The following is a 72089-nucleotide window of genomic DNA, read 5'->3' as shown; positions in this document are numbered from 1 at the left end:
TTACAGATTACAGCATTGTCTCTTGTGGTTTTTACCAAGGAGTAAAAAGATAGTGTAAAGTAAAAAAGTTAAAACACATTATGGCTTTAATATAAAGGAATATAAAAGACCCAAATGCACTCACAGTCACACGTCCAGGTGTCACAACAGCCTTCTTTATCTTTTATTAGCTTGTGAGTGTTCCTGGGGCACACTGGTACAACCGGAGTTGGACATTTCACAGGTGTACTATGAATAACACCCTCTTCACAAATGAAACTGAAGCAGTCCTTTCTCCATTGAGCACCATTTGGCCTTGATACGTTTTTCAGTAGATCTTTGCAATCTGAAGTATATGGAGTTGTTGTTGATGGTGTAATTGATGTAGTTGTAGATTCTTGAAGGGAATATTAAGTAGGAAACAAATGTGATTTTGTGAAAAATTAAAGTCGAAAATGTTTATAAAACCCCTTATACAATATTTTATAAATAACAAGTACATACCTTCAGTAGTAGTTATTGTTATTGTAGATGTCCCTAATGTAGTATTTTGACCTTGAGGTGAAGAAACGTGGGACGATGTTGACCCAGTTATTATGGATAGCGTTGTGGATGCAGATGTCGTTGTGAATTCTGAAGTAGTGCTTATGGTTGTAGTTATGGTTTCTGGAGTTGTGGTTTCTGAAGTTGTGGTTGCAGTTGTAGTTTTGTCTTCTGGAGTTGTGGTGTTCATTGTTGTAGTTGTGGTTTCTAAAGTTGTGGTTTCTGTCGTTGAAGATTTGGTTTCTGGAGTTGTGGTTATGGTTGTAGTTGTGGTCCCTTCTGTAGTTGTAATTGTGGTTTCTGGAGTTGTGGTTTCTGAAGTTGTGGTTGCAGTTGTAGTTTTGTCTTCTGGAGTTGTGGTGTTTATTGTTGTAGATGTGGTTTCTGAAGTTGTGGATGAGGTTGTTGATCCTGTAGTTGTGGTTTCTGAAGTTGTAGTTTTTGTAGTTGTGGCTTCTGTCGTTGAAGATTCGGTTTCTGGAGTTGTGGTTCCCATGGTTGTAGTTGTGATTTCTGAAGTTGTGGTTATGGTTGTAGTTGTGGTTTCTGGAGTTGTGGTTTTTGTAGTTGTGGTTTCTGAAGTTGTGGTTTCCACAGTTGTGGTTTCTGAAGTTGTGGTCCCTTCTGTAGTTGTAATTAAGGTTTCTGGAGTTGTGGTTATGGTTGTAGTTGTGGTTTCTGGAGTTGTGGTCCCTTCTGTAGTTGTAATTGTGGTTTCTGGAGTTGTGGTTTCTGAAGTTGTGGTTGCAGTTGTAGTTTTGTCTTCTGCAGTTGTGGTGTTCATTGTTGTAGTTGTGGTTTCTGAAGTTGTGGTTATGGTTGTAGTTGTGGTTTCTGGAGTTGTGGCTTCTGTAGTTGGAATTGTGGTTTCTGGAGTTGTGGTTTCTGAAGTTGTGGTTGCAGTTGTAGTTTTGTCTTCTGAAGTTGTGGTGTTTATTGTTGTAGATGTGGTTTCTGAAGTTGTGGATGAGGTTGTTGATCCTGTAGTTGTGGTTTCTGAAGTTGTAGTTTCTGTAGTTGTGGCTTCTGTTGTTGAAGATTTGGTTTCTGGAGTTGTGGTTCCCATGGTTGTAGTTGTGATTTCTGAAGTTGTGGTTATGGTTGTAGTTGTGGTTTCTGGAGTTGTGGTTTTTGTAGTTGTGGTTTCTGAAGTTGTGGTCCCTTCTGTAGTTGTGATTAAGGTTTCTGGAGTTGTGGTTATGGTTGTAGTTGTGGTTTCTGGAGTTGTGGTCCCTTCTGTAGTTGTAATTGTGGTTTCTGGAGTTGTGGTTTCTGAAGTTGTGGTTGCAGTTGTAGTTTTGTCTTCTGAAGTTGTGGTGTTTATTGTTGTAGATGTGGTTTCTGAAGTTGTGGATGAGGTTGTTGATCCTGTAGTTGTGGTTTCTGAAGTTGTAGTTTCTGTAGTTGTGGCTTCTGTTGTTGAAGATTTGGTTTCTGGAGTTGTGGTTCCCATGGTTGTAGTTGTGATTTCTGAAGTTGTGGTTATGGTTGTAGTTGTGGTTTCTGGAGTTGTGGTTTTTGTAGTTGTGGTTTCTGAAGTTGTGGTCCCTTCTGTAGTTGTGATTAAGGTTTCTGGAGTTGTGGTTATGGTTGTAGTTGTGGTTTCTGGAGTTGTGGTCCCTTCTGTAGTTGTAATTGTGGTTTCTGGAGTTGTGGTTTCTGAAGTTGTGGTTGCAGTTGTAGTTTTGTCTTCTGAAGTTGTGGTGTTTATTGTTGTAGATGTGGTTTCTGAAGTTGTGGATGAGGTTGTTGATCCTGTAGTTGTGGTTTCTGAATTTGTGGTTTCCGAAGTTGTGGTTTCTGAAGTTGTGGTCCCTTCTGTAGTTGTAATTAAGGTTTCTGGAGTTGTGGTTATGGTTGTAGTTGTGGTTTCTGGAGTTGTGGTCCCTTCTGTAGTTGTAATTGTGGTTTCTGGAGTTGTGGTTTCTGAAGTTGTGGTTGCAGTTGTAGTTTTGTCTTCTGAAGTTGTGGTGTTTATTGTTGTAGATGTGGTTTCTGAAGTTGTGGATGAGGTTGTTGATCCTGTAGTTGTGGTTTCTGAAGTTGTGGTTTCCGAAGTTGTGGTTTCTGAAGTTGTGGTCCCTTCTGTAGTTGTAATTAAGGTTTCTGGAGTTGTGGTTATGGTTGTAGTTGTGGTTTCTGGAGTTGTGGTCCCTTCTGTAGTTGTAATTGTGGTTTCTGGAGTTGTGGTTTCTAAAGTTGTGGTTGCAGTTGTAGTTTTGTCTTCTGAAGTTGTGGTGTTTATTGTTGTAGATGTGGTTTCTGAAGTTGTGGATGAGGTTGTTGATCCTGTAGTTGTGATTTCTGAAGTTGTGGTTATGGTTGTAGTTGTGGTTTCTGGAGTTGTGGTTTTTGTAGTTGTGGTTTCTGAAGTTGTGGTTTCCAAAGTTGTGGTTTCTGAAGTTGTGGTCCCTTCTGTAGTTGTAATTAAGGTTTCTGGAGTTGTGGTTATGGTTGTAGTTGTGGTTTCTGGAGTTGTGGTCCCTTCTGTAGTTGTAATTGTGGTTTCTGGAGTTGTGGTTTCTGAAGTTGTGGTTGCAGTTGTAGTTTTGTCTTCTGCAGTTGTGGTGTTCATTGTTGTAGTTGTGGTTTCTAAAGTTGTGGTTTCTGTAGTTGTTGTTTCTGTCGTTGAAGATTTGGTTTCTGGAGTTGTGGTTATGGTTGTAGTAGTGGTCCTTTCTGTAGTTGTAATTGTGGTTTCTGGAGTTGTGGTTTCTGAAGTTGTGGTTGCAGTTGTAGTTTTGTCTTCTGGAGTTGTGGTGTTCATTGTTGTAGTTGTGGTTTCTGAAGTTGTGGTTATGGTTGTAGTTGTGGTTTCTGGAGTTGTGGTCTCTTTTGTAGTTGAAATTCTGGTTTCTGGAGTTGTGGTTTCTGAAGTTGTGGTTTCTGAAGTTGTAGCTTCTGTAGTTGTGGTTTCTGTCGTTGAAGATTTGGTTTCTAGAGTTGTGGTTATGGTTGTAGTTGTGGTGTTTGGAGTTGTGGTCTCTTCTGGAGTTGTAATTGTGGTTTCTGGAGTTGTGGTTTCTGAAGTTGTGGTTGCAGTTGTAGATGTGGTTTCTGAAGTTGTGGATGAGGTTGTTGTTCCTGTAGTTGTGGTTCCTGAAGTTGTAGTTTCTGTAGTTGTGGCTTCTGTCGTTGAAGATTTGGTTTCTGGAGTTGTGGTTCCCATGGTTGTAGTTGGGATTTCTGAAGTTGTGGTTATGGTTGTAGTTGTGGTTTCTGGAGTTGTGGTTTTTGTTGTTGTGGTTTCTGAAGTTGTGGTTTCTGAAGTTGTGGTTTCCAAAGTTGTGGTTTCTGAAGTTGTGGTCCCTTCTGTAGTTGTAATTAAGGTTTCTGGAGTTGTGGTTTCTGTAGTTGTGATTTTTGTTGTTGAATATTTGGTGTTTGGAGTTGTGGTTTCCATGGTTGTAGTTGTGATTTCTGAAGTTGTGGTTATGGTTGTAGTTGTGGTCTCTGGAGTTGTGGTCTCTTTTGTAGTTGAAATTGTGGTTTCTGGAGTTGTGGTTTTTGAAGTTGTGGTTTCTGAAGTTGTAGCTTCTGTAGTTGTGGTTTCTGTCGTTGAAGATTTGGTATTAGGAGTTGTGGTTGCAGTTGTGATTCCTGTAGTTGTAGTTATGGTTGTAGTTGAGATTTTTGTAATTTCTGGAGTTGTGGTTGTAGTTGTCGATTCTGTGGTCATAGTTTATATAATATATAATATTATATACTTTATTATATATTGGTACATTAAAGTGCATATGGGCAATAATGTCATAAATATGTTGAAATTATTATAACTCACCTATTTTGCATATAATTTGCCCCCTTTCACACTTACTGTAGCAAAAAAAAAAAAGATAAATAACAAGGTATTTGGGCATGTAACATAACATTATGCTTATGTTTGCATATTACTTAGAAACTAACCATTTTAAATTGGGTGTGATCAGAATAAAATCAGGTGGAACGACAGTGTTGTTGAAGTAACAGGTGCAGTTGTCCAAACTCGAACATGCTTTTAGGTTCTCATCATAAAATGGCTTCTCAGCAGGGCATCGCGGATAACAACCTTTATCAAAAATGTACTGTAACTGTGTGTTTACTTGTTACTATATAAATATCAATCACTAATAAACACAATAAATATTTATCATTTTCCCACCAACCAGTATCCAAAAGTAGTTAATAAATTTATCCATTACAGGCCTAAAACTAATTGTTAAAAACCACGCAAATTGTAACTTTTTAATTCAGAAGATAAAAAAGGGAAAAATTAAAACCTTCAAGCCTTCCAGAGAATATGTTGTTTTTCCCACAAGTCTTAAATTGATGAGGACATGCTTCATAATGCCAGCTGCACTCGCCTTCTTCATTGTAAAAGTCACAATAGATCGCTGTGGAAGAAAAAGCAAATCCAAAACATTTTGATCACATCAATTAGCATAAACTTTAGCAAACTCATTTAATCCAAGTCTGTCTTGAAACAAGGGCTTATCTAGCCTTAAGCCCTAGGGACTAGAAAAATTAGGGCCTAAGCGAGTAAAAATGTCCATCACTTACTTTAATGTTTATGGCTGCTTATAGATTGTACTTGCAAGTAACTCACATGGGCGCCATGACACAACCGTCTATCAGAATGTAGCAGAATTGCTTTTGCATGTAGCATATTCAAATTTACAAGATGCTTTAAGGCTGTAATTGAGCTTTAATTAAACGAGAGTTTATTAAACCACATTAGGAGGAGATGAAAAACAGAATGTTTGGAGAAAGCAGTATAAGTTGGCAAAGGGAGGAAGAGTGGGCACAGCTGGCAGAACTTTGGCTCATGCTATGCAAGAGGCTGCAGTCCCTAAATAGAGCAGAACAGCACAGAAGACGCCGCAGACGGCCTAGGAAACAGACAGCCTTTATTAAAGATCCTTTTTTTGTTTACTAGACAGCTCCTTGGGCAGAAATGTAGTATTCATCTAACCAAAGATGAACGCTTGTGCAATGTAGGAGATTGATCAGTACCTCCATGAGACTTTGAGCGATCCCAAAAGAGATCAAAGTTTGGGTCAATGTAATGAGATCATAAGGCCCCAACAACCAGTACAGCCAGTTGACCGCTATAAAGGGGAAATCCAGGAAATTGTGAAAAGAGCAAGAGCAAAATCAGCTCCTGGTCCAAGTGGAACATTTAAAATAGTATACAAACACTGTACAAAGTTGCTGTACCAGCTTTGGAGGATCTTCAATGTTATTTGGAGGATGGGAAGAATACCACAGCAGTGGCAATTTGCAGATGGAGTGTGTATCCCAAAAGTGGAGGATTCAAAGACCATCAGCCAATTCAGGTTTATCTCTCTGCTTATTATTGATAAGGGAATATTTTCTCCAATGTGGTAGCAGAGACTTTTTCCTCAAGAACGTGTTTATTGACACTTTGGTGCAAAAGGTGTCAGGTGGATTCCAGGTTGCATTGAGCATACAGACGTGGTCTCACAGCTCCTCAGAGAAGCAAAGGAGAACAAAGGCAGTCTGGTGGTTCTGTGGTTTGACCTTGCCAATGCATATGGCTCAATGCCCCATAAGCTGGTACAAAAGCTGGTACAAAAGACACCATGTTTCAGTAATAATACAAGATCTTATCCAGGATTACAACAACTTTCACTTAAGAGTGACTGTAGGTGCAATGACTTTAGAATGGAACGGACTTGAGGTTGGAATCACAATCTCCACAATCTTGTTTGCCCTAGCAATAAACTTGCTGGCACAGTCTGCTGAGGTAGAATGTGGGGGCTCAAAGACCAACTCCAGGATATGACAACTACCAATTCGTGCCATCATGGATGACTTAACAGTCACCACAAAGTCAGTGCCAGGAGGAAGATAGATTCTGAAAGGACTGGAGAGGAGATCAGGTGGGCCAGGATGTCTTTTAATGCAGGAAACTCAAGATCTTTGGTGTGGAAGAAGAGCAGAGTTTATGACAAGGTTAGGTTCTCTATGTCAGGGATCCCGACCATCTTGGAAAAACCAGTAAAGAGCTTGGGGAAAACCTTTAACAGTAACCTAAGGGACATTGTCAGGAGCTGGACACTGGCTTGAGAGAAGTTGACAAGAACAGGACTTTCTGGAAAATTGAAGGTATGGATTTATTAGCATGAGATTCTGCCTAAAACACTGTGGCCTTTGCTCCTGCATGAGATCCCAAATAACAACCATCATAGACCTGGAGAGGAGAGTGAGCCAGTATCTGAGGATTTGGCTGGGTCTTCCAAGGAGCCTAAGCAGTATTGCCCTTTATGGAAACAGCTAAATATAAAGGCTCCCCTAGGAATTCACTCTGGAGCGGATCATGGTTTTGTGGCCAAGAGAGGTACTGCAGTACCAGGAGTCCAATGATCAAAAAGTTGCTGGAGCTCGCATAGTGGTCAGAATCGGCAGGAAGTGGAGAGCGGAGGTAGCAGTATAGCAGGCTGAGTCAGGAATGCACTATAGGGCTCTGGTGGGAGCAGTAGCTAGAGGAAAGGCAGGCATTGGAACCCTCACAACTCCTCGTTATGACAAGGTGCAGCGGAAAGAGAAAAGGCAACTTTTACAGGACAAGGTAAGAGCATTTGTGGAAAAGGAGAGGTTCGCCAGAGCAGTTGGAATGATACAACAAGGCGCCTGGACCAAATGGGAGCAAGCCATGGCGAGAAAAATCACATGGTCAGACCTCTGGAGGTCAGATCCACATCGTATCTGGTTTCTGATCCAGGCAAGCTATGACGTCCTTCCAAGTACAGCTACAGTAACCTGCACCACTGGGGCTTAGTTGAAACACAGAGTGAATTCACGATACAACATTGATGATGCACTCTAGCTAGGCATCAGTAGACGTTTCATTATATATATGTACATTTTATTAATTTATGCACAACCTTATCCCAGCTACTTTACCCATATAAGCTTATCAACAAGCATAGCCTGGAGAGGGACAGACAGGAAAATTGTAACCTGAGTTGTGTGTGTGTGTGTGAAACATTCACGCATCTTAGTTTCATAATCGCTATACTGCATGTAAGGTTAATATTAAAGGTGATTAGACTGACTTTTCTGTTTATTACTTAAGTAACTTAATTAAAATTTAGTCATCTGTCAACAAATATTGTTGTGCTTATTGCTGAAATAAGTTGGGGTTGCTTACAAAACCTCTCTTCCACAAAACTGTAATTAACAAAAATGCTTAAAAAAAGCTACATTTAGCATTTATGACACTTATGGCATTCTTTTAACAGTTTCACAAGGTAGTCACCTGAAATGGTTTTCAATTCACAATCGTTCCTTGGCAAGTGTTAATTTGTAACCATTCTTGCCTTCCTAATGTTCTTTAGGTTATCAATTGTCTTGTGTAGAGGAAGGAATAGGGGCAGAGTCAATAAGTCTTAGTGCAACTACAACTACTGTAAAAATCCACATTATAGCAAGAAACACTCAGTTAAGTAAAGGACCAGGCAGTCTATCATTAATTTATGAAATAAAGTTGTCAATCTGAAAACATCTTAAGAACTTTATCTTTAAGGTCTACTCCACAAAGTTCCAGTAATGGTTATCTTATTTATTTTTAAAGTGCAGTCACCAGAACCCTTAAATGCTATAATGAAACTGACTGTCCCAAGAATGAAGACCAAGCGCTACATCTGCTTCAGAGGATAGGTTTATTAGAATGACCAGCCTCAGAAGCAGCTGATTTACAGCACCTTATGTTAGAGCCTACAGAAATACTTTTCGGACTTTAAGCATCAAATATATTTAAAAACCCTTGTTTGGAGAAATACAGTATGTGAGTCAGGCCTTTATGGTGGAATTGCTGCAAAGAAACCATTACTTCAGACAAACAATAAGCAGAAGAGACTTGCTCGGGTCAAAAACCCAAAAAATGGACATTATATTACAATAAATGTGTTCTTGTGTCTGAGGGCAAATGTGAGATTTTTGTTTCTAACTACCATGTCTTTGTTAGGCATAGTGAGGGTGAATGGACTGTTCCTGAATGTGTGGTTTCCACTGTGAAGAGGTGTGATGGTGTGGGGGTTTCTTTAGTCAAATAATGGTAATTTTTTAGTAAAAAATGAGATTACACTTAACCAGCAGGGCTACCACAGCATGGTACATGCCATAGTAGGACCATCATTTGACCGAGAGTGCCAAGAGTGTCAGCAAAGCGGAAGGTGGCAGTAAATTCAAAATATAAAATGTCTTTACTGTTAATAATAAAATTTAGAAAACAATTAAGTTGTGTCAAAACACACTTTGGCCAGTATATATGTCAAAACACATTTTGGCTGGCACACTGCCAAAATTATTAATATCTGGTTTAAGGACCTTGGTATTCCTGTGCTCAAATGGCCAACAAACTCCCTGACCTGACCTCCATAGAAAATCTATGGAGTACTGTGAAGAGGAAGATGTGAGACACCAGACCTAACAACACAAGAGCTGAAGGCCGTTAACAGAGCAAGATGGGCTTCCATAACACCTCAGCAGTACCACTGACTGACTGCCTCTATGCCACATCGCAGTGCTACAGTAATTCATGCAATGTGCCCAACCAAGTATTGAGTGCTGTACATGTTCATACTTTTTATTAGTCCAACATGTAATGATATTCTAATTCACTGACATGCATATATATATATATATATATATATATATATATATATATATACTCAGCAAGAAAAAAAAAAACTCCCTTTTTCAGGACTGTGTATTTCAACAATAATGTTGTAAAAATCCAAATAACTTTACAGATCTTTATTGTAAAGGGTTTAAACAATGTTTTCCATGCATGTTTAATTAACCATAATCAATTAATTAACATGCAAGAAAGATGCCCAGGGTCCCTGCTCATCTGCGTGAATGTGCATTAGGCATGCTGCAGGGAGGCATGAGGACTGCCGATGTGGCTAGGGCAATAAATTGCCATGTCCGCACTGTGAGACGCCTAAGACAGCGCTACAGGGAGACAGGAAGGACAGCTGATCATCCCCGCAGTGGAAGACCACATGTAACAACACCTGCACAGGATCGGTACATCCGAATATCACACCTGCGTGACAGGTACAGGATGGCCACAACAACTGCCCGAGTTACACCAGGAACACACAATCCCTCCATCAGTGCTCAGACTGTCCGCAATAGGCAGTCCTTGAGGAGGAGATGCACTGCAGTACTTCAAGCAGCTGGTGGCCACACCAGATACTGACTGGTACTTTTGATTTTGAGCCTCCCTCCATTCAGGGACACATTGTGAAACATTTTTAGTTTATAGTGTTGACTCTTTTAGTGTTCATACAAATATTTACACATTAAGTTTACTGAAAGTAAAAACAGTTGAAAGTCAGAGGACGTTTCTTTTTTTGCTGAGTATATATATATATATATATAAATTATTAATGTTGCAAGACACATACGGCAAAGGTCTGGAGTTCTCCATTTGATACAGATATTTTGAGTTGTGCAGGCTTCAGCATATGCTGCCACTGCTGTGCAGAATCCCAGGAACTTGCCCTCAAAATCACAGGAGCATGACTCCAGAATGCAGGCTTGGTAGTAAGGTTCTGGATCAACCTGCAAGTCATCAGAAAGCCAAACTTTATACAAGAAAAGGTTGGTTATGAGGCGCCGTATATGGCTTAAATCAATCTATCACTCATCCTCCCTGAATGGTAGTAGCGGTTTGTAAACAGCTTGCTGTTGGACAGTTTAGAAGACGGAGTAGGACAGTATAATGATCATCACTGTTCAATCACAAGGCGTATTCAGAATTGTACAAATGATGTCTGAATATTGCAGCGGCAGAAAACGCGTGTGATGATTTGCACGAAAAATTGAAGCACGGAATCTGTGTCTAATATGTTGGATCCTACAACAGAAGCAAGTACTTTTTTGCTTCGTTTTGTGCAATGTGCTTTCCTCGCCTTCGCTAATACGAACAATAACCAACTCATTAGAATCCCACGTGACTCTCTCCGCTTGATCAAATCTAAATACAGAATCAGAAGTTCAAACATTGTTTCGACCCTTCATATCACCCACTTTTGTGGTAATAATAAGTAAATCACTCACTGTCTTCTAAATTGTCCAATAATGGAATATTTTTTTTTAAATGATACTACTAATCAGGGAGAATGAATCGGCAAGTCCATATAGATTGAAATTACTACACCCTACTCCATGTGCGGGGAATGTCTGATAAAGTAACGTCGTTCTACAAAATTTCACTATTCAAAACACCCTGCGACATCACTTTCTCCATGCGTTACCATAGTAACATAAGCACCTCAGAGACCTGTCACTACTTCTGTGGAAATGTCACACTACGGGCATTAGCTATAGAGTTTTTATTGAAACAAAAACTGATACCATCATAAAATATACAGTATAACGTAATGAATGAATGAATGTATTTATTTTACAAGATGTACGGAGATGTATTTATTTTATTTTATTTTTACAGATTAACAGCCTATAAAATACAGGGGATTTAAATTATTGTGTTATATTTCTATAATGTCCTTCTCGATAATAATAAAATAAATATATAAATAATTTTTATGCTCTAGCGATACGTAATGACTGATAAAAAAATATATATAAATATATATATATATATATATATATATTGTAGCGTTTTTCACCGCTATGCAGGAACTTGGAGAGACGAGTGAGCTGCTTTTGCTGCCCAATGCAAATGGCTGGGAGTAATTTATTTTCTTCCGCACGTATACACAAAATCCACCACATCCAACCTCCATAAAACACACATCATCCACACACACACACCTATGGCCGAAGCCACTAACTTGAACACCTTTTCCCAACAGGGTGAACACAAAACAATCCCTCCCGCAAAGCATGATGGTAGACCATCAAAACCCCGCCCACGCCACACTGCCCCCACCCGAGCTGTGACCGTCCCCGGTCATCATGGCGAACTCAGTCCAGGAGGCGTGCGGGTGGTCGGCGCTGGCGTTGCGAACGCCAGAGTCTCTTTGCAGAGGAAGGAGGGTTGCAACCGTCCTCCTGAGGCGGCCCGGCCTCCACAGAGTTCGATATCTCGCTGGCGTTGGGCTGATAGGGAGCGAGACGGTCCCGGTGGAGCACGACCACTCGTGACCGCCCCGTCAACCGCACCCGGTAGACTACGTCAGAGAGCTGGGCCAGTACCGTGCAGGGCCCACCCAGTGAGACATAAGCTTAGGGGAAAGCCCCCTTTTCCTTCCAGGGGAATACACCCAAACCTGCTCCCCAGTAGCAAAGTCTCGTCCCCGGCTGTGGGTGTCATACACGCGGCGCTGTTTAACACCAGCGTCCGCCAAGTGTCTACGCGCTAATTCGTGGACACGGAACAGTTTGTCTCTCAGCGAACAAAAATAATCCAACCCCGGCTTCGTAGGTAAATCCACTTGTGGAGGGGGGGCGAACACCAGGTCCACGGGCGTGCGCAATTCGCGACCGAACATTAACGCCGCTGGCGTCAGCTGTGAGGACTCCTGCACTGCGGTGCGATAGGCCCACAGCACGAGGGGCAGATGTTCGTCCCAATCCTTCTGCCGGGCGCTGGTAAGCACGGCGAGCTGGGTAGTGAGTGTCCGGTTGAAACGCTCCACGAGGCCGTCACTCTGCGGATGGAGGGGCGTGGTGCGGGTCTTTTTCACCCCGAGGCGCTCACACACCGCCGCAAACACCTCCGCCTCGAAGTTACGCCCCTGATCGCTGTGCAACCGCTCCGGGGCGCCGAACCGGCTGAACACCTCATCCACCAGCACTCGAGCCGTGGTGGAAGCGCTTTGGTCAGGAACGGCAAATGCCTCCGGCCACTTGGTGAAGTAGTCCATGGCCACCAGCACATACCGGTTCCCGCGATCGGAAATGGGAAACGGCCCGAGAATGTCCACGCCCATACGCTCCATAGGTGCCCCCACCCGAAAGTCTTGCAGGGGTGCTCGCGAGCGCTGGGTAGGGCCCTTCTTTGCCGTGCAGACGTCGCATCTGTGCACAAAGAGTTCGTTATCAGTGTGGCAGCCCGGCCAGTAGAAACGAGCGCGCAGCCGCCGCAAAGTTTTTGTTACGCCGAAGTGTCCCGCGCCCGCGTGCCCATGGACCATCCCTAACACCCGTGTCCGCAAAGTCCGCGGCACCAGCAGCTGGAAATACTCGCCAGCGCCGCACGGCCGCTCCCAGTGGCGATAGAGTAGGCCCCCCCCGCAACGATAGTCTGTCGAACTGCGAATGGAGCGCTTTTACCTCTAGGCCCAGGTGGGCGACAGCGTTATACTCCGGTCTCCGGCCCGCTTTAACCCAACCTAATACCTGCTGCAGTGCCGGGTCCTTCTCCTGCTCAGCGATTAACTGTTCACAGTCCAGCTGCGGCACCGGCGCAACGGCTATAGGCGAGGGTTTAGGCACCGCAGTAACTCGGCTGCACGCCGGCTCGGACGGCTGGTTACCGACGGGGGCTCCGGAGGACTGCGCAGGAAGACTGTTCTGACTCACGGGGTTCGAAAAGTGCTCGACGTCGCAATCGCCCGCGTGCGCTTCTACCCTCTCGCAGTGCTGACAGCGCTCGTTGCTACACGGCCGGCGGGACAAAGCATCGGCGTTAGCATGCAGTTTCCCCGCTCTGTGCTGAACAATAAAATCGTAATCTTGCAACCGCTCGAGCCAGCGCGCTAACTGCCCTTCAGGCTCCTTAAAGCTAAGCAGCCAAACTAACAAAGCGTGATCGGTCGGCAGCAAGAAAGACTGCCCATATAAATACGGCCTAAAATGCTTAAGAGCCGCGACGACCGCTAACAGCTCGCGCCGCGTGACGCAGTAGTTCTTCTCCGGTCCAGACAACGCGCGGCTGAAGTAGGCGATAGCACGCTCTTTGCCCTCGGACACCTGAGACAGGACGGCCCCCAGCCCTACATCGCTTGCGTCCGTGTCGAGGATAAACATACGGGACGCGTCCGGATATTCTAGAACAGGCGACGTAACCAGAGCTTCCCGTAACTGGGTGAACGCTCGCGCGTGCACCCAGTCCCAGCGAAACGGCTGGTTCTTTCTCGTGAGCTCGTGTAGCGGGCTGGCGATCGTGGCAAAATTCTTTACGAACCGGCGATAGTACGAGGCTAACCCGAGAAAGGTGCGTAGCTGCGACACATTTACCGGTTCAGGCCAATTCTGTACCGCAGCAATTTTGGCTGGATCGGTGGCAATCCCTTGAGCGCTAATCACGTGTCCCAGAAAGACAGTCTCCTGCCGCAACAACTGGCACTTTTTGGGATTTAGCCGCAAATTCGCCCGCCGGATAGCTAGAAATACCTCCCGTAAGTTAGCTAGCGCAACCTCAAACTCCTTGCCGTGCACCAGTAAATCGTCCAGGTAGACGACACACCGATTGCGAGGAATATCGGCCAACACTTTCTCCATCAACCGTTCGAACGTAGCTGGAGCGTTACATAGGCCGAACGGCATGCGCCGGAATTGCCACAACCCCTGTCCGATCGGGAACGCCGTTTTAGGACGTGCTTCCGGTGCGAGTTCTACCTGCCAATACCCGCTACGCAAATCCAGCGAGCTAAACCACGCCGAGCCCGCAACGTGTTCAAGCGCATCATCTATTCGCGGTAACGGATAAGAATCTTTGCGCGTTACCTCGTTTAACCGCCGGTAATCCACGCAAAACCGCCACGACTCGTCTTTTTTCCGCACCAGCACAACCGGCGAAGACCACGGCCCGGACGCTGGCTCTATGACGCCCGAGTCGGCCATCTCCCGCAGCGTCTGCTCGGCGATAGCCCGTTTAGCTAATGGAAGCCGTCTCGGATGTAGCCGCACAGGAGCTGCGTTACCCGTATCGATACTGTGCTGCACCAAATTGGTATGAGTGCACTCGCGCTCATCTACCGCGAAAATGTCCGCGAACTCGTTCAAAAGGGACTTCACGGCATCGGTCTGCGCCTGATTTAGGCCTACGCTGCTACGCTGCATAAGCTCGGCCATTACGCTCGTTCGGTCTGCTACCGGATGTTTACATGGGGCGCCAACCGGAAGTTCCGCCCCCCGGGTTCGCTCCACTAACCTGTCCGGCTGCGTTTTGGGCACTAGCAACCTGGCTAACCCGAAGCTACCACGCAACGTTCCGTCATCGAGATTCAGTACGGCACCCCACCTTTCCAAAATATCCAACCCCAAGATACAATCATCCTCAATGTCGGCTACAAAGAATGGATGAAAAAGAATGATTGCACCTACTTGTATTCGCACGGTGCGACAGGCCCGTATCTCCAGATAACTCCCCGACACGGTGCGAATGTTCGCGGCTGGGGCCGGCAGCAAACGATCGCGATCACCCTGTGCCAGTACTCCCCAGCGCAGCAGCGAAACGGTAGAGCCGGTGTCCACGAGCGCTCGTAGCGAAACGTTGTCCAGGCCACACTGAACGTAAACCCCCGCGCGATTTCCTACACGTCCTGACCGGAGATTGAGACCGGCAGTCGGGGAAACAAGGAAAGCTGTGGGAGGCGGCTTCCCCTCGGCGCCCCCCGAAGCTAGTTTAACGGCTGCTGGGGTACGTTGTCCTCAGGCCGGAGAAGATTGCAGCGGTAATCCGGCGGCCCCTGGCCTCGGCGGCGTCGCGAACTCTCAGGAGCGGTGTCGAGGCCTAGCCGCGACGGGTAGCCCTGTCCCCGGCCAGGTTCACCTACCGAGCCGTGGTGGAAGCGCTTTGGTCAGGAACGGCAAATGCCTCCGGCCACTTGGTGAAGTAGTCCATGGCCACCAGCACATACCGGTTCCCGCGATCGGAAATGGGAAACGGCCCGAGAATGTCCACGCCCATACGCTCCATAGGTGCCCCCACCCGAAAGTCTTGCAGGGGTGCTCGCGAGCGCTGGGTAGGGCCCTTCTTTGCCGTGCAGACGTCGCATCTGTGCACAAAGAGTTCGTTATCAGTGTGGCAGCCCGGCCAGTAGAAACGAGCGCGCAGCCGCCGCAAAGTTTTTGTTACGCCGAAGTGTCCCGCGCCCGCGTGCCCATGGACCATCCCTAACACCCGTGTCCGCAAAGTCCGCGGCACCAGCAGCTGGAAATACTCGCCAGCGCCGCACGGCCGCTCCCAGTGGCGATAGAGTAGGCCCCCCCCGCAACGATAGTCTGTCGAACTGCGAATGGAGCGCTTTTACCTCTAGGCCCAGGTGGGCGACAGCGTTATACTCCGGTCTCCGGCCCGCTTTAACCCAACCTAATACCTGCTGCAGTGCCGGGTCCTTCTCCTGCTCAGCGATTAACTGTTCACAGTCCAGCTGCGGCACCGGCGCAACGGCTATAGGCGAGGGTTTAGGCACCGCAGTAACTCGGCTGCACGCCGGCTCGGACGGCTGGTTACCGACGGGGGCTCCGGAGGACTGCGCAGGAAGACTGTTCTGACTCACGGGGTTCGAAAAGTGCTCGACGTCGCAATCGCCCGCGTGCGCTTCTACCCTCTCGCAGTGCTGACAGCGCTCGTTGCTACACGGCCGGCGGGACAAAGCATCGGCGTTAGCATGCAGTTTCCCCGCTCTGTGCTGAACAATAAAATCGTAATCTTGCAACCGCTCGAGCCAGCGCGCTAACTGCCCTTCAGGCTCCTTAAAGCTAAGCAGCCAAACTAACGAAGCGTGATCGGTCCGCAGCAAGAAAGACTGCCCATATAAATACGGCCTAAAATGCTTAAGAGCCGCGACGACCGCTAACAGCTCGCGCCGCGTGACGCAGTAGTTCTTCTCCGGTCCAGACAACGCGCGGCTGAAGTAGGCGATAGCACGCTCTTTGCCCTCGGACACCTGAGACAGGACGGCCCCCAGCCCTACATCGCTTGCGTCCGTGTCGAGGATAAACATACGGGACGCGTCCGGATATTCTAGAACAGGCGACGTAACCAGAGCTTCCCGTAACTGGGTGAACGCTCGCGCGTGCACCCAGTCCCAGCGAAACGGCTGGTTCTTTCTCGTGAGCTCGTGTAGCGGGCTGGCGATCGTGGCAAAATTCTTTACGAACCGGCGATAGTACGAGGCTAACCCGAGAAAGGTGCGTAGCTGCGACACATTTACCGGTTCAGGCCAATTCTGTACCGCAGCAATTTTGGCTGGATCGGTGGCAATCCCTTGAGCGCTAATCACGTGTCCCAGAAAGACAGTCTCCTGCCGCAACAACTGGCACTTTTTGGGATTTAGCCGCAAATTCGCCCGCCGGATAGCTAGAAATACCTCCCGTAAGTTAGCTAGCGCAACCTCAAACTCCTTGCCGTGCACCAGTAAATCGTCCAGGTAGACGACACACCGATTGCGAGGAATATCGGCCAACACTTTCTCCATCAACCGTTCGAACGTAGCTGGAGCGTTACATAGGCCGAACGGCATGCGCCGGAATTGCCACAACCCCTGTCCGATCGAGAACGCCGTTTTAGGACGTGCTTCCGGTGCGAGTTCTACCTGCCAATACCCGCTACGCAAATCCAGCGAGCTAAACCACGCCGAGCCCGCAACGTGTTCAAGCGCATCATCTATTCGCGGTAACGGATAAGAATCTTTGCGCGTTACCTCGTTTAACCGCCGGTAATCCACGCAAAACCGCCACGACTCGTCTTTTTTCCGCACCAGCACAACCGGCGAAGACCACGGCCCGGACGCTGGCTCTATGACGCCCGAGTCGGCCATCTCCCGCAGCGTCTGCTCGGCGATAGCCCGTTTAGCTAATGGAAGCCGTCTCGGATGTAGCCGCACAGGAGCTGCGTTACCCGTATCGATACTGTGCTGCACCAAATTGGTATGAGTGCACTCGCGCTCATCTACCGCGAAAATGTCCGCGAACTCGTTCAAAAGGGACTTCACGGCATCGGTCTGCGCCTGATTTAGGCCTACGCTGCTACGCTGCATAAGCTCGGCCATTACGCTCGTTCGGTCTGCTACCGGATGTTTACATGGGGCGCCAACCGGAAGTTCCGCCCCCCGGGTTCGCTCCACTAACCTGTCCGGCTGCGTTTTGGGCACTAGCAACCTGGCTAACCCGAAGCTACCACGCAACGTTCCGTCATCGAGATTCAGTACGGCACCCCACCTTTCCAAAATATCCAACCCCAAGATACAATCATCCTCAATGTCGGCTACAAAGAATGGATGAAAAAGAATGATTGCACCTACTTGTATTCGCACGGTGCGACAGGCCCGTATCTCCAGATAACTCCCCGACACGGTGCGAATGTTCGCGGCTGGGGCCGGCAGCAAACGATCGCGATCACCCTGTGCCAGTACTCCCCAGCGCAGCAGCGAAACGGTAGAGCCGGTGTCCACGAGCGCTCGTAGCGAAACGTTGTCCAGGCCACACTGAACGTAAACCCCCGCGCGATTTCCTACACGTCCTGACCGGAGATTGAGACCGGCAGTCGGGGAAACAAGGAAAGCTGTGGGAGGCGGCTTCCCCTCGGCGCCCCCCGAAGCTAGTTTAACGGCTGCTGGGGTACGTTGTCCTCAGGCCGGAGAAGATTGCAGCGGTAATCCGGCGGCCCCTGGCCTCGGCGGCGTCGCGAACTCTCAGGAGCGGTGTCGAGGCCTAGCCGCGACGGGTAGCCCTGTCCCCGGCCAGGTTCACCTACCGAGCGGCCCCGAGCCACGGGAGTGCGCTCGGGTCTTTCGCCGTGGCGTTCCGCCATGATGGGTTCGGCGCGTTCAGCCTCGCGCAGCGCCTCATCCAGGGAAGCCGGTGCCGCTAGCCGGATGTGCTCCCGAAGCCGCCACGGCCGGACTCCCCGCAGAAAAGCACGGCGCGCTAGCTCCTCCTGCTGGGCGGGCCCAAACTCCGGGTAGCCTATGCGCGCGAGAGCTCTCAGGTCCATGGCGAACGCCCCCAATGGCTCGGAGGCGCTCCGCACGCGGGTTGCCAGCTCCTCGCCCGCAGCCTCATTACGTTCACCTGTGCCGAAGCGAAAACGGAGCGATTGCTGCAGCTTTACCCAGTCATCCCGCTCATCAGCCCGGAGGTCTTGCAGCACCCGCAGCGCGTCTCCCTCCAACGAGAGGGCCACCCGGACGGCTGTTTCTGCCGGGGACCAGCCCGCGAATTTGGCGGCTAGCTCTACTTGGGCGATGAATGCGTTGGGATCGCCGGCGCCGTTGTAGGCCGGCAGGCGCAGCTGCAGGTCGCTTCGCTGGCGGACGGGGCACGGAGCTGTAGCTTGCTCCGGTGCCGGCGCCGCGTCACTGGAGGAATCCTCTCCGAGGTCCAATGCCGGGACCTGGAACGCGCCGCTCCGCTCCGGTCGCCGCTCTTTGCCCGCGCTGGCCCCATCAGGGAGGGGCTTCTTCTTCCTCAGCCGCTCTGCCACTCGGCGGCCTATATGGATCCGCCGGATTTCCTCCGGGGTGCGCTCTAACCCGCGACTCTCCATCCCACTTCTGACACCAAATGTAGCGTTTTTCACCGCTATGCAGGAACTTGGAGAGACGAGTGAGCTGCTTTTGCTGCCCAATGCAAATGGCTGGGAGTAATTTATTTTCTTCCGCACGTATACACAAAATCCACCACATCCAACCTCCATAAAACACACATCATCCACACACACACACCTATGGCCGAAGCCACTAACTTGAACACCTTTTCCCAACAGGGTGAACACAAAACAATCCCTCCCGCAAAGCATGATGGTAGACCATCAAAACCCCGCCCACGCCACAATATATATATATATATATATATATATATATAATGATATAAAATGATGTTAATTGTTCCCTACACCGCTACAGTTCCTTTGTTAGTGCGCGTCTTATAGGTGTGTGTGCACAGAAAGTTTGTGTGTACAGTATGTGGACTCATCTTATAGGTGTATGTATGTGTGACTGTTTCATATTTGTATGCAAGTGTTTTGTGTGTGTGCATGAGTGAAGTTTGATTTGATTTAAACGGTGCCTCATAGCTGGTGCTTTTTCCTTTTATTCCTAATATATATATATATATATATATATATATATATATATATATATATAACGTTTGTACAAAGGCAAAAACAAGTCATTTTAAAAATAATAAATATAAAAACTGTTTAAAAAGCATTGCTGGTAAATAACCTTTAGGTGGCAGGCTTTAAATGTGTCACTGCGCAGGATCATGCAGCGTCTCTCTGCCCAAGCATAGCAATATGAATAGTGTTCACAGGGAAACAATTCTTTAGTCACATCTGAACAGGGGGGCACAGCTGTCTTCCAGCTGTTTCCAAACTCCAGTGAACTGGACACCACATCATTCATTAATTCTTCATTAAAGTCACCACACAGTCCTCTCACTTTACCCTGTCAATTCACACACATAGGAAACATGAACAAGGCGAATTTGGGAGGTACAGGAAAATCTGGACACATTGGATTTCGATTCACAATTATGAAATTAACATGCATAAAAACACCAACAGCATTAGAGTCATACTCCTGTTACATCTTTACAGTCATACATGACCATTTGAATAAACCTGTTATAAATGAGCTTAGAATATAAACAAAATGTTAGTTCCATTATTAAACAGTGCTGCCTAAAACATTTTTACATGAAGAAGTAATAGAAAGTGCCTTACAATCCATCTGGTCTGCAACTCAATTTTGACTCTGGTTTGCTTGTCCCAAATCACATTGATGCCCAGGTTATTCACAGAGATAATGATGTACAGACCCACGGTGTGGATGGAGTACAGATGCTGAGCATTGAGTTCTGATTTTAAATTGTTTTGCGTTACATTCATATCACGCATGATTAGAGTCACTTCATTCTGGTTTTCATCCTGTTCAAAGTCAAAAAATTTTGTTATGTTACAAAAAACTTCACAATCTATAGATATATCTTTAAATATAAATTATGAGCTATTTAAATCTTACATTAAATGGCTTTTTAAATCCATGCCTAGTCACAATTACACTTTTGTTTTCCCCAAGCAATTGTTAAACCTATTTTAAGGGACTTTTACACATTACCAAATTTGATTCTAAACAAGCACACTCTAAAAACTGCTGGGTTAAAAAAACACCCCAGTCGCTGGGTCACTATTGGATAGAACACACACTGGGTTATTTTGACCCAAGTGCTGGGTTAAACCATTTAACCCAGAATTCTGGGTTATTTTATTTAACCCAACTCTTGCTGCGTTGACACATTCCATTTGTTTTTTTTTGTTTGTTTGTTTTTTTTGCAAAATGTACACAAATTCACATAATTGTTACAGAATAAAAAAATGTGAATAACTCAATTTTGACAAAAATGTTAGACAAAACCATATAATCTCAAGGTGACCATTTGTTAAATATAAAATAAATGTAACATAACACACTAAAAACAAGAGGCCGCTGTAAATCTGAATTTGAATTGCATTTTTTGGCATTTAATACAATGTTTAAACACTTTTTATCTAAAAGTTTTCAATACAAATCTTATAATGCCCACATGACATCAAACCTTTCCCATCTTTATATTTTAACTATTAGTTATTTAACTATTAAGATTTAATTTCCTTCAAAATGACACTAAAAACAAAAACGATAAAACTTTTTAAAAATATTATTAAATAAATGAGAGGTGAAAAAATAGTTGTCCTCAAAATTTTAACAGATGATTACTCGTGTCCATCAAGCTGATTTACAGTATGCTGAAGAAACTTGCAGGTAAGAAGACACTGCCTTGTGTAGTTGATAATCAAACAAAAAAAAACCTTCAAAACAAATATCAACAGCCTCCACCAAAGAGTCTGTATCAATAGCATTGGCTCCAACAATGGGAAAGGTCTGTGAGGTTCCTCTTGTCTCATTCCAAGAGCACAAATAGTGGAACAATGCTCCAGACATCTCCATATTTTGACGATATCATTCCCATCATGCTGGTCCCCACCTGTGAATTACACACCATAACTTAGTGTTGCAATATAACTAACATTTACGTCAAGCATGTTTATTAAGGACGTACAGCTAGATATGTATTTAATGCAAAATGTTTTTTTTCTCTTGTCAACATGCAAACATGCATAATGTGAACATGAATTTAGTGTATATTTCTGACTAATTTACCTCACTATTTAATGTGTGAGGGATAACAGGATACAGCACTTCTCCTGGATTTAATACGAAATATTCAACCCTTTTTAAATTCTAAACAAACCCTAGATGAATACGATATTTAAGTGATGAATTTACAACTAGGGTTATAATACTGTAAATATTTCATAGGATGAAGAAAAAGCTTAATGGCTCATTCTAATTTTTTTAAATAATAAAAAGCATATATTAAATATATTAACTTTATACCACCATATTAAAGCATTTTATTTGAACAATAAAATATGCTTGCTTCTCCCACAACTTACTAAAAAACTTACCATAAAATACTGAGTGCTCTGAGCATGATGCAGTGAGAAGTAAAAAATCCAAAAAGGTTGCCAAAGAATAAACCAACTGCTGGGTGAAAATAACAACCAGGTTTTTTTTTTTTTTTACATACAGAAACAGAAGACATATTAAGACTGTCGTTAAACATACCCAAATTTTTTCTACTGACAACTTTCAAAATATTATAAAATTTGCCAACAGACTTTCCACACAAAGCTTTAGTAAAGATTACAAGTAATACGTAAAATTACATTTAAAATCACATTTAGTAAATTTAGTTATTTTTTATTTGTTTGCTCCTAGGACAGTTACAACATTAAACATTTAGGTAAAGATTCATTATAACTTACCATAAAATACTGCCAGCTTTAAGTCGCGTGCCCCTTGCTTTAGAAGTGACGAATCCAGAAAGATTGTCATGCTGTGCCTCTCTCAATTCCAAGAACGCAAAGAACAGACTTGACTTGGAAGTGCACACTCGAGGGTTTAAGGACACCGGGTATATTACAAATGGAACGCAGTGTACAGGATGCGTCACACAGTCGTGATATATTATACCACACTGATCATCAACCAAAGAATGGGTTGACAGTCGATTCCTCTCTTGTGTTTTAATCGAGTTCATCTTAGAGAATGCAGCCTCACAGGTGTAGGTTGAACCGAACATGGTGAGCACATACAGTACATAGCCAGCGTTTTCAATGTGTCATAGGTCTCGGGACAAGATACCCAAAATGCGCTTAGGCTTTCAGCACAACGGAGAGCCGCCTTCATGTCGCCTGCGGCCTGAATTTCAGCCAGCTGGCTTTAAATGGCCGCCTCGTCTAATGGCAGCATTTTCACCGCGTTTGTGAAAAATTCTCCGCTTGGGCTAATGGTGAATGGGTCACGCACGAATCCAATGACATCCCTGGAAATGAAAAAGTCATCGAATCTAGCAGAAAAGTCTTTTAATTGTGTGATGAATGTCTTCATCTTGTCTGTTACGTTGCCTTCTCCCACCGTCTTCAGTGTGTTAAGGTGCAGCAGCCTCCCCGACGACAAATCTGCGTGGAACAGATCGAGTTTGTTCCCAAAGTCGTCAAGTTTTTTCACCAAATCCACTACTGATTTTCCTTGCAGCTGGAGATGGAGTGTATTTAAAATGGGAGAAGATGTCTGTTGAAAATGCAACGTTGCACACGTATAATGTGTCTTGCATGACGCGGAGATGGTCAGCTGCCGCTTTGGATTTACTTTTGTTTTAAAAAATCCACTACTTGCGCATGGAGTTCTACAAAGCGCTCCAGTGCTTTGCCCTTACTAAGCCAGCGCACGTCATTGTGGAGTAACAGGTCATCATGAGAAGCCTGGGATTCAAGCACAAATTTGCGCAACAGGCGGTGCTGCGTGCTTGAAGTTCCTCTCATGTGGTTAATGATTTTCATCGTTTCTCCATCACCTCTTTGAGCTCCCCACTTAGCTTTGCGCACAGCACGCTCTGATGGATGATACAGTGGAGTGCGTTAGTTTTAGGAGCGACAGTCTTTGTCCTGCTCACCAGACCCTTGTTTTTTCCAATCATGGCAGGTGCACCATCTGTCAATGTCAGGTTGATTTTATCCAGGGGCAATCCATGGCTTTTAAAAAAATCCTCCAGTTTTCTCAAGATGATGTCAGCAGTGGTGTTGTCCTCCAGCGGACGCAATGCCAGCAGCTCTTCTCTGAAATCTTTGCCATCAAAGTATCTGACAAAAACGCAGAACTGTGAGATATCTGTCTGTATCAGTGGACTTATCAATAGCTAGAAAAGTATTTGGCTTCCTTAACCCCGTCAATGACAGCTTTCTGCACTTGCTCTGCCAAAACGTGCACACGATGTGCATTAGTTGAGGCAGATAGAGGTACTTGTTTGACAGATGCAATAATTCTGTCCATTGATTTGTCGGGGGCAAGTTTCTCCAGAACGGTGATCATGCACTCCTTTAAAACCTCACTTTCCGCGAAAGGCCGGTTATGTCTGCAAAGCACCCAAGCGGCCTGCAGGGATGCACACGTCACTCTCTCTTAATCAGTTAAAGTTCGAGTAATAATGCCACTTGCACGGGAGTAGGCAGATTTCAATGTGGTGATTTTTCTTTGACGGGCCACTGACTGCTCAGAATATGAAACCTTGAAATTAGAATGTTTTGTGTTGTGGTGTACAAGTTGTACTCTTTTGCAACAGCAACAGTTTCACTGCAAATTAGGCATACTGGTGACGCATTTCGGAAGGTTGGCATGATAAATGCGTACTTTTCAGTCATCGTTGAAGGACCTGTTTTCTCCATTAACTTGAACTTAACATTTGAGAGTGCCATTTTACCTCTGTTAGGAGACCTTTTCCTGTCACTTCCTCCGTGTTTGTTTTTCAAGTGCTCTACATTTCATTTGACCCAACATAGAGCAACCCAACAATGTGTTTAAAGTACCTGAAGTAACCCAGAATTTTGACCCAGCATAAACAACACAACAATGTGTTTACAGAAAGTACCCAGCATTTTTTAGATTGTACAATTTTAAGGATGTGTAAAAAGATAAAAAGTACATCCTTCTTCAATTCCATGTTTTTATTGGACTACACGATTAAAGAAGATATACTTTCTTTTTTCCAAATTTTTTCTTTTTTTCAGCTTTTTTTTTATCTTAATGATATCAATAAATTTGGCCAAATTTTAATTTGTTGAACACTTAATCTTTACTGAGGTAGCATCTGTCCTGTTCACATGTAATATTTACAGCGTTTTTATTGTTACTGATTTGGGCACTGTTACTTCTTTTCTTTTCTTTTATTAAGCATTTTTGCTAATGAGTGAAGGGGTAGCATTAATTCTGAAAAATGGTACTTTTAATATATGATAAACATGCCACAATGCAACCTCAGTGTGATCAGAAATTAATTTTAAACATATTCCTCTGCATCAAAGTAGTGATAGATGTCACATTAAAAACTTGCATCCAGCCATTAAAGTAATCCGGTTTTAAGAAATAACAGAATTGAACCCCAATTAAGAACTCATGTGGCACATGTGGCTGATATTAGAGTGTAAACATATTCATAAAATGCATGCTTAGAATGACAAACAGCAGGTATAATTTACTTTAAGATTCACTGAGATGGCACGGGAACAGGTTAGAGCTTCATCACAGCAAGGCACACTCTCCGCTTTAATAGAAAACAGCTTTGCGCTTTGAGCATCCTAACACACACAAATAAATGAACAAGTGAAGTTTATGTAATACATACTAATTTTACCTTAACATTTTCATTTGTCATAATATTCATGGAACATTACTTACCTCAACCAGAGTGTACTGACAGTGGCCATCAAAACGATACCTTTTGGAATCAAAGGTCTTGTATTGTCCATTGCCAAAGACTTCACATGTGCCTGGACATGGATCACCTTGACAGTTCCATTGTCCTCCTTTGCACGTGCTGCAAAAACAAGTATGTTTTCATGCAGTATGTATTATACATATGTTTATGCGTATTTATACATCCTTATAAGTTTGAGTGACATTTCTCCATCACCTCTTTGAGCTCCCCACTTAGCTTTGCGCACAGCACGCTCTGATGGATGATACAGTGGAGTGCGTTAGTTTTAGGAGCGACAGTCTTTATTCTGCTCACCAGACCCTTGCTTTTTCCAATCATGGCAGGTGCACCATCTGTCACTGTCAGGTTGATTTTATCCAGGGGCATATGTGGGTATTTTTTTTTGTCTGGTTGTGTTGTGTTTTAGTTTTTTTGGTTATAGTTGGCATTTGGTTTCCGGAGCTGTTTAAGTTAAGTTTGCATCTGTCCTGATTTAGTATGTCTCTTTGTCTCCTAGCAGAATTAGAATCTCTAGGAGAATTAGCCTTTTGTGTGTTTACCCTTGTGTGTAAGTAACCTCTCCTGCATGTTTAGTTCTGAGTCTGTATGAACACTAACCATTGAACTACTAACCTGTTTAGATGCTTAGGTCTGTCTAGTCTCCTAGTCTGATTAGATCTTAGTCTGTTTAGTTACCAACCTCTTTAGCCACTAACCTTTATATTTCATAGTCTGTTTCATACCTAGTCTGCTGTGTACCTAGTCTGTTCGTCTCTTGGGTCTCTGGCTACTAGACTGTTTAGCAATTGGTCTGTTTAGCTACTATCTAGCTTAGCAGCTAATGTGCATAACAGCTAGTAGGCCTGGCCAAGTCTGTATTGTCCATTTAGCCCCTTGTATGTATAGTCCCTTGTGTTTTGTCCTCAAGTCTGTTTAGTGTTCCTTGTCTTCTCTGGTTCCTATTCCTTGTCTGTATTGTATTAGTTTGTTTAGTCCCTAGTCCCTAGTTGATTATTGGTTTTGTTTCTAGCATGCGCCAAAGTAAAGCCAACTCCCTATGTTCATAAACAGTTCATATTTTGTTTGATTTATCATTAAAGATTCAATTTAACATCATCCCCTCTGCGTCTATGCCTCACCTGCAAGCCCACAGTCCAACATCTAACAGTACGTAACGCGCGCACACACACTTTACATTTTCAATCGGCTTGGAATCTCTACTGATGCCCCTGTCTGAGATTGATATGGAATATTGTGAAGTATATAAGATTGTATATAGATTTTTGTATGTCATAAGACGTTTTATTTACCATGATTTACAGTTTGACTCCACGGTCTGCCCAGATGCATAAACCCTCTCACTGAATTTACATGTGCATTTCTCCCTCGTCACACAGCTGCCATTATGATCTGCATACTGGCCCTCTGGACAGTAACATCCACTGATGCAGCTAGTAGTACCATACTGTAGGCAAATCAGAAATAAAAAAATAATAAAATCTGTCATTTTTAAACTCAGGTATGTCGTATACAGGTGAAACTCGAAAAATTAGAATATCATGCAAAAGTTCATTTATTTCAGTAATGCAACTTAAAAGGTGAAACTAATATATAAGATTCATTACATGCAAAGCAAGATAGTTCAAGCTATGATCGGTCATAATTGAGGTGATTTTGGCACACAGCTCATAAAAATCCACAATCTCAAAAAATTTGAATATTACATAGATTCTCTATGGGGTTCAGGTCATGCAAGTTCGCTTGCCAATTAAGCAAAGTAATCCCATGGTCATTAAACCAGGTTTTGGTGCTTTTGACAGTGTGGGCAGGTGCCAAGTCCTGCTTGAAAATGAAGTCAGCATCCCCATGAAGCTTGTCTGCAGAAGGAACATGAAGTGCTCTCCTGGTAGATGGACGATTCAACCCTGGACTTAATGAAGCACAGTGGACCAACACCAGCAGATGACATGGCTTCCCAAATCAACACAGACTGTGGAAACCTCACACTGGGCTTGTGTGCCCCTCTGTTTTTCCTTTAGACACTGGGTCCTTTGTTTACAAATGAGATGCAAAAGTGAAAGTCCCTAACACTTTTGAATGGCCTTTTTCTGACAATCCTCTCCAGGCTGCAAACATCCCTGGTCCTTGTGTATCTTTTTCTTCCACACTTTTTCACTTCACATAACTTTCTATTAATGTGCTTTGATACAGCACTTTGGGAACATCCAACTTCTTTTGCAATTACCTTTTGAGGCTTTCCGTCCTTATGAAGGATGTCAATGATGGTTTTCTGCACAACTGTCAGGTCAGCAGTCTTTCCCACGATTGTACTTCCTACTAAACCAGACTAAGAGACCATTTAAAGGCTCAGGAACCCTTTGCAGGTTTTATGGCTTAGACACTTTGAGCCTAGAATATTGAACCTTTTTACAATATTCTAATCTGAGATTATGGATTTGGGGTTTTCATGAGCTGTAAGCCATAATTATCTCGCTTCACTCTACTTCTTGAACTATCTTTCTTTGCATGAATAAATCTCATATACAGTATTAGTTTTACCTTTTAAGTTTACTGTTTGCATGATATTCTAATTTTTCGAGTTTCATCTTTATAAAGTATAGTCTATAGACAGATAAATAGACAGATGATATAAAGTATAGACAGATAGTTGAACAATATTGTCAAATGCATTTGCAAAACCGATCAAGCACCATTATCAAACTTTTATGAGGACCTTCCCAGGAAGGCATGATCAAAACTTTATTTAGAGTTACCAGCCTCAGAAATCACCAATTAACAAACAGCACCTCAGATTAAAGCAGTTATGAAGGCTTACGTGATAACTTACAGTGTATACACAGAGTGAAGGACACAGAAACAACCGTAATGCACCAAAAAACTACAAAAATCCTCAAAAAACATAAACAGAAGGGGGGATATTTCATGGCTTACCCCCGAAAAAGAAATTAGACTATGAACACTGGATCCTCAAAGATGAATGCACAGATCAATGTGCTGTGTGTAAGTGGGGCCAGGGGTAGCTCAGTGGTTAAGGCATTGGACTACGGTTCGGAAGATCCCAGGTTCAAACCCCACAACCACCAAGTTGCCACTGTTGGGCCCTTGAGCAAGGCCCTTAACCCTCAACTGCTCAGATGTGTAATAAGTTAAAAAGTAGTAATGTAAAGTGCCACTATGAGATAAAACATGTGTAATGCGAGCAAATATATCTGCAGCAGTATTCTTCATCCCACCCTCCCCACAATATCACTATACAAATATCTATTACAACATTCACAACTGGCTGCACAGAACTAAATGAAACTTTTGTAGTATTAGAAATCTGGTTGAAGTTTAACCTGCACTACAACAGAAATATAAATGTTGAGTAAAAGACATGTTATGAACAGTTATGTGGCTGATTTATCTACTTTAAAAAAAACCTATTAATAAGCTACTTGCTCAATGTAAACAAACACCTGCACCAATGGATAGTAATTAGAAAAGATAAAGTGAATATTTTACTGGGATCAGTTAATATTTTCACCACTGAAATAACAGCGCTTAAATGTACAGTATAAGTGAATTTTAGCACGCTGGAGTTATTTTAAGACAAAACTTAAATCTTTATCCAATCTATTTTTTGTGATATCTCATCTCTGATTCATTCTCCAATTACCAAACAGGGAGTGTATTTGACTAATGACAAAAAAAGTACAAGTTAGCGTAAACAAGACTACATTAAAGCTGATTAGCTTATTTTTGGCTTTAACTTTTTAACTATTTTTTTTCTGCTCTCATCAATATTGGAAACTTACACTAGTTTATAATATAATTGTGGGGATTGTGGTTTTAGAGACGCCTTACACATTCTTGCCTACACATTCTTGGGGTCAAGAATGACCCAACAGACTATAGGATCACCTCTGGCTGTAGCAAAGTGCCATAGCTTATGTATGCTGCTATAAAAATACTTACAGATGGCTTGCTCAGACTTTCACATGTCCTTTGTGCTGTGTCTACTGGTGTTTGTGCACAATGGACACAGATTTGACCCTGTGGACAATCTAAAGGAGCAAAAAGAATATTAAACGCCTCACATTTGTGTGAAACAAATTATTGCATATATGAGAAAATAGTACTTTATAGTTCACTTCTTTAACTGGATCACCCTGCCTATTCAAGCATTTGTGTTATAAATCATAGATTTATAGCATGGGGGTGTTCAAGTCAAAACAGGACTTAAAAATGTCTTGTGAATGAAGTCATAAAACCAATTGACATTTACATAAAACATCATGCAGAGTATTGTGATTAGACTCTTAGCTGCAGTAAAACTTTTGAACGGTGTAAACATTTTAAAGACTGCCATGCGTCTGTAAATTGCGCTCGTATCGCCAACTAGCGGAAGAAAATTATCTGTCTGTGGGAACTGTAAACACAAACATTCATGAACACCACTTGCACATTATACAGACTTAACTGGGAATTATTGTCATATCTCCCTTGTCATATCACTAGTCCTGAGCTTGCTTCAAGCCATTTTCATATGCTTGGGCCAGTGTTTCAGAAAAGAAAAAGGCATACTGTAAAAAACTTTCATGGGATCCAAGCACCGGTGAAATGCTGGGATAAGTGCACTAGTATAACAGGGGGTTATATGGAGAAATAATAATATCTTTTATTCTTAAAAATGTGTTGCTGTGTGCTGTCATTCTGCACAATCAAAAGTCCCTGTTTGAATTGAACGCCCTGCTTATTTAAATGATAGTAAAATTTACAGTCTTCTCAAATAAGTCTATTCTCTTCGGACCTTCCTCTTTAACAAGGCATTTTTGCTTATAGGACTGAGGCTGACTAAAAGTTTTTTTTGTTTGTTGTATTATTCTGTGTTATCTACATTGCTATATGTGCACAGCAACCATGTTTTGATCAGTGGATCTAAGATAACACTCCTCCCAGCCCACATCAAATTGATTGTTGACGTACAGTAGACTTAGAAATTTTGCATTGTGTGACTGCCATGATTGGCTGATTTAACTTCATGAATGCATAGGCGTTTAGGTTTTGCTATTAAAGTGGTCCGTGAGTCTACAATCCACCAATGAATACCTACTTTAATCAGTCATTACAGTGTTTAACTAGTTATTAATAATTAAATTATTAATATATTAAAGAAAAATTAATTTACCACAAACATCTGAACATCTAAGATTTCCATTTTCACAGAGGCTGCAAAACAAATACCCAGCATAGTTTATATTTATCATATAATCACATAAATAAATGTATTAATTAATTATTAAAAATAATAAAAATAATAATAATTAAAAAAAACATATTATTAAATATTTTATATATTATTCCATATTTAAGTATGTTGGTTGTAAATGTTTCTGTTAATGTAGGGCATATTTGTGATTTTGTGACTAAACAGCTAAACATACCATTGGCGTCCATCGATAACCTTGCTCCCTGGACCTGTTATTCCACCTGGGTAGTTGCAATTGCAGAGGGCTTGGGGGCTGCACCTGAGTGTTGTGTCGAGATGGGTGCCAGAAGGGCATCCACAGCCCTCCACTGGGTCATCTGATATGACACAGGTTGGGTCATGACTAGAGAATGAGCGGCATGTACGATTACATGCCTGCATTACATAATCAAATATCAGATTCTCAGGGCAGGATTTAGCTGGAACACAGACAAAGGAAAATATTAAATCAATGAGTTGCACAATTAATTCGTTTTAGTAAGCACTTTATCCAGGTCAGTGTCAGAGATGGGATGTGAACAAATCACAAGGCACCATGCAAAGGCACTGTAAAACATTGGGGACTTTGGGCTTTGGAGATGCAATGTTGGACACTAAGCCACTTTACACCACTCTAGTATTGGCTAAAATGACAGTTTTCAAGATTACCCCAGTTTCTTTAATTATCATGGATCTCATTTAAATAGCTACCACAAATATTGTTCTTAGTTAATCTGATCAGTTATTTAACTCACTGGTTTTGTCACTGTCTATGGCATATAAACCATGGACAGTGACAACCTATCACTATAAACCTGATGTAGAAGAACTTAAGAGAACACACAGAGCCCTGACATCAGCTTAACTGAACACCTTGGATTTAAGATGCCAGCTGGACCCCAGGGATTGTATTAATTAAGCATCTTAGAGGGGCTATCCTCTGGAATTCTCAGTGACACAATTTTAGTCCTACTTTTAGGAGTAGGAGCTAGAGCTATATTTAATATATGAGAACTCCAGAGGTATTCTGACTGGTCAGGAATAGTGAGAAAATGGAGTTGAGGCAGGGGTTGTAGTAACAGTGAGTGACACAGGGCTCAGAAATAATACATTTGGACAAAAATGGAATATTTTTTTAACACATACTGAGCAATTAACGAACATTACATATGTTGTCCCACAGCTGCTACTGTACCTTTTTTAGTATCAGAGAAGATGTATTACGCGTGCACACACACACACACACTCTCTCTCTCGCCTTTACAGTTCCCCTTCCACCCCATCCTCCTCTTGGCTTCCAACACACACATACAGACACACACTTGGTTCATTTTATTGTACACAATGTTTTTTTTTCCGCAAGGAGTAGGACTGTGCCAAGGAAAACGTGTGACGTCACTTTTTTTGACAATGCTGCAAAGTAGATTTCACATTATAGTGAGTGTTGTACAGTAGTTTGACATTTTTGTTTTTTGTTTTTAATAGTGGAAAAGCAAAATACTGAAATCAGTAAAAGTTGTGTGAAAGTATATTTACACATACTGTAGATAACGAACAAGCATATGTAAATGAAGTGATGAAGTGCTGGTTATATTAGAGAATCTCACAGGGAAAAAAAACTCTTCACTCAAATAATTTAATGAAAATGCATATAAAGTATATATAAACATAGTTATTTAAATGTGTGTGCCATGGGTGATTCACACAACTCCATGAATAGTTTTGTCTCTGCTTGAACACAATTTCCTTGCTTTTCCTAACCAGTTAAGACACCTCCAGAGCTCTCCTACATTTTGGTGGAATTAGGAGTGATTTCCTATTTTAGGAATGTTGAGAAATAGCTCTTTCTCCTATTAGACTTTACTAGGACTAAACTTACATCACTCTGAAATTGTTTGCCCATATAGAAATTATCCCTTACTCTGAGATGCTTAATCAATATGGGCCCTGGACTTCCAGAATAAATGCACATCAGAAATGTATACAAATTATCTGGGGTGAATGTAAAATGTTCCATCATGGTTAATCACCTGAGTGTTGCATCACAGAAGCTCACAACACTCTTAGCATATAGAGTACATTTCCCATAACTTTTAACATACATTGGTATTTGCACTGTATTCAATTATGCACATTGTTAATGTTCTATTGTTCAAAACATTAACACTTTTTTATATGTTAAAATATAAAATATATATAAAATATATTTTTTATTAAAAAAAAATTATATATATATATATATATATATATATATATATATATATATATATATATATATATCTTATAATAGACTCACAGCAATCTGTTTCTGCTCTCCAGTCACCAATATCGATGCCCTGGCTAGCGCAGGCTTTAGCGTAGTTTCCCAGGCCAACACATGCATGGTCCCATAAGTCAGTAGCTGACTGGCAGGTTCTCCTAACACAGGCCTGTAGATTTAAATAGTGCATTTAGATTTGCTACAATTGTTCATCCACACATCAAGCAAAAATTTTACAATTAATTGTTTCTTACATCAAAATAAGAGGTAACAGGCACATAGTCATGGCACAGGGCAAACACGCCACTCATGTTTTTCAGATGGCTGCACTTATCTATGGCATATCTCTCTGAGTAGAAGTAGAATACCAAAAAAATGTTATCAGTAAAAATTTATAAAAAGTAAAAAATAGTATAAAAGTATGATTTCTATGATTAAATAGTAGCTGTACCATTGTCAGTGTTGACACAAACAAAGGGATTATTTGGCGTGCAGGTCCCCACCGCCCAGGATAGAGCAAAAGGCTGAGGTGAGTTTTCCACAATACCACTGCTTGTAGTGAAGTCATCTTCTGTGTTGTGGTTGTATGATCCACAAAGGCCTGTAAAAATGAAATATTCATATGCACATGAAAAAATGTCACAATGTTGCCAACAAATGCTGGCTGTGGCTAATATACAGTACAGTATATGGCAAAAGTATGTGAATGCCTAATCATGACCGCCATGTGTACTTTCCTGCTAGTATTACTATAACCATTTTTCTTCAGCCATTGCCCATATAGTATGTTTACTCTGCGCAATAAATGAATGTACCTTTGGTTGTTTCATTTTGTGGTAGATACAAGTAGATTTGAACTTGAGGAGAAACTTGGACCTGCATCTTCATTTCAAAACTTGTGTGGACCATGACAAACATCGAAGACTGCCAGTAGACTGTGGCATGTTCTGAAATGGAAAAGGTTTACACGTATGATTCAGGCAACAAGCTACATTTACACTATAACATTTCTCTAATTACCCATGTGCCTTGAGTCTATTTGGGGAATTGTTCTTGTACAGATCTGGCCATTAAGAACGCACGTTTCGAGAAAAGGGATCCCGCGACTTGTGACTTCCCAAGCTGTGAAAATGCCCTTCATTACCTGTAGAAGGCAGTCGTGTTTCAGTCTGAAGTATTGTGTGTCTACTGAAGCCGAAAATGTGTTAGCTCTCTTAGGCGCCCATTGAAATCAAGCCACAGAGCTCATAAACGTGTCGAGCTCAAACTGTAAAGACTGATATGTATTTATTCTTCATTTTCTTCTCTCCTTTAATGATACTTCTTTAACTGCGCTTTCTCCATTCAGTTGTACTATTATTAGTAGTAGTAGTGCTCCGAATTTATTATTGTTATTCTTATTATTATTGTATCACACCAAGAGTACAAAAATGTATTGTGTTGGTTAAATGTATATGCTAATAATTTTTTTATTGTGTTTATGCACTTTAAATACACACTAAACAATAAACACTGCCTTCTGCAAAGTAAAAGTGAGTTGCACGTGCAGCTTTTTGATCAAAAGGCTAATAAATGCGTGCGCTGGTATAAGCAGATTTATAGATAAAACTAAAGACATGAAATTCATCAAACACAAAAATATGTGCTACTCGCTGAATACCATGCGAGTAAACCCATACAGTGTATATATGGATTTCTATATCCCAATAAGAAATAATGGAAACTTTGATGAATTGTTTAACAACCCAAATATTTTCATATAAAAGTAAATAATACAAAATTCTGAAGTAAAAATAAAACAAATTAATCTGCACTTTACCTGAGGAGTATCCTGACAGAGGAGTGTTTTCCATTAGTGTGTGTGTGTGTGTGTGTGTGTGTGTGTGTGTGTGTGTGTGTGTGTGTGTGTGTGTGTGTAAAGTTGAAGTTAGACAAGAGAGGGGAGAAAGAGGGAGGGAAAACATGCACACACTAGCGGAAACACTGCACTGTATGGAAACTTCTTTAACATTGGACCATTCTAATGACACTTATGCACACACACAAACACACACACACACACACTAAAGGAATACCCGCTCTCTGACAGAGTGTCAGAGACTTTGGTTACAATGTTATAATAAACAGTATACGCGTGCATGAATGTTGACTATATGAGTGATGCATGTGCACCAAGACTGAGTATGGGAGGCGATTACCCATAATCCTGCAACCAGGATCTCCAGGTTTGAGAGGAAATCTGCAAATTCACTAAGAAATTCCGAGTACGGCCCTGGAGGTCTATAAATGACAATTAGCGGGATCGACTGAGCTGACTTAATATAGTTAAATACACTTATGTTACTATAAAGAATTTCAAATGAATTAAATTTGTGTCCATGTTTTTGTACAATGGTCAAATTATCATTGTGAATAACTGCGACGCCTCCTCCTCTACCAGTTAACCGAGGCTGGTGTATGTAGCTGTATCCAGGAGGACTAGCTTCATTTAGAGCTACATACTCGTCCTGTTTAATCCAGGTTTCTGTTAAACAGAGTATATCAAACTCCTGATCTGTGATAATTTCATTAACTATAACTGCTTTAGATGCGAGAGATCTAATATTTAACAGTCCTAGCTTCAGATCAGAGGTGCCGGCTGCGCATTCAGTCTGATCCAAGTTTGTGGTCTTTATGTTAATTAAATTACTAAAACGGACTTTCTGAGTCTTTCTAAATTTAATTTTAGCTCGGGGAACAGACACAGTCTCAATAGAGTGAACCCTGAGTGACGACTCTATGCAGCTAGCAGACGGTTGGTTTAGCCTGTCTGTCTGCTCCCTGGCCTGGGCTCTGGATTGTCACAGATTAACTAGGCCTTTTCTAAGACTATGAGCTATACTACAAGAAATGAGAGCAGCACCTTCCCGAGTGGGATGGACACCGTCCCGCCCTAACAGGCCAGCTTTGCCCTCAAAGGTCTTCCAATTATCAATAAAGCCCACGTTGTTTTCGGAGCACCACCTGGACATCCAGCGGTTCAGCGACCATAACCTGCTGTAAGTTATGTCACCACATCTCATTGGGATGGGACCAGAGCATACTACTCCATCGGACATCGCCTTCGCTAATTTAAACACCTCTATAAAGTTATTCTTACTAACCTCTGACTGACGAAGGCGTATATCGTTAGCTCCAGCATGTACCACTATCTTGGAGAACCTGTGCTGTCCTAGAGCCCTAAGATTACCTGCTATGTCCGGTGCTCTGGCTCCCGGGATACACCTAACCACTGCCGCTGGCGCCCCTAAAGGTCTAGCTAATTTCACGTGCCTCATTATAGAGTCTCCTATAACCAGAGCTCTTTCAGGTTTCTCAGTGGGTGCATCACTGAGGAGAGCAAACCTGTTGGACACGTGAAGCGCAGAAGAGGTGTGCTCCGGTGGGCTAGCCTTAGCGTTAGCTTTGGCTGAACGAGTATGCCGCCGAGTCGTCACCCACTCGCCCCGCTATAAGGGCTCTAATGCCGGAGTCGGGGGCTGGTTATCTCCGCCTGCGGCACCCAGACTGTCCGCTACAGGAATAACACTGCTCTTACACTCTCTAACCCTCTCTAAAGTCTGGATGCGCTCCTCTAACGCTGATATCTTCTCCGTCAGAGTGCTCACTAACACACACCTATCACAAATAAAATTACCGCTAACGACGGAGGAAGAATGTCTAAACATCCTGCACTCTACACACTGAACAAGCTGAATATTGGACATGATAACGTACCTGAGTCGGAGTTGTAGTTGTTTGGAGCTGAATTCCGTTTGTTGTTTTTAGAAAAAGAAACTCGCGCGTTCTCCAAAAAGCGCAGAAAAAGGCGAAGCCAAATAGTGTGAGATGTAAAAACTAGTTGCTATTAATATTATTATTGTATAAATGAAAAAAAAAAAAAAAAAAAAAAAGTATGTAATTTAAACGCTAACACAAACGCAAACTTTCGCGGCAACGATACGAAAACAGGAAGCTACGTCCAGATTGATCAGTTTGATACTATTATAAGTATAATTAAACATTATTTTTAACGGTGATCTGGGGCATATATTTTGGAGTTTGATGAAATAAAATAAAATGCAAATCACATGGTGTGCCATCTTTGAGCCTGGTAATTTGGCGATGATTGATGTTCAACTACAAAGACATGTAACTATGAAGGAAGTTCGTGTGTCCAATAGATTTGCAAATCCACAGAAGGTTTTTGTCAGGTTTGATGCGAACGTTTATATACAACCTTAAAGATTTACAACCTTAACCTAAAGATTTATGAGGACCATTGCATCTATAAAACACACAGACTGCTTTCTTAAATTGTATCACATACAGTACCAGTCAAGGTTTAGACATCTTCTAATTCCATGGCCTTTCCTGATTTCTTTATACAAAACAATGTTGAAGGCATCAAACATATGCAATAATCTCCTGTGAACAGTTGATGTTAAGATGTATCTGCTACCTATGCTCTATAAAGCCTTAGACAGTAAATTGAATTGTGAGTAACTTGGTCTGCGAGTGTTTTGCAGGACGAGCAAAATGTTTGAATACATTTTTTATTTAAACAAGCAAGGTCTACGAGCAGTACTTATACTCTTTGCCAAATTTCAAGTGATCACACAAGGTTCTTCTCTTTTTCGGGCTGCAGAATTTCCAATTAGACAGACACCAGTAGAAATAATGTAAAAATTCCTTTAGTGTGTGTTTGTGTGTGTGTGTAAACATCATCCTGAACATTAACCCCCTCCTCCTCTCACCTCTCTTTTGTCTCCCTCACACAAGCTGTATAAATTTGTTTTATTTTTACTTTATTACTTTAGATTTTGTATTAATCATTTTTATGTAAATATTTTTCGCATAGTGAAATTAATCATTGGAGTTTCCATTATTTCTTCTAGGGTAATTTACTTTGATATATACGAGTGCTTTGAATTTTCAAAACAAATTAATGCTTGCAATCCAAGGTTTAACTGTAAAGGCTCTGATCTCAAGTACTGTTAATTGGGTCTGGTAACTTAAAATGAACAACAGCGGAGCTATGTTGTGGTCTTGCTGATTTATCATGGTGTGCTTGAAAGATTTTGCAAATGCACTCGACAATACTGGTCTTTTCCGGAACAATCTTTCTGTACTTAAATAACAACTGTTCTTATTTGAATGTTCTTATTTGTGTCAAAATATTTGACTGGGACTACATATACTAATATATATATATATATATATATTAGTATATGTAGTCCCAGTCAAATATTTTGACACAAATAAGAACTACTGTGAGTGTATATATATATATATATATATATATATATATATATATATATATATATATATATATACACTCACAGTAGTTAGATAGCGATATATAGAGAAATAGATATACATATATATAGATATAGATAGAGAGATTTTTACTTCTTTACTAACCTCTGCAAGCAGAATATAGAATATAATATCTAAATCATATTTATTTTGATTTGTAGAAAACCTACCAGTTTTTGACAAATCTGTGATAGTGATATCTTTTCCATTATGTTGAACACTATGTAATGAGAAGGTGTATGTATCCTAAACATAGAGACAAACACTTCACTGCTTTGAAAATAATTATTATATTTAAAAAATATATATATCTGACAATGACATCAGCACTTGTCTAAAAATGTAAAACATACCTCATCCAAACGAAACTCGATTGTATCTATTTTCACATTAGAAAACTTGATAATCACATTCCAGTTTGATCCCTGTAAAAAAACAAAGTATACTGATATATTACAGTATTTCTTTCATTATACTAGGCATTTATAGGATTTAGGATAACTTTGGTGAAATCAACAAAAATATTAAAATTGCCAGGAAAGCAGACAGGTCAGACAGAAAATAATAGTTTGGATTAGTGGTCAGTAAGTAACTGCATTGGCAAGGGCAAAAGGACCAGAGATTTAAATGTGAGATGTTTAAAAGTAATGAATTAAATCAATTACAGCTATTTCATCTGTCATAAAACACCACAGAAACAGTGCCCCTCAATGTTACCAATGGCATCCTACACTACTGAATCCAAACACCTCATTATTCTCCTCCTCCTTGACCTCAGATCTGCATATGACACTGACCAACTATTCCAGCCTTCTGTCTCATCTGGAAACATCACTCAGTCTCATAAATACTGCTGCTTCAAGTGATATGTTTAAAATCGAGACCAGTGAATATTAATTAATAGTTATTAACATATTAATAATTAATATTTACATATTTACATAAATCATATATGAATATAATTAATAGCTTCTTTAAGACTGCTCCTTTCAGAGTTCTTTGTACCCTACTCTTCATTCTTAAATTACTTTCTTCTAGGAGCTTCATCCAACAACAAGTTCTGAGCTTCCACTGCAACATCAGTGATTAACTACTTTGGTAATCACCACGCCCATCTTATCAATAACTCACTCATATCCTTTCAATGCCTGAATAAACTAAAAACTTTGTGTACCCTGACAATTTATAATTTAGCAATAATAATTGTTCCAAAATTCGCCACATAATCCACAATAAAGTTTTCTTAGAAATTCACAACAGTGTTGTTTTCATCTCTACCCAGCTCTGAAGACTTGGGGTAATTTCAATGTGGTCCACAATTTCATTTGACCACCACATAAATTATATAAATTAACCAGTTTTCATTTATTCCCAAAATATTTCTTGTTTTCAGTATTTATTTTCAGCTTCAGAAATACTTATCCATGCTTTTATCACATACAGACAAATTTTTTGCAGTAAAACTGTTGTTGTTTTACCCTTAAAACCTCTAAATAAAATCCAGTGTGTTACAATATTCTGATGCCCAGCTTTCACTCTGTTTTGTTCCCATCACTATTTCTTAACTTATTGTACAATAATTATTTACATAGTTTTTACATTGCATTTGTAAATTTGAGCGAAATTGAAAAAACTTGCCAAGGGGTGATTGAATAGGTGGAATTTTTTCAAACTTACATTTGCAGCCATATAGGTACATGTTCCGGGCAAGGAATATTGTTTACCATCAAAGGTAGTGACAAACCAGCCTTCAATGATGCATGGAGGTTGACAGGTATTAGCTGAACAATTCCATTTTCCTTTGATGCAATCACTAAATCAAAAAGCATAGCAAAATATGAATTATGATAAAGAAACAAAAACAGCATCTTAAAAGATCCAATCAGACCATATGACAAGAACATTTATATAAGTATGTCTTCACCAAGTTTGGCACTTTAAGCCAAGTCTGTGCCCTGGGTTATAAGTTTTTCTACCATGCACACAGGGACAATCCTCCACCTTAACACTCTGGTGGCCTTCAGCTCGATCGTTCAGGACAGAACCTGAAGGAAGGAAGCAAAGAGTGATAAAAACACACATACACATAAAAGAAGGGAGAGAAATAAAGACATGCTTCAAAATGAAAAACTATACAAAAAATGCTTCAAAATGAAAAACTATAAAAAATAAAAAAAATTGGAACCAAAGGAAAAAAACTAGCTTTTAACACAAGGTTAAATCTCTTGTTATATGTAACTGGTTAAATAAAAAATAGTGTAAAAATAGAACACACTATTAGAATAGAAACTGTTATATAAGGAAGTGTTGTTGGAAATTAGTACAGCTGTGATATCTTTAGAAGTCGGACTGCTCCCTCGTGCTTATGACCGCATCACAGGTGTGATGATATTAATTACAACAGCACTTCCTTTCATGTGATTGTGCTAATCACATTATATGCCAAGTTTTATGCATTTTGAATATGATTTTCAGTATTCACAGTCAAAAAAAGGAGAAATTTATAATGTAAATTGAATCTACCCAATTCCCCTAGTCTTACATACTTTTGACTCGTTGTGGGGCTCCCTTGCTTACTTTGTCTGAGTTTGAGTGTCAAATTACCGTTGCAAGTAGTGCACATGTTGATGATAATAAGCAAGTGTTTTTTTTTTTTTTCACGGATAAAAATACTTTGCTGCTGCTGCCAAAACTTTTAGCAGCAGCAGCAAACATGAAAATGTTGGATATATAGACATTCCCCAACCATTTCGTAAAAGGATTATCCTGGGATTTTTTGTGTTAGTAGGGAAAAATCACTATTGCCTGTGCCTAAACAATATAAATTATAATCTTTAATTGAAGCTCATCCTTCAGAAAGTTTACCCTAACACCATGAGCTGATAACCAAAATATGTCATTTCCTTGTCATATCATTAGATTACATTATTGTACTTTACCATTAATGGTTGATGGTTATATGTTAATTACAATACTGGCAACAAGAAACACACCATCTGGAGGAAGGCAAGTGCTGATCTGGTCATTGGTTTGATGTTCGGGGTTGGAGCAGGTGGGAGGATAAGCATCACCGTCTTCATGAAATATCCAATCCCCAGGACAGGAAGGTGCTTCTGCAGAATTTTTCTTACATATTTATTACATACATTTCTGAGTAAAATCATCGCAGAAAAGAGTAGCCTTATAAACAATATGCAGGGTAGGTAAAATTGTTCCACTTACTGCATGAAGTTATTGTTCGCAGTCTTGATCGTGGTGTCAGTGTTGAGTTAATGCAGGGGCGCAGAAACTCCTCATAGAATGAGCACTTCACTTCCTCAGGTACATTGTATGTGTTTGGGTTGCAGAGCCTGATAAAATCGTCTATCCGATGTCCCAGGCACTCCGTGACATGAGATTTAACATCGTTACAAGTCTGGAAAACACAACATAAATATTTGAGTTATTCATGCATGCAGTTAACTGTGGGGAGTGTTACATTTAGTTTTGCAAAATTCGCAAATCTGGGATAGACTGGTTATAATAGGAGGCCAGGTTATAAGCATTCCATCTACTTTTTTTTTTATATTATTGGAAGTTCTTTTGTGATTCTTGAGTAAATACCATTTGATGTACCAAATCCTACATCCCCGGACAAAACATGTGAAACCCCCAGCTTTAGATGATATTTAGCTATGAAACAAATCACAGATATGACAGAAAAATGGCAAAATGAATTTTTGTTTAGGTGTTGAACATACTGACTTTCTGAATCATACATCACACAAATGTATGTTATTTAATGATTTTATGTAATTCAATTATGTGAATGTAATAATCTTTTCACATAAATTAGTGGTGGGAAATGGAATCACTTAATGTTGAGGAAAAATATGAAACCTAAAAAAAACAAACAAAAAAAACAGTTGGTACTTTGTTGCTCCTCCTTAGGCTTTTAAGATTTTACTGTGAAAGAATTTGCCTTATTCAGACCTGTGCTGGAACCTCCTTTGTAACATTGAGGGACTGGCACTGGTTTAAGCACTGGCAATGGGGATCTAGCAGTAATCCCCAATAAATTGCTAATTAAAATACTTATTTTACTTGCATCTATTTACATTTGTTTATTACCAATATTATGTGCAACATCTTTTGTATAATTTCCACACTTGAACACTGTTAGTACATAGGGAAGTTACAATTCGTCTTATTTCTCACACTCAGCTATTGATCATACTTAATATTTGTCATTCCATTTCTTTTCATGTTCACTTCTCTGTTTAAAAACAGAGTTTAAAACTGTTTGTAAACTGTGATCCACACTTTTATAGATTTTCTTTCTTTCTTTTAAACTGTAAGCAAAATATATATCATTAATTAAAAATACATTTGTTTAAAATATGTGTTAATGTTATTAACATTGTGTCCTAGGGGCTAGTAGTGCATGTCCTCCCCGTGCCTCTATAGGTACTCTGATTTCCTCCCATAGTCCAAAGGGATGCAGATTAGGCTAACTGGCATTCTAAAATTGTCCATTATAAATACTTGTGTGAATGTTGACCAGAGGTCCTACCATGGTTGTAAAAATGGGAATAAATACAAGGGTCACTGTTGGCCTCCACTGTCCCTAGTTGGACTACAGAGGTTTCTAGATGGATATTTGAATGTGTCACTAACATAAAAGTTTAAACTATTACAGAATTTTTTTGTCATATTTGTATTTTTTTTATTTGCTACAAAGTTAAAAGGAGCTGGAAAGAACATCCTCTAAGCATGTTGTTTCATAATTGTTGCCAGGGATTTAAAAAAAACAACAGAAAAAAAAAAACATTGGGATCCTTGAATCAAGAGCGCTTACCGTACTAGTCTGTTCTGTAGGATATTCTTTTGTTTCATCGGATATTAGACAATTTCCATTATGGATGATATTGTTAGTAAACAGGTTTACTTTGTCATCTGGGGAAAAGTTAATATGAAAATTTTCATAATGCTTAATAAAATGTAAGATATAAAACATAATTAATAAAATTTTTATGAAGGGAAATGGATTTATCCATACTGTTGCTTTTGAATCTTGACACTAACCTGAACTATTTAGTCCCCCACACATCCCAAGCATCACATCCATTGAGGGGAGGTTCAGTTCTACCTGTAACAATAGTAAAACACTGAAAACAAAGCTTAGGGTGTGGGCGTGTGGAAATGGGTGTGTCTGTAAAAATCTGTTATTGCAGTAACAAAAAAAAAAAAAAGACCAAGAAGAGGTTTGGTCCAAACAATGAAGAAAGCTTTAATTTTCTTAATCTTGGTGCTTAAATTGTCTAATAAAATACATTAATAATTTTAAAAAAATTACCAAAAAAAAAAAAAAACTGAGTAAAATAGTTCAGTGATTATTTCAGCATATAGAAATGTAGACAGATAAAAAATCTGGAAAAAAAATATTTTAAATAATTAGAGATTGATTTCAATGTCTCTGATATTTAGTTCGATAATGTTGTATTGCAAACTTTACATCACTATAAGCTTTGATAAATTTAAGTTTCTATATTTTCCAATCATTTTAATATTTAGACTCACCATCCATTTAATTAGAAACACCTCGACACCTGCATGTACACTTATCTAATCATCCAATCAGCAGCATTCATGTTGGGGAAGGTCCACATCAAGCATCAGAATGAATAAGAAATTGTGATTTCTTGGTACTTTGTTGTGGCATGGATATTGGTACCAGATATTGGGAAGCTTTGAGCATTTCAGAAACTGCTTGGATACTACTTGGATTTTAAAACACAACACTCACTAGGGTCACTATCTTTGAAAAACAAAGCACACACACCTAGTGGGTTAAAACACCTTGTTGCAATATTACCAGATTGTCTTAAGCTGCCAGGCATTACAGAATTACACAAACTCAATACTTAAAAAAACCTCAAAAGAAACACATTTTCCTGGTTATCTGTCTGACTGAGTTACTGATAAACAGAACTTAACATTATTTTTTTAACAACTGAATTTGACAAAATAAATGTGCAAATCTGCTAGAGATTTGATTCTGAAGAAATGTAAAATGTATTTGCTTTCATTCAATCATCCATATTTTATACCGCTTACCCTGTCCAGGGTCACAGGTGTCCTGGATCCTATCTCAGAAGACTTCGGGCACAAGGCGGTGTACATCCTGGACAGGTGTCAATCCATTGCAGGACACACACTATGGACAATCTGGGAATGCCAATTAGCCTAATCTGCATGTCTTAGGAACCAGAGTTCCAGGAGGAAACCCACCAAGATCAGGGACAACATGCAATCTCCACACACACAGACACAAGGTGGGAATTGGGCTCTTGGTCCTAGGCCATCGTGTTAATCACTACACCACCATGCACACCACCACCAGTATGTTTCAAGCTTCCACTTCCATACCATAACCTTCCACTCACTGGATGTTTTGCACACCATTCAGAGTAAAGTCTTGGTGTTTTTGTGCAAAAATCCCAGAGGGTGAGAAATATCTAAAATGCTCACCAGTACCAATGCCACAATCAAAGTCTCAGAGATTATGATGAGGATGTGTAGGTTTCTATGCATGATGCTGCCGCTACATCATTGACTAAGTAGACCTACCTGAATGTGCAAGGTATACAGGTATTCCTAATAAAGTGGATGTTAGATGCTAGTTTTTAGTATAAATTGATAAAACTGTTAATGTTTTAAATACCCACAAATCCTAAAACATTTATACTAGTTGAAACTATGTAGAGATACTGGAAGCATGTTGCTGTACTCACTGAAAGTGAAGTGACACCCTTAGCCTCTTCGCTGTACCATGTGACGAAAAGAGGCAAAACTTTGCTTTTAAGCTTTTTGTAAATGCCAAATGTGTACACATGCTGATAGGTATGATCATATGGAAGAGAGACACTGTAAAAAAAAATATTAAAACATTGGTAAAGATAATTTTGTAGTGTAGTGTTTGTATCAATAAGTGCACACAATGACACACAATGACAGGTTTGTCATGGCCAATCAAAAAAAATTTATAATAATAATAATAATAATAGCTGAGTATTTTATACTTTAAGACGGTAAAACATTGGATGAAATTTCCCATAACTAGTAGAATAATTAAATACAATAACAAAGCAGGTGATTTAAAACAAGAAACTTTATTAAGTGGAAAATTTACTGAGTTCTACTTAAACAGTAAAAAATAATAGGAGATAGATTAATTTAGGCTGAGAAAGTAAAGATGAATTTCTATTTCATTATTGTGTTTATTCCAGGTGTGATGTGATGTACCTTTTTCCTTCCACATTGAGCATGCCATCCTGAATTGTTGTAACAATTTTATTGATCGAAATCTCAACTCGCTTTATGAAGCCACTTGAATCACGCTGTGCAGAGATATCACAGTCGACTCCAGCATGGGAGAAGCTTGTCAGTTTTATAGGACATGTGGAATTCACGTGAAACATGGTGTTGTTAAAAGTCTGTATGACGCCACTAGCAAAGGTCTTGCACTCATCTGGGAAAATAAATAAAATAAAAGAAGGAAGAAAAGTTTCTTTACCACAATTTATATAAAAGAAAATTGAGATGAATTTTAAAAAATCACAGGTTAAAAGTTCATTTTAAAATAGGCTCAGGATTAATTGCCTAAGAAATTTAAAAGCATGAAACAGAATATTGTTAAATCTCTGTAAGCTAGTCTAGCAGCAGGCAGCACCGTAGCAAAAAGCTCCCCTGTCATACTTTGTCCTAAATCTAGGAAATTACCAGCCAGACACTGCTCATCTGAGATACTGATGATCTAGTGTAATTTGAAATCATATTAATTTACTTACATGGGCCGTTGGTTGAGACAGAGCCAATTCGACCTGGAAATCGACGAGGAAAAAAAATCAATAATGAAAATATTTACAGAGCTTTACTAAAATAATAACAAAATTTAGTTTTAATGGTTCATGACACAACATGCAAAATCTCCCCATTATGAATATAAAAATCACAATTCAAAACTAATCCCTGCAAAAGCACTCACCTGTGATGAACAGTAAAATCACTAATAGTATTTGGTGCTGAGCCATGTTTGGACAGTGTAACTACCAAACATGCATTATAGGTGTGAAGGACTTCTGGCATTGCTTTTATACTTATTTATAGCCCTACTTTGCATAGCATGAGATAATGACCAAGTTTAATCATCCATCTCCCTCCCCTTGCAAAGCAATGTTTTTCTTTGATTTTTTTTAAATACCTTTAATATGAGTATCAATAAAATCCCTAAAATTCAACTGTAATTAAAATTTATTTGTATTTTTTCACAATTATTTACTTATTCTGGTCTGTGAGGAACATTTCCAATTTTAAGAGCAACAAGGCACTAAGCTCCTGCTCATGTTTGGTAAAAATGTGTGGATACAGAGCACAAAACTAGAATCAATCCAGGCATCAGTATATATTTTGATGTCTTACATTATATATATATATAATCTGGGATTCTCAAGGGTCAGTGGTCAGTATTAAATCATCTTCAGAAAAAAAGGTTCTTCTATCAACAATGCTCATTTAAGGGGAGATGAGTTGAAGTGTAATCTTCAGATAAAACACAGAGAACTGCTATACAAGGGCATTGTGATCTCACATAACAATGCATTTCACACACTTATGCGCACAGTGTCTGCAATTTAGTTTTGAGCAGTTAAAGCTTCCTCCCTATAGTTCTGACTTTCCTTCACTGGACATTCACCTGTTTGGTCCTCTAAAAGCAGACTTATGAGGACAAAGATTTACTTCTGATGAAGAAGTGAAGAAAGTGGTGCATTTGTGGCAGCGCAGCCTAAAATTTTGTTATAAATAAAAGCTTGTTAACAGATGGACAAAAAGGTATTGAAAAGCAAGAATATTTTATGTTTTTTAAAAGTTGATTAAAATAAATTATACAGCCAGAGTGCAGGAGGTGATAAACACAATTTTATATTGATTACTGTATGAGTATTAAAAGTAAGGCATTGCTTAAACACACATGGCCAAACAAGAACAAGCATCAAGAGTGAATATACAGAAATAAATCAACTTCATTACATTTATATTTACAGTAGGCATTTGGCAGACGCTCTTATCCAGAGCAACTTTCAGAAGTGCCTTATTGTTTCCATCATTGGATAGATACTTACACTGTGTTACTAGGTTACTAAATAAGTACCATCAGTCAAACATTGGGAATTTTATTTAATTCTGTTTTGTTCGTTTGGGGGGGGGGGGGGGGGGCGGGGGGTAACCTAAGTACTGTAAATACATATACGTCTTAAGTTCAATTCAATTCAATTTTATTTGTATAACGCTTTTAACAATTGTCATTGTCGCAAAGCAGCTTTACACAATCAAAAGAATTATTTAAGTCTGTACGGAATGTAAGTGTGCATGAGTCAAGATCAGATGAGCAGATCGTCCCTGGTGAGCAAGCCGTGGGCGACAGTGGCAAGGAAAAACTCCCTGAGATGGTAATAGGAAGAAACCTTGAGAGGAACCAGCCTCAACAGGCAACCCATCCTCATTTGGGTGAAACAGAAAGCAGGAATTAATCTGCACTTATACAGTGTGTTAGGTGGCAGGCAGTTCAGCTATACCAGTTGATGTTTATTGATGTTAATATGGAGTCCAGGTAGGTATTGGAGACAATTGCAGTCTTAAACTATCGAGCAGCCGCAGTCAAGTCAAATCCTCAGAGAAACAGCTGTCAACACCAGTCGAGGCCAGAAACGTCTTTATGGTAGAGTGAAACCATCCCCAGACACCAGACACATCCCAAAGAGACACACAGGGCATCCACGTGACGAGATCTCCAACCAGAAGCGGGGCACCAGGATGGGTCAGACAGGTCCGGAGGGCAGAGGGAGTCTGGATTACTGGCACATCAGGAACAACATGTGTAGCTCGACAGAGAGAGAGAAGAGAGAACAGAAGAGGGGAGAGCAGAAGAGGAGAGATAAGTTGTCGTTTAAAGATTGCTGAAGACTCAACTGTGCGGTGATCTAGAGTATCATCTATTCACAAATCTGTAACATTTAAATGTTTGGTGGATACAGCATGTAATATATATGTTCTCCCCGTGCTTGGTGGATTTTCTCCAGGTTACTCCCGTTTCCTCCCAAAGTCAATAGACATGCAGATTTTATATAGAGACTAATTGGTGTTCCCATAGTTTTTGAATGAACGTGTGTGTGTATGTGTGTGCACCCTGCAATGGATTGGGAAGTGGCTATGATTTGTCCTGCCATGTACTATTTATTATTCTTTAGAGTTGTGTGGCAAAAGACAAATGCAAATCTAATGGAAGATTCTGTTTACTATAGAGGTAAACCTTGGATTTTACGTATATATATACTTTTCATCAGCTGGGAAATTTATCCATACATTTTATTGTCTTAAGGGTCAGTATTAAATAATCATCAGAAAAAGGGTTCATCTATCAACATTCCTCATTACAGCAAGATGAGTCAAAGCGTAATCTTTGAATAAAACACAGAGGTCAGCTATACAAGGGCATTGTGATCCTTCTTAACAATGCAGATCCATACACTTCTGCCCATAATGTCTCCACTACGGTTTTAAGCAGTTAAAACTTCCTCCCTATGGTTCTAATCTTGCTCCATCGGACATTCACCTGTTTGATCCGTTGAAAGCAGACCTACGAGGACAAAGATTTACTTATGATGAAGAGGTGAAGAAAGCGTGTATTTATGGCTGCGCAGCCTAAAATGTTTTTTAATGAGGAAATATGAAAGCTTGTTAACAGATCGACAAAGGGTATTGGAAAACATACCTATTCAGAATATTCTATATTTTCCAGAAGTTAAATAAAAGTTAAAATAAATTCTACAGCCAGAGCGCAGATAATTTTTGACTCACCCTCAAGTGTGTGGGTGTTTGTTTGTGTGTGTATATTTGGTTTCACCCATGTTGACCGCGATGACAAAATGTTTTCCATTTCCTCATGCTGAAAAGCAAGCTTAGAGTATGATGCTGCCATTAATATCCCTGATCACAAGGATGGTGTAACCTAGAAGTTGCCAAGGATAATGTTTTGGCTTCAGGGTGATTCAATGTTAGTCTTAGGAGTTCAAAATATGTTTGCATAGTTTTTTTTTTTTTTTTTAGTATCATAATTTTTCTTAACACGCACATAGGGTTATGTAATTATACAATTATACAATTATACATCTGAGCATGTAGTTTGGCCAGATGTTGTTGTTTTCTGGGTTGTACCATAATTTTCCTACTGCATTTTACAGTGCTTAAAGCTTTGCTAAAGTTTTTAGTATCTTTTTTCTCATAAAAATTTAATTTTAAGGTTTCAGAACGTTTTTGGTCATTCTTACAACAGGACTTACACAGGATGTAACAGGATTTAAAATCAACATGTGTATCCTGTTTAACAAATTGAATAAAACTTCTTAGAAATGTATTATTGTTTCTGAATAACATAAAAAGGAAAAATACAAAACAAAGATGAAGAGAAAAAAAGGAAGTATAATGTGTATGAATTGTGCAGTTTTTATACTTTGTGTAAAGGGTCATCTTAAGACTTCATTTTATTATATGCATTATAGCTCATTGTAAAATGGGCTGAGAAATATTTATTGCTGATGCAATTTAATTAGTTTAATGTTACAAAAGATCAAGCAGCTGAATGCATTTTTTAAAAGAAGGCTAACTTTTTTTTCTACTTACAAATACAGTACTTGATATTTCTAGTACATGAAATCCACATGCGACATTACTGTTTACAAAGGCAACACAAAAACTCTTGTTGGAATTGATTTTCCTAAATTCCTTTCTTTGTCCAGCAGCTGTCCTAAAGTGTGGTGTCTAAAATAAATATCTTCCTAAAAACTTTCATAAATATGAAACATGTTTATTTTACTTGTTTAAGTAAGTAACTGTTCCAGTCTTAACCACAATTTTATATTGATTACTATCTAAGTATTAGAACACACATGGCCAAATAAGAACAAGCATCAGAAGGGTGATTATACAGAAATGAATCAACTTCATTACATGTATATTTACAGTAGACATTTATTTGCCAGATGCTCTTATCCAGAGCAACTTTCAGAAGTGCTTAGTAGTTTCTGTCATTGGTTAGATCCTTACACTGTATTACTAGGTTACTAAATAAGTACCATAAGTCAAACATTGGGAATATTTGTGTGTATGTTGTGAATGGGGTAACCCAAGCTGCACTTTACCTTTGAAAAAAGTTAAAATAAATCCAGACAAATAACTGTTTTATGTTAGTGTTTGTGCTGTGTATGTTTGTGTGTGTCTGTGTTTCTGTTTGTGCATGTATGTACTGTGTATGTGTGTGCGCTGAGTACAGTAGGGACCCAATCAGAATGGCTATTACCGCCGCGCTCACCGCCGTGGCAAAACGACAGCGGGCAAAATAAATAAGTTGCATTTCAAATTAATTTGTGAAATGACCGCCAGGTTGCGCAAAGTGACATTTTCACTTACTGCAGTTTTAAAATACAATTTTATCATAAAAAAATGTTGTATCGAAGAAATACAATAGTGATGGTAATTTCCACATGATTATTTTATACAACAAACATACAAAAATCTGAACCAGAGCTATTGATATTTATTGTACAATAATGAGTCAAAAAAAAAAAAAAACATTGGTTAAATGTTGTTTAGATCAAGTTCACTAGCTGACAATTTTATTTGTACAAGGTATAAACGGTTATACAGCGTATGTCTGTACCTGCTTATTGTTATTTAAGTTCTGGGTTATTTCGGGTACTTTAAACACATTGTTAGGTTGTTCATGTTGGGTCATATGAGATGTAGTGGGTCATTTACAAATGAACACCTGGTTGGGTTATTTTGACCCAACAACTGGTTTATTCATAATTCTTTTGTTTCTCCTCTGCAAAATGTAACTGTTATTGTGTATACAGCTCAAAACCTCCATCGGTTATTAAAGATAGCGTCTGTTTTAAAAAAAATGCCCGAAAGATTTTGGAGATTTAAGCTTTAGGAAATCTCCCGGCACTCTGCGCATACACCAGGACAACACAGCCTCATGTTGGCAAGAATTAATAAATGTTTTCTAAACATGGGCTATTGTTTTTTACTTATAATATTTGTTAATTTATTTTAAATAAAGTTTGGGCTCAGGAATTCGATTTGGCATCTTGATCCTCCTTTTTAATTTCCTAGGAATATAGGATCAGCACTCAACCGCTCGCATACAATACAAAGTTTTCCAGAGTGCAGAGATTATGAATGTGTCAGGAAAAACAGCAAGCAGACTGACTCTGACCATTTTAATAATTTGTTAATAAATGAGTGATGTCTTTGGATTCGGCTGTAGTGATGAAGGTAATCATGTCATCTTATCGTCTCCACAGCAGTGGATGCGCCAAAAATCCACTTTTCATACAAATTACATCGTCAATTTTTTTTTTTTTTTGTGCACTTAAATAAAAGTAGTCTTATAAAGGCTATGTAGTCTTATAAAGTTTTATTATATAGTTTTTGTACATTAATTTGGAAAACTTTTACTGATGCACACCCAGAGTTAGTTTTCTGAAAGGCTAGATATAAAGGTATTGTAAGGGGAAAAAAAATCACATTTTACTCATGTATTAATTCTGATCTTTGTAGTAAGTGTGTCACATAGACTATAGAAGCTTTTAACCTGTTTGATGAAACATAGAAAGACAAGGCCGAGAAAAGAACAGAAACACACTGATTGTAGTTGCCTTTGAATAAATGATTAGGCGAGGACATCTGGTCTAGGTCAGATAAAGAGTCGTGAGTTTGAATGTAGGAACTTCATGCAGAGAGCATTGATTATGTTGAGAAAAAGAGATCACCTTCCTCCATGCTGTTTGCTGTATGAAACTGGTCCTTATGCAGAAGTTTAAAATAAAACCTTTGTTACTTTGCGATTACCCAGTGTATGAATTACTTTTCTTTATAATGTTTTAAGAATTTCCACCACAGTATAGATTTACTTTGCTACACCTTGTGAAGAATTTCAGAAAATTACCGCTGGCTGTAATGTCTCTGTAATGGTTAACACAGCAGAGGTATTTTATTGTGGGTATTTCTAACTGGTAGTCTTTGGTATAATACGCTTATAGTATAATATACTATGGCTGTGTGACGCATCCTGTACTTTGCGTTCCAGACTTTTCGGTGGAGGCTGTTAATGTTTGTTTTAAAGGTTTTCTTGTCTTTAAACTACACAAAGCAGTGTTTTCCCACCTGTAAGTTTCTTCAGCATACCGTATATCAGATTGATGGATGTGAGTCCTTATCTGTTACATTTTCAAGGACAACAGTGAAAAAACAGTAATGTAATACACAAATGTAATCAACAATATTTTATTTCAATATATTATATGACAAAGTTTTATTGTTTTTATTTTTATGTGATTTTAAAGTAAATGAAACAGTAATAGCTAAAATAGTAAAATAATTGTTTAAATAGTTAAAACAAATAGTTTAAATACTAACAAGAGAAATGTTTGATGTCATGGGGGCATTATAAAATTTGTATTGGAAACTTCTAACTAAAAAGTGGCAGGTGGCACACCTAAAAATAGATGCATGATTATTATATATTATTTTTTTATAGTCCAAATAGAAATGCTTTTCCAAACATGCACTATTGTTGTTTACTCCCTCCTTTTTAATTTCCTACTTAGACTAATCAGCGCTCAACTGCATGCATAAAGTTTTCCAGAGCATGGAGAAATTTAGTTTTACTAAATAATATTTGTGCAGTATAATCAGGGCCTCTTATTCCTATTCATCTTGGGTTGTTGTTCCTTTAGTGTTACTGTGTGTGCTTTACAATGTCAGACAACATTCGATTGCAAATAAATCACTCTTCCTATTGTGTGAATCAGCTGTTCTCACCTATACAGTATATTCAGAGAAACTGAAATGCACCCCTTCCCACGTTAAGAGCCTCTTGGATATGAGCCTCTTCTGAAGACCTGCAGTGATTCATGCCTCTTTTTAAATTTGTGTAAATTTTATCTTCTGGATTCTAGATTTTGAAATTTACATTGTTACAGTTTTTAATCCCTGGAATTGCAAACTCCTGGGTGAAGCTAAGTAACATGCATCTCGGTTTTATTAATCCTTGTGCCTGGTTTAAGTTTAGTAATTAGTGCGCACTGTTTGCACTCAGAAAGACCTTTTATTTGGGATAAAGTGACTGATGTGCCTGACTTTTTTCGGCAGAGCCTATGTTTCACTGAATATCCACTACTTTTCATGAATACGTAAGATCTATTGACACCTCTTGACGCCCCCTCCCCCCCCCCCACACACACACACACAGCAGACCAAACATCATCAGCACGTCCCTCCATCAAACAGCGCAGCAATGAGCAATTACTTACATCTGAACTGAGTCGTTCAATCACTGATCAATAGCTCATCATTTAAATTTATTCATACAGGTGTACCTGTTTTACATAGAAATTTACAGTAAGTAAGTAAGTAAGTAAAGTTTATTTATATAGCACATTTCCCTCAGCAAGCTGACCAAAGTGCTTAACAAAATCAAGAGATAAAAACATAAAACAAACAAATAAAACAAAAAATAATAAAACAATAAGACAGTAAAACATAAATAAAATCCAATCAGAAAGCCTGGGAGTAAAGGTGTGTTTTCAACATTGTTTTAAAAATTGTAATCGATGGAGCAAGACGGATGTCCAATGGCAATTTATTCCAAAGACGGGGGGCGGCGACTGAAAAAGCCCTATCACCCTTTGTTTTTAATCGTGATCGAGGGACAACTAAAAAAGCCCTGTCAGAAGATCTTAAAGATCTGGAAGATGAAAAAGGAGTAAGTATATCTGTGAGATAAGAAGGGGCTTGACCATTAAGAGCTTTAAAAACAAACAACAACATTTTAAATTGAATTCTAAAATAGACAGGAAGCCAATGCAGAGAAGCTAAAATTGGTGTAACATGATCAGTTTTCTTTGCCCTGGTCAACAGCCTTGCAGCAGCATTTTGTACCAACTGTAAACGTGCAATAGATGACTGAGGAAGACCCAAGTATAATGAGTTACAATAATCAAGACGAGAGGTGATAAAAGCATGAATGACCTTCTCCAGGTCTTGAAAAGACAAAAATGATTTCAGTGTCGAAATGATCCGTAACTGATAAAAACTATTCTTAACAACTGTATTTATTTGCTTGGTCAAGCAGAGTTCAGAATCCACTATGACACCAAGATTCCTGACCTGGGTGGAGACTGAGGAGAAATGTTTACCAAGCTCATTGATAAGATCACCTCTCAATTTTAGGGGTCCAAAAACGATAACTTCTGTTTTATCTTCATTAAGTCGAAGAAAATTATCAGATAACCATTTCTTGATATCCGCAAGGCAGGCCAATAAGGGTTCAATAGTATCGCCAGCTTTCAATGGTAGATACAACTGGGTATCATCAGCATATAAATGAAATAAAAGGTTTGTTACTGAATCATTTACTCTGACAGAGCCATAAGAACGGTGGCAGCTGAAACACCTAAAACAGATGCAGGATTATTATCTTTTTTAATCTAAATGTGGGCAATTGTTGTTTATTTACGATATTTGTTAATTCAATTTAAATTGGATTTGGGATCTTATATGTTAAGCCGTGATCCTTCTCTTTCTTTTTCGAAGTAATCTAATTGGCGCTCAACAGCACCCATAAATTTTTTTAGAGCGCACAGGCAGAAGTAGACTAATGATGAATTAGTGATTTCTTTGGTTTTGACTGTGATAAAGGTAATTGTGTCATCTCAGTGTTTCCACAGCAGTGGACGTGCCAATAATTCACTTTTCGAATTATGGATTACATCGTCTAAAATAAGACATCTAAAATTGTTTTCTATTAGTTTATATAAAAACAGACATTTTGCTTTCTATAAGTATATATTTTTCACGTCTGTAAGTCGAGTATATACTCGGGTTTCGGTTCATTAATCATACATTAATCTGGCAAACGGTACATTAATCTGGCAAACTTTTTCTGATGCACATGATATAATTTAAAGGCTAGATATAAAGGTATACATTTACTTTGCTTAAATTTTATGCAAATAAGAAACGCTTTTATTTCATTAAAATTCTAAATCTGTACTATGATTTTAGTACTGTAATTGTAAATTGGTTTAATGTTTGACTTTTGTATTTCATAAGGTTTTGCCAGTGGTGGTACAGCTCAACGGGGTTATTATTTATTATTAAAGAAAATCATGATAATCATAGCCTCCTGCATTTCATTTTTATAATAACGCAAAAACAGAAGCGGAGCTGAATGACATCAACATCTGCTGACGCAGTAGAACGTCCTGACAATGTTAACATTTTATGGTCATTTATTTCAGTTAATAAATCTCCTACAAATTTAAAGAACACAAAATATAACATGCGTAGCTTTTCTAATTACACATGATAAAATCAAAAGGCTCACTGTGTTTACGTTTACTTTGCTTAAATTCAATCCTAATAAAATTTAATTTAATTTTAATTTTTACATTTGTACTGTAATTTTAGTACTGTGATTATGAATTCATTTAACTACAATGTTTCACTTAATTTCTACTACGTGCAGCTGTAAATGAGCGTGGCTGATTAATTCTTGAGAGAATGAACTATTGAACTAAATATAGCGCCACTCGGCGTTGAAAGCCAGCAAACGCACAAACCCAAATGGCGCCGCTATGCGCCGCAGTGATAAAACCAACATTCCGAGTACCTACTGTATGTGTGCTGTATGTTTGTTTGTGCAACACCCTCTTATCAAAGTTAAAGTTAACTTTATTGTCAATTCGCTTGTATTACTTGACCTCAGTGCAGCTTTTGACACCGTTGATCATAGTATTCTTCTTCTGTAGTAGGAATTAAGGGTACAGCCCTCTCCTGGCTCAGATCCTATCTGACCCATCGTTATCAGTATGTAGACTTAAATGGTGATTATTCTGCATGTTCTCTAGTGGAGTTTGGCGTTCCGCAGGGTTCAGTTTTAGGTCCACTGCTTTTTTCCTTTTACATGCTTCCTCTGGGCAACATAATCCGTAAGCATGGTATTAGTTTTCATTGTTATGCTGACGATACACAGTTATATGTCTCAGCAAAACCTGATGAGAAAAAACAGCTTACTAAAGTTGAGCAATGTGTGCAGGACATAAGAAATTGGATGCTAATTAACTTCCTTCTGCTAAATCCGGATAAGACAGAAGTTCTAGTCATAGGACCGCATACAGCTAGGAGTAAAATTTTAGATCAAACCGTAACTTTAGATGGCCTTTCTGTTCCATCAAATGCAACAGTGAAAGACCTTGGTGTGATCATTGATCCCAGATTTTCATTTGAAGCACATGTAGATAATATTACCAGGATAGCATTCTTTCACCTCAGAAATATTGCCAGGATAAAAAATTTATTGTCGCTAAACGACGCAGAAAAACTAGTTCATGCTTTTATCACCTCTAGGTTGGACTATTGTAATGCCTTACTGTCTGGTTGTTCAGCTAGATGCATAAATAAGCTTCAGCTAGTCCAGAATGCAGCAGCGAGAGTCCTCACTAGAACCAGAAAATATGAGCACATCACCCCTATCTTATCTTCACTCCATTGGCTCCCTGTGAAATTTCGCATTGATTTTAAAATACTACTCTTGACATATAAAGCAGTAAATGTAGCATAATTAAATCTGTGTATTCAACAATAAATAATCAAGTTTGTACTTTTACATAAATATATCTAAGTTAGAACTTAATCTGCATTTGTTAAGAATACAAGACAATGTGCATTTTTTCCTTAACATATATTTTTTACGTAATCCCTGACAATCTTTTTAAGTGGACACACACTGTAAGGGCCATATTTCATTCTTGTGATTTGTTGTTATGTTTATCTTATTTCAGTTTATTAGTTAAGCATTAAGCATTAAGTATCATAAATATAATTTGTATTGTGACATCACTTCATGGGTTGTTCTGTGACATCATCCCACAGTTATGCAGTTCCATGTCTATCACGCACGTCAGTGGTAGTTGTTGTTAAGACACGGAAGGATACAGAAAGGTGTGGAGCACACAAGCTTTTGACCATGAGACAGTAAGCTAAAAGGAATACAGTAAAATAAGTTGTTGTAACTGTAGTCTATCGAAGCTACAGAACACAGCAAGCGACTTGTCGTGACTACAGTGGATTTATGCAAGAAACTGTAACAACCGTTGTTTTTGATGTTGAAAATAAACAAGAGACAAAGAAATCAACGAAACGTCTGATGTCGTCAGTGACACTGTGTAACTAAAGACACGCGTCAGAACTTGTAAATAACATGCACCTACATTAAAGTCAAAAGCTTGTGTGCTCCACACCTTTCTGTATCCTTCCGTGTGGTTGCAGTGGTCGTTTTGCTCTGGTTCCGGGGGGCATGCACCACTCGTTTCGACGACCACGCTCCGTCTGGCAGGATGTTGTTTTTTGCGGTTCTGGTAAGAATTTAGTTCAGCATCGGCCATTGCAAGCGCCGTTTCCATTTCCAGCCTTTCCTTTTGTGCCTTTAATTGTGCTTGTTTAGCCTTTAGTTCATTGTATAATACAGTCAACTGACTCCACTTGCCTTCTCTGGCGCTCTTCAGTTCGTCGAGCACCATCACCTGCTCAGATTCGGCGATAGCGGCAATGTCCTCGCCGTGTGACATGGTAAAGTCAAAAGCTTGGCTCCGTCGCAGAAATGAAGATAAGTGATTTAAGATTGTGAAGAGCGCGCGTGCGACTTCAAAAACGCGCATCAACCGAAACCGAAAGCGAAATGTTTGCAAAGAGTCAGAGGCAACATTCCTTACCTCCGCGCAACGTTCCTCCATTCTATGGTGACCCTCTTGAGTTCACGTCCTTCGTAAGAGCCTTTAAACATGCCATCGAAACCAACACTGATAGCAATCATGATAGGCTGTTCTTTCTCGAGCAGTATACTGAAGGACAGCCTAAGGACCTAGTGAGAAGCTGCCTGCTCATGCCAGAACATCGTGGCAACGCAGAGGCTATGAAACTGTTACATGACAATTTCGGAAATAGACAAATAATCGCTACAACGCTGATGCAAAAGGCACTCAACTGGCCGGAAATAAAGTCAGAGGACGGAAAGTCGCTAAAAACTTTCTCCCTGTTCCTAGTAGAATGTTACAATACCATGTCAAGCATCGATTACATGGATGAGCTAGACAATGCTACCAACTTGAGAGGTGTTGCCTCAAAACTGCCCTACAAATTGCGTGAAAAATGGATAAGCCACGTATACAAGTACGAGGAGCGCAATCAGGAAAGAGCTAAGTTCGTGCAGCTGATGAAATTCGTAGAACGAGAAGCAAAGGTAATGTCCAACCCACTCTTTGGAGACCTGAACGTTTCGACTAGTGGTACAACGACTAGTGGTAAAAAACACAGCAGCAAATCCTCTCCAGGATTCAAGCAAAAAACTGAAGAAAAGAGGGGCAGCAGCTTTGCGACCGGCGTAAAACAGGTTGGTAAAAATCATAGAGACTCAATCACAGTAAAGAGTAGTGGTGCATTAGTTATTAGTGCCTTCACTAAACCTTGTGCATCCTGTGAGCAAGATCACACCCTAGACGAATGCCACAAGTTTAACAATGAGACATACAAGGCCAAATTGGACTTTCTAAAAAAGAATGGATTCTGCTTTGGCTGTTTAGTAAAAGGACATTTAAGCAAAGACTGCACGAAGAAAATTACCTGTCAGTTGTGCTCAAAGAAACATCCTCGCATGCTACACATTGCAGCAAAAGACACAGCTCAAGCGATCGCAAAGGCTGACGAAACCGAACCAGTTCAAACATTGCCTGTTGCAGCGAGTCACGAAACGAGTGCGTGTATCGGGGCTGGAGATGACTGTATTCTCTCCATAGTACCTGTTAAAATAAAGTCCAAAAAAGGCAACAAGACAGTAGAAGTATATGCCTTTATGGACCCAGGTAGCTCTGCTACCTTTTGTACAGAGTCATTAGCAAGGCGATTAAACGTACAAGGTAAAAAAATTGACATCATGTTAAGCACCATGAACGCGAGGAAACAAGTAGAAAGTTACGTGCTTACTGACCTAGAGGTTAGCAGTCTGGAAGAAAACACCTTTGTTGAACTCCCCAAAGTGTTCACACAAAAGAGTATCCCAGTCTCAGTGGAAAATATTCCACAACAGCACGACATTGATAAGTGGCCATACCTCAGCGAAGTAAAACTGCCTTACATTAATGCTGGAGTTGAAATTCTCATAGGTAACAAAGAGCACAGGCTCCTAGAACCATGGCGAGTGATTAACAGCAGGCACAATGGGCCATATGCAGTAAAGACTGCTCTCGGATGGACCATAAATGGACCTCTTCGAGAGTCGATCGAGGAAGGCACATGTGACAATGAGCAAGTGAGCGTTGCAGTCAACAGAGTCTCCATCGAAAGTGTAGAACAAATGCTGATACAACAGTACAACCATGATTTTCCTGAACGGAACTGTGATGACAAAGCTGAGTTGTCACAAGAGGACTATCAGTTTTTAGACTCTGTAACTAACTCCCTGCAATTCACCGATAATCACTTCTACATCGGTCTCCCATTTAAGAAAGCAGCTATTCAAATGCCCAATAACCGAAGCGCGGCCATGCAGCGCGCACTGAACCTCAAACGGAAGTTTAAGCATAACCGCTCCTTTCACACAGAGTATCTAAACTTCATGAACGACATGTTTAAAAAGGGTCACGCAGTCAAGGTCCCCACACCCCACCTAAGTCGACAAGACGGGCAAGTGTGGTACATACCTCACCACGGTGTGTACCATCCTCAAAAGAAAAAGCTAAGGGTAGTCTTTGACTGTGCTGCCAGCTATCAGGGAATATCATTAAATAGCGAGCTTCTGCAGGGACCCGACCTGACAAACTCACTCATTGGGGTGCTCGCACGCTTTAGACAAGAAGAAGTTGCCATGATGGCAGATGTGGAAGCCATGTACAATCAGGTCAGAGTTCCGGAAAAGGACACAGACTTGTTGCGTTTCCTGTGGTGGCCGAATGGAGACATGAGTCAGGACTTGGTTGAGTATAAAATGGTTGTTCATTTGTTTGGTGCAAAATCATCTCCAAGTGTAGCTAACTTCGCCCTTAGGAAAACAGCAGAAGAAAACCGCAGCAATGCATCTGCCGAGGCAGTCAACACAGTACTTAAAAACTTTTATGTAGACGACTGCTTGAAGTCAGTCTCTAGTCATAGTCAAGCAGTTGCGCTATATAGTAATCTCACCAAACTGTGCGCAAGTGGAGGGTTTCACCTCACCAAGTGGGCAAGTAATAGTCGTACATTGCTAGCTTCCATCCCTGAGGGTGAGAGAGCAATAATCTTGTTCATTTTACTCTGTTTAAATAAAACTGCCTCCCCATGGAAAAAGCATGGGAAACCCCGTATCAAATTAGTGTACCAAAGCCTTATTGCGGTAGGAAACAACTCTTTGGAGCGTTATGTTTACCTCGTGTGTAAAAAGTTTTAACGGGTTGTTTTTTCTATCCAAACGCTGGGTTGCCGCTCTTGGGTAATTTTTCTGGGTTATTTACAGAGAGTTGGGTAGTTTTTGTGTAACCCAGCTGCTGAGTTGAAGTTTGCTTGGCTCCCCCCCAAAGTTCACCGGTGGATTCAGCAGCTGTCAGTCAGAGCTTCGTGTCTCTCTTCAGCTCCCACACCGCTGATGACGGTTCATCCTCCTCGGGCATTTAAGGGAAAATGGCGTTAAATACAAGGTCTGTATACACATGTTCACTCACCTAAGTCACATATGACTGAAAAATTATTACTATATGTGACATTTATTACTGTTACCGTGTTACGGTTACACTTAAACTTTCAGGCTGGTCTGAGGTAAGATAATTTAGCGGACAATAGCTGCTATAGTTAGCCACAGAACCCCACCTGTGTGTGAAAGAAACGGATAAGATGTCTGAGCTTTTTATCTTTCTCTGTAGAATGTTTGCGGAGTGACGAAGATGCTGAAGTGATGAATGAACGCTAAACCGTTAACTGTAGTGTTAGCATGACGCAGGCATTTAGTTAGGTTACTAGCGTTAGCAAACACATTAAGATTAGAACTTTATTAATCTCACTGCTTGTGAGAATAAAATGCTGGGGTGTTACAAAACACTGACCCTCTCACAAATATACACACCTGCTAACCTCCCGTTTTTCACTAGTTAGTAATTTACTCCGCGGTCAAATTTCTCCCGAGGTATAACAATATTTTACACCTTTCCCCCTTTGATAAGTATGCAAATGTATCACCAGTAATTGCATGCAAGCTAACCAGGCAGCCCTCTTTAACCAAAGTTGCCTGTGACTCCGGCTAAATTAACTAGTCAACGCGCCAACTACAGGAAAAAGTACCACAGCTGAACAGGTAACTACTAGATGAAAGTATTAATATTTGGGTGACTGTGCCAGTATGACCCCAGCTATGACATTTTTTTCGGTAATTAGCTTAAAATCAACGCAGACCACAAGATTAACTAGTCTGACATATAAAAAGACTTTATCCTAAAAGCCATGCTTATTTTGCTGTTTTATTTTTGGTAGTAGCTGTCTCCATGTTTTTGTTTCAGGTTACCTATACCTTATCTTATTGGACAGCTTTGTCATTTTTTATTTAGTATCAATCCTATTACACACTAAATTAATAGTTTTATTCAGTTTAATCCTTGCTATTCAACAAAATTGTTTACTTTCTTTCATTTTTTTTTCTTTCTAAGGTTGGAACCAACATGGTGAAATACCTCCAGCAGGCTGAAGGGTCAAGGCCGTACCCCTACATCCTGACGTTGGGAGAAAATGACCAGCGCTGCTCTTAGGCATTCGTCATTCTGGTGGGACAGGCTCTGGAGCAATGCACACTACTTGGGGCGGTTGATGTGTGCTTAAAGGCATTTTATATTTTTGACATTAACTATCCAAAGGAGTGTGCTCCTGTATAGGACTTTTTGTAATGTTGCTATGAAATAGCGAGGCCTACTTGAAAAGTCATAGACAGTGTTAGTATGTTAAAATGAGACCAGGGCTGGATAGTTTTGTTCTGCAAAAAAGATATTTGGAGTCACAGAGATCCTGCTTTGTAGAAGCTGCCTCAGCCTATTTGTGCAATTACTCCATTCTGCCCTTGTGAGTAATAGTATGGTAATGATGTTGCTGTTGATTATTTGTTATTTGATGTTCATTGCATATATGTATGGTTTGCAAAACTTGGAAGTTTTTTTGTAATAGACCAGTATATCAAAGTATTTTAACTGTTTAATAGACATTTTTTTTATTCATTTTTTTTTACTGATTCACTATAAACAAATAACACATTTTGCTGGGTAAAATTAACCCAGCATTATAGTTAAATGTGACTTAGCATTTAGGTTGAATATTTAACCCATCTTGCTGGGTTAAACAAATAACCAATTTTGCTGGGTTAAATTAACCCAGCAATATTTACCCAGTATTTTTTAGGGTGGTTCTTACTTCAAGTTTTGTGCTGGATGAAGTTGCATTTCAAAGTACAAAATTACACAACTAGTATTTTAACTATAACATATAAGAAATGCCTAACTAGATAATGTGAGTATATATAACTTTAAAATGAGACTAGGACATTTAAAAATTAAAACAAAGTAGGCCCCACTCTAAGTAATGTGGAAACTTAAAAAAATAGTTAAATTTCAATTAAAAATACACATTTGAAACTCTTAAAGTTAAGTAGCATGGACACAAAAGAATGACTAAGGAAATTATTAAATTAAGTAGGATTAACTTGTGAAATTAAATAGACTTTACTGGAAAAAATTAAGTAGACTTTACTAGCAAAAAATATTTGTTATATAAAGGAATGTAAGTAGTAAATACTAAGAATAGTCTTGCTTGAACTACATAATTATCTGATGCAAAAAGTTACCTTAAATTTTTTAAGTAGATCAGGCTGGATATTTTTTTCAGTGTGGTCTCGCGCCGCAGTACCTGAGCGAACTGCTAGTGTCTTACGATCCGCCACGCCTACTTCGATCAAAGGATGCAGGCTGCTTGTCAGTACCGCGTATTATGAAAAATACAGCTGGGGGCAGAGCTTTTTCTTACAAAGCCCCAAAATTATGGAATAGTCTTCCAAATAGTGTTTGGGACTCAGACACAGTCTCAGTGTTTAAGTCCAGGCTAAAAACCTATTTATTTAGCCAAGCATTTTTATAAATAGATTTGCCATAGGTAAAGGAGCAGATCTGGGGGACTCATGGACGTAGAGTATTATGGTGAACTGGTATGTTTGGATGCTGTCTTTCTCACTCTCATTGATTACTCAGGTTTGCTGTTGGTGAGGTGATTGTTTGCTTTACATGTCAGGAAGCCCTCATGTCTGTGTTTCCTTCTGGCTCTCCCTTTTAGTTATGCTGTCATAGTTAGTCCTGCCGGAGTCTCTGCTTGCACACTACAGTTAATATACATTCACATTATACATTGTGTGACTGTGACCATACCTAACTGCCATGTCTCCTTTTCTTCTCTTCCCCCCCCTTTCTCTTTCTTCTCTCCTCCTGTCTCCCCCTTTCACTCTTTCTCTCTCTCTGTCGAGCTACACATGTCGTTCCTGAGCTGCCAGTGATCCAGACTCCCTTTGCCCTCCGGACCTGTCTGACCCATCCTGGTGCCCCGCTTCTGGCTGAAGATCTCGTCACATGGATGCCCCGTGTGTCTCTCTGGGATGCGTCTGGTGTCTGGGGATGGTTCTCTCTACCTAGAAGACGGTTCTGGCCTTGACTGGTGTTGGCAACTATTTCTCTGGGGACTTGACAGTTCGATAGTTCATGACTGGAACTTCTTACAAGTCTACCTGGGTCTTCAATAACTACCTGGACTCCATATTAACATCAGTTAACATCAGCTATTATAGCTGAACTGCCTCCCATCCTACACACTGTATAAATGCAGATCATTTACTGCTTTCTGTTGCAACCAAATGAGGATGGGTTCCCTGTTGAGTCTGGTTCCTCTCAAGGTTTCTTCCTATTACCATCTCAGACAGTTGCCACTGTCGCCCTCGGCTTGCTCACCAGGGACAAACTGACCATTTTGATTCATACAAATTCACATTTCATACAAACTTAAATAATTCTTTTGACTGTGTAAAGCTGCTTTGCGGCAATGAAAATTGCTAAAAGCGCTATACAAATAAAATTGAATTGAATTGAATTGAATTCTGCTACATGTACGGTGCATACATATAGAGAAATGAAATTACTGCGAAAAAGGGACAGTTAACATTACAGAAGGCTGATATGGTGGAAAAAGGGACAGTGCAATAAGAGAAGTGCAAATGTGCTTATTTTAGTTGTTTAAAGTGACACTTTATAAAAGAATATAAAACAGTATAAAACCAATATAAAATCAATATAGAAAAGGTATGTACATTATTGTGTAGGTATTTTTCCTGGGTTGAGGTAGTGGACAGACCAATGTTGCATGGTGCACAAAGTGACAGGTGTGTGTGTGTGTGTGTGTGGGTGAGCACAGGGGAGGCAGAGCTGGAAGGGAGTTAAGCTTCCTGATCGTCTGATGGATGAAGCTGTCCTTCAGTCTGTTTGTCCTGGCCTGAACACTCCTTAGTCTCCTCCCTGATGGCAGCAGACGAAGGAAGCTCTGAGTTGGGCGGGAAAGGTCACGGGCAAAGTTGAGAGCTTTGCGTATGAGGCGGGTGTTGTAAATATCCTTGAGGGATGGGAGAGAGACAACAATGATCTTCTCAGCTGCTCTTACTTTGCGCTGGAGCATCTTCCGACAAGACGCAGTGCAGGTGTCGTTCCAAACAGTGATGCATCTGGTCAGGATGCTCTTAATGGAGCCTCTGTAGAAGGTGCGCATGATGGTTATCAGGGTTCTGCGTCTTCTCAGCTTACAGATAAGGTAGAGATGCTGTTGTGCTTTCTTGGCTAGTGCTGCAGTGTTCCTGGACCAGGAGAGATCTTCTGTAATGTGAGCAGCACTATGTAAAGACATCCGTCAGTTCCCCTGCACAGGGCCTTGAATGCGTTGATCCTGCGGAAGGATCATCTCACACTGCCTGTAGAAAGCGTCATCTCCTGGTCGCTGGGAGAAGGTGGGTGTGGTGCTGTTGTGTGTATCAAAACGGGCAAAGAATACATTCAGCTCATTCAGCAGAGAGATAGAGCTGTCACATGTCTGCTGTGGGAGCTTGTAATCAGTGATGGGATGTACCCTATGCCACAGGCTCCGTTTGTTTTTGCTGTGGCTGAAGCAATGAGTTGCTCTTTTGGACTACTGTCTTTTTGCCTGTTTAATGGCGCAAGTCAGGTTGGCCCTAGCTGTCTTCAGAGACACCGCATCTCCAGATTTGAAGGCTGCGTTCTGTACTTTCAGTAGTCTGTAGACCTCCCCTGTTAACCACGGATTTCTGGTTTGCCCGGATAGTAATGTTTTTTTTTACCATTTCATCATCAATGCACTTGTGACAGTTTCTGTGTACTCTTGTAGGTTACCGGACATAGCAGGTAATCTTAGGGCTCTAGGACAGCACAGGTTCTCCAAGATAGTGGTACATGCTGGAGCTAACGATATACGCCTTCGTCAGTCAGAGGTTAGTAAGAATAACCTTAAAGAGGTGTTTGAATTAGCGAAGGCGATGTCTGATGGAGTAGTATGCTCTGGTCCCATCCCAATGAGACGTGGTGACATAACTTACAGCAGGTTATGGTCACTGAACCGCTGGATGTCCAGGTGGTGCTCCGAAAACAACGTGGGCTTCTTTGATAATTGGAAGACCTTTGAGGGCAAAGCTGGCCTGTTAGGGCGGAACGGTGTCCATCCCACTCGGAAAGGTGCTGCTCTCATTTCTTGTAGTATAGCACATAGTCTCAGAAGAGGCCTAGTTAATCGGTGACAATCCAGAGCCCAGGCCAGGGATCAGACAGACAGGCTAAACCAACCGTCTGCTAGCTGCATAGAGTCGTCACTCGGGGTTCACTGTATTGAGACTGTGTCTGTTCCCCGAGCTAAACAAAAATTTAGAAAGACTCAGAAAGTCTGTTTTAGTAATTTAATTAACATAAAGACCACAAACTTGGATCAGACTGAATGCGCAGCCGGCACCTCTGATCTGAAGCTAGGATTGTTAAATATTAGATCTCTCGCATCTAAAGCAGTTATAGTTAATGAAACTATCACAGATCAGGAGTTTGATATACTCTGTTTAACAGAAACCTGGATTAAACAGGACGAGTATGTAGCTCTAAATGAAGCTAGTCCTCCTGGATACAGCTACATACACCAGCCTCGGTTAACTGGTAGAGGAGGAGGCGTCGCAGTTATTCACAATGATAATTTGACTATTGTACAAAAACACGGACACAAATTTAATTCATTTGAAATTCTTTATAGTAACATAAGTGTATTTAACTATATTAAGTCAGCTCAGTCGATCCCGCTAATTGTCATTTACAGACCTCCAGGGCCGTACTCTGAATTTCTTAGTGAATTTGCAGATTTCCTCTCAAACCTAGTCGTTTCTGTAGACAAAGTGTTAATTGCTGGAGATTTTAATATTCATGTTGAAAACCCAGAAGACCCTCTGAGAACAGCATTTATGTCCATACTGGACTCGGTATGAGTAAATCAGTGTGTAGTAGGACCCACTCATAAAGCAGGTCACACTTTAGATTTAATAATATTATTCGGATTAAGTATAAGAAATTTATTCACAATTCCACTATCTGAAGTTATCTCGGATCACTATCTTGTCTCAATTCAAGTGTGTCACAGTAATAATGTACGCACAGCGCCGCGCTACCGTATGAAACGTACATTCACATCAACTACCAAACAGAGTTTTATCAGTAATCTCCCAGAGTTCCCAACTTCGATTAGATCACCGTCTGACCCCACAGAACTCGATCAGGCGACTAAATATTTAGAGTCGACATTTCGCTATACCTTAGATAATGTAGCTCCAGTCAAAAGAAAAATAATTAGAGATAAGAAACTTGCTCCCTGGTATAACGATCACACGCGCACTTTGAAACAGACCGCTCGGAAATTAAAACGTAAATGGCATCAAACTAAATTGCTAGTATTTCAAATAGCATGGAAGAAGAGCATCCTGAACTATAGAAAAGCTCTTAGTGTAGCTAGATCAACATATCTCTCCACTCTTATAGAAAATAACAAAAATAATCCTAGATTCTTATTTAATGCTGTAGCCAAATTAATCAGAAATAAGACCACTGCAAAAATCTCCACAACAACATCATGCAATAGTGAGGACTTCATGAACTTTTTTAACAATAAAATTGTAAATATCAGGCATAAAATTGAGGTTTTGAAACCAAACAATGTAATTGATGCAGATGTTAATCTAGCCATGTCAGATCAGAACCTAGAATACTTTACTCCCCTTGAAGAGAATGAACTAATTTTACTCATCTCTTCTGCAAATTCATCAACCTGTATATTAGATCCTGTACCGACACGTTTTCTTAAACAGATAGTACCAGCAATAACAGAACCCTGTTGAAAATAATTAATTCTTCACTCAGCACTGGTTATGTTCCAAAATCTTTTAAATTAGCAGTTATCAAACCAATAATTAAGAAACCTGACCTCGACCCCTGTCAGCTGTCCAGTTACAGGCCAATATCAAACCTCCCCTTTATCTCTAAGATTCTGGAAAAGATAGTAGCGGAGCAGCTATGCTCATATCTACATAGAAATGGCATACATGAACTGTATCAGTCAGGATTTAGGCCTCATCACAGTACAGAGACAGCACTCGTTAAAGTAGTAAATGACATCCTATTGGCCTCTGATCAGGGTTGTGTAACTATGCTTGTATTACTCAACCACAGTGCAGCTTTTGACACCGTTGATCACGCTATTCTTCTTCACAGATTAGAAAATGTAGTAGGAATTAAGGGTACAGTCCTCTCCTGGCTCAGATCCTATCTGACCCATCGTTATCAGTATGTAGACTTAAATGGTGATTATTCTGCATGTTCTCTAGTGGAGTTTGGCGTCCTGCAGGGTTCAGTTTTAGGTCCACTGCTTTTTTCCCTTTACATGCTTCCTCTGGGCAACATAATCTGTAAGCATGGTATTAGTTTTCATTGTTATGCTGACGATACACAGTTATATGTCTCAGCAAAACCTGATGAGAAAAAACAGCTTACTAAAATTGAGCAATGTGTGCAGGACATAAGAAATTGGATGCTAATTAACTTCCTTCTGCTAAATCCGGATAAGACAGAAGTTCTAGTTATAGGACCGCATACAGCTAGGAGTAAAATTTTTGATCACACCGTAACTTTAGATGGCCTTTCTGTTCCATCAAATGCAACAGTGAAAGACCTTGGTGTGATTATTGATTTCAGCCTTTCATTTGAAGCTCATGTTGATATTACCAGGATAGCATTCTTTCACCTCAGAAATATTGCCAGGATAAGAAATTTATTGTCGCTAAACGATGCAGAAAAACTAGTTCATGCCTTTATCACCTCTAGGTTGGACTATTGTAATGCCTTACTGTCTGGTTGTTTAGCTAGATGCATAAATAACCTTCAGCTAGTCCAGAATGCAGCAGCGAGAGTGCTCACTAGAACCAGAAGATATGAGCACATCACCCCTATCTTATCTTCACTGCATTGGCTCCCTGTGAAATTTCGCATTGATTTTAAAATACTACTCTTGACATATAAAGCATTAAATGGTCTCGCGCTGCAGTACCTGAGCGAACTGCTAGTGTCTTACGAACCGCCACGCCTACTTCGATCAAAGGATGCAGGCTGCTTGTCAGTACCGCGTATTATGAAAAATACCGCTGGGGGCAGAGCTTTTTCCTACAAAGCCCCAAAATTATGGAATAGTCTTCCAAATAGTATTCGGGACTCAGACACAGTCTCAGTGTTTAAGTCCAGGCTAAAAACCTATTTATTTAGCCAAGCATTTTTATAAATAGATTTGCCATAGGTAGCAGATCTGGGGGACTCATGGACGTAGAGTATTATGGTGAACTGGTATGTTTGGATGCTGTCTTCCTCACTCTCATTGATCACTCAGGTTTGCTGACGGTGAGGTGATTGTTTGCTTTACATCTCAGGAAGCCCTCATGTCTGTGTTTCCTTCTGGCTCTCCCTTTTAGTTATGCTGTCATAGTTAGTCCTGCCGGAGTCTCTGCTTGCACTCTACAGTTAATATACATTCACATTATACATTGTGTGACTGTGACCATACCTAACTGCCATCTCTCCTCTTCTTCTCTTTCCCCCCCTCTTTCTCTTTCCTCTCTCCTCCTGTCCCCCCCTTTCACTCTTTCTTTCTCTCTGTCGAGCTACACATGTCGTTCCTGAGCTGCCAGTGATCCAGACTCCCTCTGCCCTCCGGACCTGTCTGACCCATCCTGGTGCCCCGCTTCTGGCTGAAGATCTCGTCACATGGATGCCCCGTATGTCTCTCTGGGATGCGTCTGGTGCCTGGGGATAATTCTCTCTACCTAGAAAATGGTTCTGGCCTTGACTGGTGTTGGCAACTGTTTCTCTGGGGACTTGACAGTTCGATAGTTCAGGACTGGAACTTCTTACAAGTCTACCTGGGTCTTCAATAACTACCTGGACTCCATATTAACATCAATTAACATCAGCTATTATAGCTGAACTGCCTCCCACCCTACACACTGTATAAATGCAGATCATTTACTGCTTTCTGTTTCACCCAAATGAGGATGGGTTCCCTGTTGAGTCTGGTTCCTCTCAAGGTTTCTTCCTATTACCACCTCAGGGAGTTTTTCCTTGCCACTGTTGCCCTTGGCTTGCTCACCAGGGACAAACTGACCATTTTGATTCATACAAATTCACATTTCATACAAACTTAAATAATTCTTTTGACTGTGTAAAATTGCTAAAATTGCTAAAAGCGCTGTAGAAATAAAATTGAATTGAATTGAATTGAATTGAATTGTAGGTCTGTAAAGTTCTTGTGAGTGGCAGCCTGCTTCAATACATTCCAGTCTGTGGTGCTAAAGCAGTCCTGGTGTACCTCAGAAGACCCTTCCGGCCACACTTATATACACGTATCTGTTTGCGGACTAGTTTGGTAACTTTAACCAGTAGTTTGTATACAGGCATTAGCATGACAGTAATGTGGTGTGAGGCACCAAGGTGTGGCAGAGGAAGGGCCTTGTAAGCTTTTCTCTAAATAGTGTTAACAAAGTCCAGTGTAATGTGTGTGTGTCAAAGTCTATGTGCTGTTGTATTTTTGGAAACACACTTTTTAGGTCTGCATGATTAAAGTCCCCAGCCAAGATAAGAAAAGCATCTGTGTGAGCTGTTTCCTGGCACAGTTCATTTAGTGCCTTACTCCTGTTGTTATTGGAGCTGAGGGGTTGGACCGTTATTGAATTGAATAGATAGAACGGTCGACACACGACATGATCATAACCTCCACTAGGGAAGAGCAGTACTTACAGACCACAACTGCGTTGCAACACCACGCATCACTGATGTAAACACAATGTCCACCGCCATGGGTTTTACTGCTCTCAGCGAGAGCTCTGTTTGCTTGGTAGCATGTTAGCTGGTCGAGCTGAACGGCGCTATCAGGAAAAATATTGTTGAGCCATGTTCTGGTAAATACAAAAACACAGCAGTCTTTTGAAGTCCTTTGGGTTGTGCGTAGAAGTTAAATGTGATCCAATTTATTGTCCAGAGAGTGAACGTTAGCCAGTACGATGGTGGGAATAGCCAGCTTGTGTGGGATAACCGCTAGCCTAGCCCATATACCTCCGCACTTCCCCCGCTTCTGCTTTCTCTCACGCCAACTGTGGGGGCTCCACTCTGGGCTGGGTGCCGGAGTGGTGGTCAGTGATGGCGATATCTAACAGGAACTCACGATTGTATGTGCGCTTTAAGACAGATGGACGAGTTGAAAACATTCATAAACACTGTGACACTCTTACAAGACATAAAACACGAAAAGACCGTAGAAAAGACCGGGCAAGAGAGAAGCCGCAGCATGTACACACGCCGCCATCTTCGAGTGCAAGATCTAAATAGAAGCAAATCAGTCTCATTAATAATTCACAAGGAGCCAGGGAGTGGAGCACGGCCCTCTGGGAAGCTTGCAACCCATGCTGTGAGAATCTCGATGACTTCTCCAAGGAGATGAAGAGGGTCCTTGATCGCTCATTTGTCGGCAGGGAGGCCGGAACTAGGTTATTAAGACTTTGTCAGGGATCCTGCTCTGCTTACGACTATGCCATCGAGTTCCGTACCCTAGCCGCTTTTAGTGGATGGAACGACAGAGCCCTAGTGGATGTTTTTCTAGAAGGGCTATCAGAAGCTCTTAAGGATGAGCTCATCTCTCATGAACCTCCCACGGACCTCCACGAGCTCATGGATCTCACCTGCCGGGTCGACTCACATCTCGGTTTAAGACGAATACCTAGAAGTGTACCCTCACGCAGTGTACCCAACCCAGAATAGGGCACACGCCTCCTACTCTGCAGCAGATGGATCGAGAGGAGCTCATGCAGCTAGGCAGGACTCGCATCTTTGACAAGGAGAGACGGAGACGCCATCTACAATGGGCTTTTTTTTACTGTGGAGCTTCAGGACACAGGCTTAAAGACTGTCCATTAGAAAAGGAGGCGCCCCCTAGTCAGACTGGGAGCACTAGAGGGCTCTCCTCCTGATAGATTCCCACAATCACGTCCCCTACTTCCCGTAAACCTAATCATCGGTGGTCAGGCCCACCATATGCAGGCACTCATTGACTCCGGCTCTGATCGGAACTTGATCAGCGTGACTACAGTGAAGGCATTAAAAATCCCTCGTGTACCGCTGGACACTCCGCTCGCCGTTGTTCGCCAACGTTGCAGACGTGCAACAT

General features: G+C 40.4%; 1 protein-coding gene across 1 annotated transcript; it reads right to left on the bottom strand.

Annotated features, from left to right (window-relative positions):
• Positions 1 to 23337: 23337 nt before the first annotated feature.
• Positions 23338 to 46181, bottom strand: LOC128534733 (mucin-6-like). The gene is made up of 15 exons (XM_053509146.1): positions 46126 to 46181; positions 45929 to 45961; positions 45384 to 45609; positions 44873 to 45005; positions 41322 to 41514; positions 41093 to 41212; positions 40024 to 40144; positions 39777 to 39912; positions 38453 to 38524; positions 33578 to 33713; positions 33214 to 33363; positions 33017 to 33111; positions 32799 to 32931; positions 25233 to 25371; positions 23338 to 23641 (listed from the first exon to the last, which is right to left on the bottom strand). The coding sequence occupies exons 1-15, from the start codon at positions 46169 to 46171 to the stop codon at positions 23338 to 23340; spliced, it is 2037 nt and encodes a 678-aa protein (XP_053365121.1). The 5' UTR covers positions 46172 to 46181.
• Positions 46182 to 72089: the final 25908 nt, after the last annotated feature.

The sequence above is a fragment of the Clarias gariepinus genome, chromosome 12 (assembly GCF_024256425.1).
Source record: "Clarias gariepinus isolate MV-2021 ecotype Netherlands chromosome 12, CGAR_prim_01v2, whole genome shotgun sequence".
In the NCBI taxonomy this organism is placed as follows: domain Eukaryota; kingdom Metazoa; phylum Chordata; class Actinopteri; order Siluriformes; family Clariidae; genus Clarias; species Clarias gariepinus.
Note: the sequence above shows the minus strand (reverse complement) of the source record. Positions and strands in the feature narration are given on the sequence as shown.

Bases quoted from the DNA above. Each gene is read 5' to 3' on its own strand.
- LOC128534733 (XM_053509146.1), bottom strand. From the start codon at position 46,171: ATGGCTCAGCACCAAATACTATTAGTGATTTTACTGTTCATCACAG. The intron at 45,006-45,383 runs GTACATCACATC...TTTTTTTTACAG, and splicing joins CTCAATGTGGAAGGAAAAAG to TGTCTCTCTTCCATATGATC. The intron at 41,515-44,872 runs GTGAGTACAGCA...TGTGTTTTCCAG, and splicing joins AGGGTGTCACTTCACTTTCA to ACTTGTAACGATGTTAAATC.